This window comes from Arachis hypogaea, chromosome 3 (genome assembly GCF_003086295.3).
Source record: "Arachis hypogaea cultivar Tifrunner chromosome 3, arahy.Tifrunner.gnm2.J5K5, whole genome shotgun sequence".
Classification (NCBI taxonomy): Eukaryota; Viridiplantae; Streptophyta; class Magnoliopsida; order Fabales; family Fabaceae; genus Arachis; species Arachis hypogaea.
In genome coordinates this window covers 121,831,010-121,903,098 of record NC_092038.1, presented here as the reverse complement: position 1 = coordinate 121,903,098, position 72,089 = coordinate 121,831,010, and the positions used below count along the sequence as shown (strand labels likewise).

At 30.4% G+C, this 72,089-nt stretch overlaps 4 protein-coding genes and 1 pseudogene across 5 annotated transcripts; 2 read left to right on the top strand and 3 right to left on the bottom strand.

The window, feature by feature from the left end:
- Positions 1 to 17,628: 17,628 nt before the first annotated feature.
- On the bottom strand, positions 17,629 to 22,109 carry LOC112791184 (uncharacterized). Of its 2 annotated transcripts, none has more exons than XM_025833913.3 (9): positions 21,251 to 22,109; positions 20,237 to 20,510; positions 20,057 to 20,159; positions 19,853 to 19,960; positions 19,660 to 19,769; positions 19,447 to 19,554; positions 19,323 to 19,368; positions 18,946 to 19,077; positions 17,629 to 18,175 (listed from the first exon to the last, which is right to left on the bottom strand). In XM_025833913.3, the coding sequence occupies exons 2-9, from the start codon at positions 20,443 to 20,445 to the stop codon at positions 18,092 to 18,094; spliced, it is 900 nt and encodes a 299-aa protein (XP_025689698.1). In that variant the 5' UTR covers positions 20,446 to 20,510; positions 21,251 to 22,109; the 3' UTR covers positions 17,629 to 18,091. The 2 variants fall into 2 exon arrangements, with proteins under 2 accessions (XP_025689698.1, XP_025689697.1); XM_025833912.3 differs by having other exon boundaries at positions 20,237 to 20,520; positions 21,251 to 21,710.
- Positions 22,110 to 22,699: 590 nt separating this feature from the next.
- LOC140183569 (egg cell-secreted protein 1.3-like) lies at positions 22,700 to 23,068 on the top strand. Its single transcript, XM_072232023.1, has one exon. It carries the CDS (start codon positions 22,700 to 22,702, stop codon positions 23,066 to 23,068), a length of 369 nt encoding a protein of 122 aa, XP_072088124.1.
- A 57-nt stretch (positions 23,069 to 23,125) lies between these two features.
- Positions 23,126 to 24,122, bottom strand: LOC112791185 (citrate-binding protein). Its single transcript, XM_025833914.3, has 2 exons — positions 23,684 to 24,122; positions 23,126 to 23,616 (listed from the first exon to the last, which is right to left on the bottom strand). The coding sequence occupies exons 1-2, from the start codon at positions 23,939 to 23,941 to the stop codon at positions 23,233 to 23,235; spliced, it is 642 nt and encodes a 213-aa protein (XP_025689699.1). The 5' UTR covers positions 23,942 to 24,122; the 3' UTR covers positions 23,126 to 23,232.
- A 1,194-nt stretch (positions 24,123 to 25,316) lies between these two features.
- LOC112791183 (probable mannitol dehydrogenase 1) lies at positions 25,317 to 28,862 on the bottom strand. Its single transcript, XM_025833911.3, has 5 exons — positions 28,308 to 28,862; positions 28,110 to 28,223; positions 26,075 to 26,585; positions 25,849 to 26,002; positions 25,317 to 25,756 (listed from the first exon to the last, which is right to left on the bottom strand). Exons 1-5 carry the CDS (start codon positions 28,382 to 28,384, stop codon positions 25,548 to 25,550), a joined length of 1,065 nt encoding a protein of 354 aa, XP_025689696.1. The 5' UTR covers positions 28,385 to 28,862; the 3' UTR covers positions 25,317 to 25,547.
- Positions 28,863 to 47,373: 18,511 nt separating this feature from the next.
- Positions 47,374 to 70,075, top strand: LOC112780945 (uncharacterized; annotated as a pseudogene).
- The last annotated feature ends 2,014 nt before the right edge of the window (positions 70,076 to 72,089 follow it).

Genomic DNA, 72,089 nt, shown 5'->3' with positions numbered 1-72,089 from the left:
ACTGGAAACGATTGAGAAGGCTTATGCTTCTGAGCTTTCGAGTCGAGATACTTTAATTGAAGCCATCACTCAAGCCACCAATGCTCAGGAAGTAGCACAAAAATATTCAACTCTGGACTAACGTCAACGAGATCTGAAACTTATGTTAAGGAGCTTGCTTTAGTTGTCCTTACTTTGTTAAGTATTTTCGACTTTCTTTATTTTTGTTAACAATAATATTTGTTGATATACTCCTTTTTTATATGCGTGGTTTGAATGTTACTCATATTTTATTCATATGTATTACCATTGACGAAAACTCCTATTTCAAAACATCGAAAAACTTCTTCGACTTCACAGAAGTCTCAATTTTGCTCTTCTAACACGTATTACATTAATGTTTATTAACTCATGTGCTCCTCACATGCTAAAAATTTGAAAAATGGTTATAAGAAAAATGAAACAATTTGCACGTTTTTTGGCATGTTAACATTTCTAATGGGCTCTAATGAGATTTTCATTGATTTAAACTCCTTTTATAATCTTAAATCCTCATCATTACTCAATATTTTCATCAACACTTTCCAAAAATTCGTCTTTTTCAATACTCTTGCTTTCTTTGCAAACCCTTCACCTTATGAAAATCTCATTTCCATGACTACTCAATCCGATCTTCATTCCATTAGCACTCCAGCCATTATGGCTGCCTTATCTTCATCCATCACTATAGCTACAATCACTACCACTAATGTCTCTGTTACCACTTCCACTACAGAGACAACTATGACGTCTGCCTTTATTTCTATTATCGGAGCTGCTACTGCTGCTCCAGGTGGTGCCTCTACCACTCCTGCTTTTTTGTCCCAAGAAGATGATAAAGGCGTTCACGTCGTAGGTCCTCCACTTCTGGTGACCAACGTGTCACAATTTTATAACGATTATGGGTCTTTAAGAGCTCCCAACCTGATGTTAAAACTACTGCCTTATGGCGTAGCCAGGTACTACTTTTATTTCAAGTTTCCAATGTCACGTATTCATTTTTAGGTCCCATCTCTACCTTAAAACAAGTCCAGTCGATTTCTTCTTTCTTTCCATCTCCCCCCGAACACCTTCCTTTGATCTTTTGTAAGAATGTCAAAGCCACGTATTTTGCAAGTGGTTTAATTATTCTGTCGGTCCCTATAATTTCACCGAATTTTCAATTAGGTCCCTATATTATATTAGATTTTGTAAGTAAGTCCCTACTGTGACAAAAATGTTGAAATTAACAGAATATTCTGTTAAACTATATAGAATATTCAGTAAAGTGTTAGGCATATTCGGTTTGTTTAACAGAATATTCTATTAATTCTATCATTTTTGTCACAATAGAGACTTGATTTCAAAATCTGATATGGTATAGGGACTCAGTTGAAAAGAAAAAAAGTACATGAACCTAATTGAAAATTCAGTAAAACTATAGGGACCGACAGAGTAACTAAACCTTTGCAAGTCGAGTCTTTAGGACCGCACCCCCAAAAGAATCGAGTTCATCATTTTCGTCCTGAATGTCGATGCTTTCTCCCACTTATAAGTCCCTTTGTAAGTCTCTAGGTATAGTATCTGCTCTTCGACTATCCACCTACGACCTTTCCTATATTGCTCCTATGCTCGGTGCTAGTTTATACTTTTAATGTCCAGCCACGAATAATTTTCACTTTTTTATGGGATGATGGGTCCAACTCTACTCGAGATTATCATTTTGGCTGGTGTATCTCTTGCTGGAGAAGATGTCCGCTGGACACTCCATATCCCGAGGATGTTTTCGACATTAATTTTGACTCGACTTCTGTGTCAGATTTTATTCAGAACAACATGGGTTTTGAGGACGACCCTGTTATTGACAATGAACACATCACTTTTTTGCTCTTATGGCTTAATACATTTGTTTTTTTTTTGTCCAAAGTCAATCCAAATCCAAAAAAGCAACTATCTTCCACTATCCAAAAAAGCATATTAAAAGTTGCCTTAGTTGGTACCTGATGAATGGACTTTTGTGTGATATAGAATTTCACAAATAAAATCTCATTGCAAGTATAGTTTCTAAACCGACAATAATCCTTTCATACAAAAATTTGTTTATCACAAGTACAAACCCCTAATAATCCTAATAACCGAAGTATTCAAACCTCGGGTCATTCTCCCTAAGAATTGCAATAAAATGCTCTTGTTATTGGTTATGAAGTATGTTTGGGGTTTTTGAGATAATAGACAAGAATTATAAATGGCAAAGGAAATAGACTAACAACTAACAAAGCTCTTGGCAAGGTATGAGAACTAAAAGTTCCATCCTAGCTATCCTTATCAATTGTGATGAGAGTTGTTCATTGCTCCCACTTGGTTAACCTCTAACCATGGAGGAAAGTCAAGTGGATGAATTAACTTGATTCCACAAGTCCTAGCCAATTCCTAAGGAAAGACTAGCTTAGTGGCATTCAAGTCAATTAGCAATCTCTAATTATCAATCAAGAAGAGAGTTTGATAACTCAAGAATCACTAATTACTCAACCAAAGCCAAGAGGAACAAAATCTAACTTATAACTAAAAGAGGCATTTCAACAAAAAGGCAAAACAATTATGAAATAACAAAGAACTTACCAATTGCATTGAGAAGAAATGTAGATCTACAAGAGAATTCATAAACTACAATTAACAATACAAAGAAACTACAAGAGAAGTAGAATTCTATAACTACAAGAGAAGAATTAAAGTGGAAAAGGAAAATTGAAGCAAGAGAAGAGAGAGATCTAGATCCAAAACTAAGAACCCTAATTCTAGAGAGAAGAGAAATCTTCCCTCTCTAGAAACTAACTTTAAACTAAAACTAAACTAATTGGTAACTAACTTGTTCATTTTCCTTCAATCCTTGAGTTAAATAGCATCATAAATGAGTTGGATTGAGCCCAAAATGCTTCAGAAATCACTGGCCACGAGTTGCCTTTAAGTGAGTCACGTGCAGCATCAATGCATATGCGTACATCACGTGTACGCGTCTTTAAACGTTAGGAAAAAATGAAAAATTTTATATCATTTTGAAGCCCCGGATGTTAGCTTTCCAACGCAACTGGAATAGCCTCATTTGGACTTCTGTAGCTCAAGTTACAATCGATTAAGTACGAAGAGGTCAGGATTGACAGCTTTGCGATTCCTTCATTTCTTCATGAGTTCTCCATTTCTATATACTTTTTCTTCATTCCCTAAATTCTAATCTTTGCCTCCTAAACCTGAAATCACTTAACAAATATATCAAGGCATTTAATCGAATCAAGGTGAATTAAATTTAGCTATTTTAAGACCTAGAAAGCATGTTTTCACATTAAGCACAATTAAAAGAGAATCTACCAAACCATGTTATTTCCTTGGATAAATGTGGGAAAAGGTAATAAAACCCCCTAAAATCAATACAAGATAAACCCCAAAAATGGGGTTTATCAACCTCCCTATACTTAAATCTTAGCATGTCCTCATGCTAAACCAAGAATGAAATAAGGGGTATGACATTTATTCAATGCAATCTATCTATATGCATCCTATCTAAATGAATACAACTAAATGCAAAATGATCCTACCTACTTAGTTAAAAGTAAACCAATCTCCAAGACATATATGCACAAGTAGGGCCAAGATCATATAACGATTCATGAATCCTACCAATTCAAATATCAAAATGAAGTTCAAGTAGACTTGCAAGAAGAAAGCTCATGAAAGTCGGAAACAAGGAATTGAGAATCGAACCCTCACCGGAGGTATTTGCACTCTAGTCGCTCAAGTGTATAGGGTCGATTCTCTCAATTCTCCTCTAATCATGCTTTCCAAGATTTGTTTTTCATCTAACAATCAACAATTATTCAATGCATGCATACATTCATCATGAGGTCTTTTCATAGGTTGTAATGGGGTTAGGGTCAAGGTAGGATTGTATATGGTTAAGTGGACTGGAATTTGAATCTTTGGTCAACTTAGACTTTTCCACCTAACCTATATAACAACCTATACAAATTCAAAGCTAACCTAACTACCCATTCTTCACTTTTTCACATACTCATGCATTTTCTTTTCATTTCACCACACTTATGCATTGATTTTTATTGAACTTTACTTTGGGGCATTTTGTCCCCTTTTTATTGTTTTTCTTTCTTTTCTTTTTTTTCTATTTTTTTTCATAGCTATTTTTTTCTTTTATTTTTCTCATTTTATTTTTTTTCAAGCTATATACAAGAACATCGATGCATAAGATCTAATATTTGATTAATACATTAGTATGCACCCAATTCCCAAATATAGAAATATAAAACACCCTTTTATCCCAACCAATGTTCCCAAATATCCCCAAACTTGAATAATAAACACTCTCACTAGCCTAAACTAATCAAAGATCCAAACGAGGGACGTTTATTATTTTTTCGCTTTAGGCTTGTAATGTGCTAAAATAAAGAACAATTGGGTTAAACGTAGGCTCAAAATTGGCTAACAATAGAGAGTAAAAGGTAGGCTATTTGGATAGATGAGCTAATGAAATAATGGCCTCAATCATATAAATGCATGAATACAAGGAATAATGGACATATAGAATTAATCAAATCAAGGATCATACTCATAGAAAGAGAACAATGCACACAAGAAGGAAATAAAGTGGTTATAAGATGTAACCACGCAATTAGACTCAAAACTCACAAGCTTGTGTTCTTAGCTCAAAAACCATGTTCCAAAATAAATTATTTCAAGTAAGTTCAACAAAAATTTTCAAATTGATAGGGTGCCCTAAAACATTTTCTTGGAAAAGAAATCGTTACCCTAACCAAGTAGTCCTAATAAGAAAGAAGGGGTAAAAATATGTACAAATTCTAACTAACATGCAACCTATCATGCAATGCAACAACTAGCTAACAAGGAAAATCAAGAATTGGTGTTGAAAAAAAAAGAAATTGTTACCCATGGAGATCAGTCGGACGACCTCCCCACACTTGAAGATTGCACCGTCCTCGGTGCATGCAAAGGAGAGCAAGGTGGACGGGTGGCTACAATTGATGAGCTTTTTCAAAGGATTGTGCGGGTAGACTTGTTTGTCGCCCCATTTAGAAACTTTTCCCTTTTCCTTCTTGGTGGCCAACCTAAAAGGAGAGAGAAAGAAAGAAAATTAAGCCTATAACAAAGATATCAAAGCAAATAGAACATAGGCGGGGGCTAATGCCAAATAAAAGTAGGGTTTTCACTACATATTAGCTACGCATGTAAGTGAGAAAGTAATATAGGCAAAGGGCATATCAACTAATACTTGATGCAAGAGTAAAATCAAAGCATGAGGAGCATGTTGAGCATCAAGTTCAAATACGAAAAAAATAGATCATGAATAACAATATGAGGTCATATCAATGCACAAAGACACCAGAGTCATACAAGATTAAGCATTGATTTAAAAGTTTCATCACCCAACAATATCAAACAAGTCAAGAAGCACCAAAATAATGCAAGAAATTCTCAACAATTGAGTAGGAAGATTCAACACCATTATGAAAATAAGAAACTTAGAAAAGAAAATAAGAACAAGCTATAAAAACAATATTAAAATGCAATGAATAAAAGTATGCAAATGCAATAAACAAAGAAAATTTAAAATGAGAAAAAAAAACTCTTTTTTTTTGTTAGAAAGGTTAAAGACTAAAGTAAGAAATGGAGAGGAGAGAAGAAGAAAGGTAGAAAGAAAGAAGAAGGAAAGGAATGAAAAGAAAAGAGAAAAAGAAGTGTGATGAAGAGAGGCAATCCACGCGTACGCGTAGTGCACGCGTGCGCGCGGGTGGTGTCTGAGAGGGTCGACGCGTACGCGTCCTTCACACGTACGCGTGGGTTGACTTGTGCCTTAGGCACAACGTTCGCACAGTGTAGGCGCAACTCTCGGGTGGATGTATAGAGGGGTGAAACTTTTACATCCACGCGTATGCGTGGGTGACGCGTGCGCGTGGATTGGCCGGAAAGCTTAAAGCACGCGTATGCGCGGAGGTGCTCTGTTTTTTTTTTCAAAATTTTCTATGTTTTTGCACCAATCCAAGCATTCCAAACCTCCAAACAGCTACCAAAACACCATAAAACCTTATTTAACATCCTAGACTACCAATTAAACTCAACAAAGTAAACAAAACATGAAATTAAACTACTTTTACCTATATGTACAAAAGAGAAACATGGAAAGAATTTACCATGGTGGGGTGTCTCCTACCTATCACTTTTGTTTATTGTCCTTAAGTTAGACTTATGGGGAGCTCCTCATCAAGGTGGCTTGTGCTTAAATTCTTCTTGGAACTCCTACCAATGCTTGGTTCTCCATCGTGCCCCATCCTTAAAAAATAATTACTCCAAGCCTTGATTGAGTTCTGCACAAGTTAGGGGCTCCCAAATTGGATCCTTATCGCGTAATCCGGGGTCCCACACTTTATTTTCACACCCATTTTTAAGTTGGTCATCATTATTCCATCCGGGCGGTAAGCAAGAGGAATTCTCAAGGTAATACCAAACTCTCATTCTAGACCCATTCAATTGAGCACTAGCCCAACCCTTGCATCTAATCCTTGAAGTATCAACCAAAATGAGTCTTGATTTGCAACGCCAACCACTAAACATTCTTCTCTTACGCTTTATCTCGTAAAGCATCCTAAGTTGACCATCCGTTTCAAGCAAGCCATACTCAAGTGGGACAATAAAGCTAATAGAAATGAGTTTTACCCACTCAAGTGAAGGAATATATGACAACCTAGGTAAGAAGCTTCCAAGGATCTTGACAAAGCGTATTCAACTCCCGCCCTTCTTTTTCTAAGGACTTCCACCTCTTTACGAGATTCTTCAAATTCAATCCTTTGTTCATTAATGTCATCTAAATTTTCTCCATCACTCAAATTATAAATGGAAGGAAGAGAGAAATCTATCTCCACATCTCTTTCTATCTTGCCGGGAGAAGGTTCTTTACATCCATAGGATTCACCACTAAGAGGATTTGATGCTTGATCTTCCTCACCAAGGAAACTCAATTCTTGCTCCATTCCTTCCAACTCTTCATATGGGATATGCCTTGGAGGTTGTGCACATTCTTCCTTGACATCAAATTCAATCTTCTTGGAGGGGTTTTTTTCAACTCTAGGTTCCATAGAGGTTCCGCATCTCCTAAGTCTTCAACAACTTCTTCCTCTTCTTCAACAATCACAGCTTCCTCCAATTGTTCCAACACAAAGCAACATTCCTCATTTTCCACCGGAATTTCCAATCTATCCTTCATGCTATGCTCTTCCTTGGATTCTTCACATGTAGTCATGGGAGTTCCTTGAGTATTCAAGCATTGGGATGCTAACCGGTTTACCACCTCATCCAAGGTGGCCTCAAAGTTTTGTACATCACTTTTCATCTCCTCTTGGCCTTGAAGTAGCAAAGTGAGAGAATCATCATCCATTGGGGCTTGGGGGTAGATAGGAGGGTTCATTATTTTGGAGGAAGGGTTCATAATAGGAAGGTGGTTCTTCTTGGTAGGGGTGTGGTGGTTCAACACTCTCCATTTTTTCCATTTGTTGCACAACACACTCCATGGTTGCTTGAAATTGATCCAATGCTTCCTTGAGACGATCCCTTGACTCTTGTTTCGCTTGGATAACATGATTAGGATCATATGACCCTTGGATCGATGGACATGAATATTTCTCCATGGAAGGTTGTGGTGGAAGGTAGAATTCATCTTGTGGTTGAATATTTCCATACATTGGAGGTGGTTCATCTTGGTAATAGTATGGAGTGGTGGCTCTTGGAAGTGTTGATGTTGTGGTGGTTCCATATATGGTTCATATGGCTCAAAAGGTGGTTGGTGTGGTGGGTATGAATTGGGGTCATATGGAGGTGTTTGGCAAAATGAGGCTTGTAAGTATGGTTGAAGATTATGTTGAGGATAAGGCTCATAAGCATATGGTGGGGCTTGTTGGTAACCACAAGGGGGTCTATCATAGCTATTGGATTGATATGCATTAGGAGTGGAATCATACCTATAAGAAACCGGAGGAGGTTGTTGCCAAGAAGGTTGTCCATAAGCTTGAGGCTCCTCCCACCTTTGGTTGTTCCATCCTTGATGCATATCCTTATTGTAATCTCCACTTCCTACAACATAGTTGTAACCAAACTCATAGCCAAAAGGATGAGAGTTCATGATAGCAAAGACAAGAACAAATGCACAAAAACAAGGAGATAAAATCTAACTACCAACTCAAACAAGCAAATCAACAAATGAGCAAACTATTCACAATATTAACATATGTACAATAACCAATAACAAGCGCACATTTGTAATTTTCCAACAATGGCGCCATTTTGATGAATGGACTTTTGTGTGGTATAGAATTTCACAAATGAAATCTCGTTTCAAGTATAGTTTCTAAACCAACAATAATCCTTTCATACAAAAATTTATTTGTCATAAGTACAAACCCCTGATAATCCTAATAACCGAAGTATTCAAACCTCAGGTCGTTCAACCTAGGAATTGCAATAAAATATTCTTGTTATTGGTTATAAAGTATGTTTGGGGTTTTTGAGATAATAGACAAGAATTATAAATGGCAAAGGAAATAGACTAACAACTAACAAAGCTCTTGGCAAGGTATGAGAACTAAAAGTTTCATCCTAGCTATCCTTATCAATTGTGATGAGGGTTGTTCATTACTCCCACTTGGTTAACCTCTAACCATGGAGGAAAGTCAAGTGGATGAATTAACTTGATTCCACAAGTCCTAGCCAACTCCTAAGGAAAGACTAGCTTAGTGGTATTCAAGTCAATTAGCAATCTCTAATTATCAATCAACAAGAGAGTTTGATAACTCAAGAATCACTAATTACTCAACCAAAGCCAAGAGGAACAAAATCTAACTCACAACTAAAAGAGGCATTTCAACAAACACATAGAAGGCAATAAAGGCAACCATTATTAATTGCAAGAATTAGAGGAATCTACAACTACAAAAGTAAGAGATCAACATTAGAAAGGCAAAACAATTATAAAACAACAAAGAACTTACCAATTGCATTGAGAAGAAATATAGATCTACAAGAGCATTCATAAACTACAAGAGAAGTAGAATGCTATAACTACAAGAGAAAAATTAAAGAGGAAAAGGAAAATTGAAGCAATAGAAGAGAGAGATCTAGATCCAAAACTAAGAACCCTAATTCTAGAGAGAAGAGAGAGCTTCTCTCTCTAGAAACTAACTCTAAACTAAAACTAAACTAATTGGTAACTAAATTGTTCATTCCCCTTCAATCCTTGAGTTAAATAGCATCATAAATAATTTTGATTGGACCCAAAATGCTTCAGAAATCGCAGGCCACGAGTTGCCTTTAAGTGAGTCACGTACAGCATCGATGCATGCGCGTACATCACGCGTATGCATCTCTAAACGTCAAGAAAAAATGATAAATTTTATATCATTTTGAAGCCCCGGATGTTACCTTTCCAACGCAACTAAAACCGCCTCATTTGGACCTCTGTAACTTAAGTTATGATCGATTAAGTGCGAAGATGTCAGGATTGATAGCTTTGCGATTCCTTCATTTCTTCATTAGTTCTCCATTTCTATATGCTTTTTCTTCATTCCCTCAATTCCAATATTTGCCTCATAAACCTGAAATCACTTAACAAACATATCAAGGCATCTAATGAAATCAAGGTGAATTAAATTTAGCTATTTTAAGACCTAGAAAGCATATTTTCACATTAAGCACAATTAAAGGAGAATCTACCAAACCATGCTATTTCCTTGGATAAATGTGGGAAAAGGTAATAAAATCCCCTAAAATCAATACAAGATAAACCCTAAAAAGGGGGTTTATCAGTACCACTATAAATACTGTGGGTCATTCGACGCTTCCGACTTTAACCCTGAGTGGAATCATTTCCAGGATAGTTGTTGACTTACCATTGAATCCAATGATAGCCAGATTTGTTTTAATCAGATCTTCGACTATTTTCTGAAATAATGGAAGCATACTTTCAGGAAATAAATTAATTGCTGCTCTACCTTCAACAAAATGCGATTAATCACCAATCCTTCGGGTTTAGCCTTAATGTGCAATGGTCAAATATGACCTTTAGTGATCTCATCGTGTCTTTCAAATAATCCTTCCTTAATCATGCTATTTTTGACAAATCGACACTCATCTCCTAAAATTATATCATCGCAATCTCCTTTAAGACAGTTGCAGGGTCCCTCAAGATTACCCTAAAAATCGAAAGGAAGGACCGAGATTGTAGCAACATATCCAAAACTAATTTCTCTAAACATCACATCTAGATCATCCTCGAAACCAGAATAAAAGGTTTATCTGTCAACACCTCTTCCTCTTCTTTCCATTTGGGATCGACATGACAGACAATATCTCCTTCGATTCCTCAAACACCTTGTCTTTTTCATGTTCCTTCTTTTGAGGTGATTTACTTTTTTTTGGTCAACTCTGGATATGGCCCCTCTATATCGACATGTTTGTGTTCGGGTCACAGCCCTTGGAATGAAGGAAGCTCTTTCTGGTAAACTGCATTGATACCTGCCTTGACCATTACCCCTTCTACTTGCTCCTCGTCTAGAGCCTCTTCTTTTTTGGGCTCCAGCCCAATTTCCAAAAATCCCTTCTGAGAACGTTAAAATTGTAGTTCCTCGAGTAGTTTGGGGCATTGATCTGTAATCACTTGTTATTCAATATATTCGATGGAGGAACTCTAGTTTGACTTGACACCCCTTGGGATTTCTGGTCAACTGTTACCTCCGTGCGCATGTGTTGTTTGACCAGAGTAGCCACAACCTCTCAACCTTTAGTCCCTTGTTTCAGTCAAGCTTGTCTTAATTCTTCCTAATGGACATGTTCTCTTCTCTTTTTATACAAGTCGAAAGCTTTAGCAGCCGAAATGTCGAACAGGACACTATATCGTAGACATATAGCTACATTTTCTTCTTCCTTCATTTGTCTTAACAAAAAATCTAGTAGATCTTCTCCTGTCTTTGGATAAATAGACCTTTCCGGCTTCTAACATGCCTAGTTTGAACAATTCATCTTTCTTTATAGGTTTGACAAAATTCATGTTTACTGTGAATGCCACTTCTTCTGTTTCAGCAAAATTTGAAACAAACACAATTGTTAGTATAATGTCCAGAAACTTAATGAAATTTGCAAATTTTTTGGTTTCTCATTTCCAAAGCAGACGGCATTATTTTCCCTTCACGGAGTACAAATTGTTTATCTTTTAGCAACATGACGAAGATCTATTCAGCTTTTGTTAAATCAAAGGAATAATTCTTTTCACCTGACAAGGGAGTCTTATCCTTTAATTGTTGGATTAAGAGATCGACACACATAAAGAGGTCCATCTTTTAATTCTACAACAAAAGCAAATTCACTATTTGATTCTTCCTCGCACGTGCAGTCAATATAATTAACCTTTTTATTGAAAAATAGTTTTCTTTTATTCGACTCTTGTTCCTCTTTTTCTTTATTTAACTTTTCAATTTGCTGTGCTTTATCAACCAACTGGGCTAAGTCGAGAATTGTTGATTCACCAATTTCTTTCGAATGTTAAACCCAAGCCTATTGATAACCATCTTGACTATTTCAAGTTCAATAATAGGTGTAAAATATTTATTTCTCATATTTTTAAACCGGATGACATAGTCGTCGATTGACTCGGCTTTCTCTCTTTTCACCGTGAATAAATCTGACAATGTTACTTTCATTTTTTCTAAAGAACTGATTATAAAAACTTCTTTCTAGTTGAACCCAACTAAGGATCAAGTTTGGTTGCAAATTTGAAAACCAAGTAAAAATATTCTTTGTTAGTGAAGAGAGAAAATATCTCATTTTTAAATATTATTATTGGTCAACTCACCTATTTCGACCGAATAACGACCAATATGCTCTACAGTCGATTTTTCACTTTTCCTTGCAAATTTTGTGAGGGATTTAGGAGTTTTGACTCCGGAGTTTGGCTTACAAGACATAATCGAGAAAGAGAGATATAAAATAAGGTTGATTAATTACCCCAACATTCAATCCAGCTTTACTAGGGTGAACGCAGATCGGATCGGATCGGATTGGATCTAATATCTGTAGTTTTTAAACTTGGATCCGATCCGCACATTTGTGGATCGGATATCGGATATCAGATATATCTGTAAAACACAAAAATATTTTTAAAAGGTTATTTTTATTAAAAAAATATCAATAAAATTTATTTTTTCTATTCTTTTAAATATGTTTACTCTTAAAATAATATTAAACATACATTTCTTAAATAATAAATTAAAATAATACAACATATATGATAATTATTAGTTGAAATAAAACATAAAAGAATATTTACTTATTTATTTCTTTATTTTTATGGATACATGGATATACAGATACCTATACAAAATTTACAATCCGATCCTATTAGTGTGCGGATTGGATCGGATATGATCCGATAGCCTTGCGGATCGGATCCATATCAGCAATTTTTGGATCGAATTCGGATAAATACTGTGGATATGCGGATGGGATCCAATCCATGAACACCCCTATGAGCTTTTTTCAAGATTTACTCGACCGCTTAAGTTATATTTTGACCAAAGTTTGAGCAGCATTATTTGCTCTAGCTTCATTTAATACCTTATTTGGGTCATCTCCCCTATTCAAAATGACAAGAGGGTTATTAACGCGAACTTTCTAAAAAAATTGGGCTAGTGGTCAATTAATTGATCCCATAATATCGTCGATGCGTCGAGCAACTTGCTCTATTCGAGCATTATTATTTTCTAACATTGGATTTAATACTGTAGCCATCTGTTGTATCAGTATGTTCACTAAATCATGATGAATATCTTCGATTTGTTGTTTAAATACAGCCAAAGATTCAATTGTATTAGGCGAAGATGTCTCTACAGAAATTTTCCTCGACATTTCGGAAAATATTGAAGTACGGATTCCTCCTATTGACACTCTAGGGGCTCCTATATCCTATGCCGAAATGATATTCGACACTGTAGGATTTGATTGCCGCATGGATACAGACATAAACGGAAAGACCATAGACCGCAGAGGATTTTAAGTTACCTTATTCGATATTCGATGGAACCATACCATAGCGGGGAGCCTGTAGTACATTTATGGGATCATGACAAAGACCTCTCCCTGCCTCTCCCGGGATCAGAAAACTAGCAAGCGGATCAAGAGTTGATAGGCATTATAATTTGTCATGCAAGGGTAGTATAAATATATAATGATTGATTTAGTAGTTGATTTTAATATAAAAAAATCTATTTTATTAAATAAATAGATTGAACCAAAACATAATTTGATGTGACATTTTTCTATTTATTACATTGTTAGTATAAATTTTTATTAATATAATTTTTTTAATAAAATTCATTGTTAAATTTGATTTTATACATTGTTTTACATCTTTAAAATCTCTATTATTATGAAACGGGGTATAATTTTGACCACAAGTTGCTCTCAACGTCCCATCCTCACTTCTTTATTTGGCACAACCTGAAATTATAATCCTCACAAGCTGACCCAAATTCTTGGTTGATATGCGGCAATAACATAAAAAGTCATGAATCAATCGCAAAACCGTATGCATTGTCTGTGTTCTTCTTTCTTTTATATTGTTAGTGTTATACGATTGATACTTTCATCAATTAATTAATAAATGAGAAGCTTAATTGAAAGAATGGTTTTTGTCAAGTTTTATGCGTTACATCGCATAGACATTTCACGAGTTCATCTACTGCGCACTCAACAATTTTAATTAGGGCAATTTCGAAATATGGTCCATTTTTTGGCAACTCACTCAACCATTCTTATGAATTTATTGAATAATTAATTTAAAGTAACCTATATAGATACTCAGAATAAATTAAAATTTTGACCTGATTAACTTAATATAAATAAAAGAATAATATTACACATACAAATTTTTTTGTTAATTAAATCTAATTAAATTGATCTAACATAATAAAAATTAATTATGATTAATATTATTCTAAATTTTATTGTTTAACTTAATTGATAAAAAGATCTAGATATACAATATTATTCTAAATGAAATTAAGAGAAGCAATAATGCAAAGGCATATATATATTAAAATTAAAATGGGCTTGATTGGTACATTCGTCCCACCGCAAATAATTTGTTATTCCATCGTCAATATATTCCATTCCTTAGCGAAACGTTTCCTTTATCCTTTGTCTTTTGCAACGTGAATTCTAAACTTAAGCAATGGTCTTTGATGCAACTTAGTAGAAAAAATTTATTTTGATAAAGGAAACAGAAAAAGCTATTGCCCATACATATTGCAGTTCCCCCACCTTCTACTACAAGAATAAAATAAAATGGAAACGGAAGAGAGTTCAAAGATCAGTCACAAAATTAAATATTGAAAATTTTGTAAAATAAAGAAATAAGAGTTTAATTATTTTCAAAAGTGCTATGTAAAAAAATTAAAAATCAATAACTAAATCAGTCATTATGTATTTATTATAAATATATATAATTTATTTTTAATATGTATTTTATACTGATAATTATTTTTAATACCTGGTTTTAATATATATCTAATATGATTAGATTATTTTTGAATTAAAATAGTAACACTCATATATGATATAAATTATTTTTACTTTACAAAATTATTTTCCAAAGCGGAAGGTAAAGAAGAAAAATAAAGTATGTTAGTAAATTATTATATTTTGTTATTTTTTTAAATGACATGAAAAAGGAAAAAAAAATAGTCATGACATTATTTTGATAATAAACTGATAGTTTAACAAAGTCTCATCACCGTTCACCGGAGACAATCTCGTTTGAAATGTGATTAATAATTAAGTATAAAACGGTATCATTTAAAATTGTAGTTGATGATAAAAGGCTAACTAATCACTAGTAATTCTTTCTGCTAGAGACAATTATTATTGATAAATACATTGATCACTACTGCATAACTTAATGATGATATTAAATAATTAATCACTTTTTGACGATAAAGATAATAAAGCCAGAAATAGGTCGTTCTTTTTATATAGGAAAAGTAGTAAATCACAAATGTTTTAACAATAAGAAAAAGAAAACTCGTTACTAGTCTGTTATTGTTATAATCCCCACCTGAAAAATAAGGTGCATTTGTGATTGGTTAATATTAGAGGTACAAAGGTAGGAGAAGGGCAACTCACAATAATGGCCCATAAATTGGGTTAAACCAGAAGAGATACGAATGATGTTTGTATATTTTTTTTAAAAAATATATTATTTATAAGTTAAAACAATTATCATATATTTATATATAAATATATATAATTTAATTTATTTTTAATATATATTTTATATTTTAATATATATTTTATATCGATAATTAAAATATAATAATTTTTTATATATATTTAAAAGTATACCAAATGAATTTTTTATATTTACTAATTATTTTTAGAAAAAGTATAGAGAACTAATGTAATTGGTGTATAATGTGTATAATGATAATTAATACAAAAATAAATAGTATTTTTGAAATTAGAATAAACGTAAATAATTTTTATTTTTAACTTATATTTGACAAAATAAATAGTCCATTATACATATCGTACAGATATCACATTGGTTCTCTAACGAAATTTTTTTTAATGTTAAACGTAAAAAATAATATTATATGTGATTAGTTGTTAATTAGTCTAAGTAAAGTAGTAGTGGATGGTAGTGAGTGTGTTAAGAAGAACATGCCACGTTGAAATGCATGTGAGTGAGGGGTGGGGCCAAAGGACAACCTAGCAAGTTCCAAAACCATAATTTAGGGTGGGGTCCACAGGAGTAAACAGCTGGCGATGCGGTGAGAGAGAAGTGAGTAACTCAAGTCTCAACCATATGATATGCCATTTAACACAACACTTAACCACAACCAAAATCTCAAACACTTAACTTTCCAAATTGGGTCACCACCATTGTCGGAAGCCATAGATATTTGGACATGTTCGTATCAGTGGCTCCAGCCTAGCACTATAACACACCAGTATTTCAATTCGTGCGTTGCAAAATCTTGCAACCTTTGCTCTTTTTTTTTTTTTTTTTTTTTTTTTTTTGGGGTACGGATATTCGCATCAATTACATGGTTTGAATGCTTTCCTTTCTTTGTATCAACCACAAGTGTGGTAGCTACTTAATTTTTGTAAAGTGGATACATTACTACATGTAAGACTGGTCAATTCAGATATCTAGTTCGCTTCTTTGTTGCCTATCAAAACTGTCGGTGGCTCCCTTTTTTTGTTTTTATAAAATATATCTTTTTCTTTTGGATTTGCTTTAAATTAGTATACAAAGGTTATACACCGTAGCAAGTAAAGGGTATTGTGTTAATAAAATGGGACATCGCTAGATACAAGTCTTCCTTTCCCCCCTAGTTTATTAAAAAATGAAAATGAAATATATATATATATATATATATATATATATATATATATATATATATATATAATTTGACAGACCAACAACTCTATATGAATAGTAATACCTGATCAAAATCAATAATACAAGGGTAGATTGGTGTAACATATACATCAACAAATATTTTATCTATAATTCTTTATTGACTAGAGGAACATGACATGCATTGAAATCAAGATTCATTCTTTTTATGCATGTTCATACCTGTATTTAATAAAATGCATGTTTTATTCAATTTTCGTTAATAAAAAATAAGTATATACCTTACATTTGTAATTTTTGGTACTTAAATATCAATCCATCATCAAACATATTTTTGAGATACGCAAATTTTAAGCATCAAACATTTTGATACTACAATAATTCTACCGACAAATACCATGAAAAGGCATCAGAATATAAATAGCATAGTTAGGTACAATTGCCATCGCCGGATGGACAAATTGTGATTAAATACGGTTGTTAGCGAATTGAGTTTGGAGATAACTAAAGTTAACCAAATAAATTGATGCTTAAACCGCATTAATTTGGCATGTATAATAAAAAATATTTTAATGTTCAATACAAAAGTAGATTAAATATAGGTCCGAGAGATGCAATCATGACGATGATAATGACAATAACTACCGATATTATGATCATTGTTATAATTGTAGGCCACATGTATAAGAGACTCAATCTTGCAGCGAAACTGTGACAGCAAGACCCACACGTAATTGCTACTACAACAACAACAACAACTAAATCGAGTATTTTTTTTTTAAAAAAAGCACAAGGGGTTCGCTCAACGGCGACATGTATGCATATTCGTATATATTCTATTTGCCAAGATCAAAATCCTTGTGTTTTTTTGCACAACATTGTGATTACAAGTTTTAAATTCAGTTTGGTCTACTTGTTGAGTTCTCTGTCGTTAAATATGTTAATACTAGGGACAGAGATTTTCGATGCTCTAAAATGTGAAAATATAAAATATCAGCAGTTCTAATTCCTCACTTTCTCATGTTTCATCTTTAGTTTAGAGGACCACGTTACATGGAGGTAAAACTTAGAATTCATCCTTTTGCCATTTGAGTTGGAATTGAATAATGAGAAATCAATAATAAAGAACTGAAGACTGAAGAATCATATCACTAAAACAAAAGTATACATTCACTTATTCACCAACAACTTCACTAGCAAAAATCCAAGTACCACAATCCTTAATTAATGCTTGCCCAATGAAAAGGATAACAGAATAAACTTGACTGCATAATAATTGAATAGAAACACAACTCATTTTCTCTGCATGGCCACAAGTGGATTAACCCATACCCTGATACCCCTATTTCTTTTGGTGAAAAAACAAAAACTGTTTCTGACATTTGACAGGAGACCAGAGATTCAGCAGCTAAGACTCACACCTTGTATTAACTAGCTTCCAAATCAAATGCACATGCAGTTCTAGGAACATGCATATACTAATATAATATAGGCTGAAGTAACACGGTTTCTGTGGGCTTCATATGGTGTTGGACAAGTCATTATTGCTCTATTTGGGCATTGGTATGGGCCGAGTAGACACAAGAGAAGCTTCCTGCTTGCATTTTGTTCCTATGTCTTCCACACTCGAATGGTGCCATCCACAGAAGCAGTTACCATGCAATTCTCCTTTGGGTGATAACTTACGCTTGTTACCTGAGCAAGTAAGTTCACGTGACTTGAATCATTGTCGACTAGTCTTATCCTTCCATAAGAAGTAAATCCAAACAAAACTAAGCACAAATATTTACATCTCTAAGATTATAGTATCTATCACATTATATAACCCAAAATGGCATCAGTTATGGCAGAGCAATACCTAGACTCTTGTCACAACAAAAAAAAAGGAAGAGAGAATTGAAACTGACAATAATAAGATGCAGCATTAAGAGCTTTAATTAATTTGACAACAAAGTAACAACATATTTCAAGAAAATCAGCAGCAGATATTTTTTTGATAACTGTTCAAGATGTTGTGTACAGGTGACAAAAACTGTATCAAAACTGAATTGTCACATGAAATTATTGTTTGTTGGTGTAACAAATTTTCACATTGGTGGCCCCAACAACCCAACACAAAAGGATAGGACTTAGGAGAGTAGCCAGTAGGAAAGAGAAAGGGGGCTCAATTGAAAACATGATCCGCTTCCTGTGGAACCATATAATCTAAATGGACGAACAAGCATAAACTGAAACAGCATTTTGTAAAACGATATCAAGTTTGGGATTAAAACTTAAGAGGAATTCATTTTCTTTTGTCAAGCTTAAGCAGGAACTAAAAACTTGAGGAAATCACAATCATAGTTGCAAAAATATCATTAGCAAATGAAAGGTCTATAATGTCCTTTTGGACTTAGTAAATTAGTATCAACATAGTTTCTAACAGAACTTCCATGTAGAAAGGGTGCTGAAGTCAAAGAGTTTACCACTGAGTTATGAGCCCTGAATCTTGACACGACTGATGCATCTACAAGATCCCAAAAATAGATGTAGCCATCCTCAGAGCCAGCAGTTACATGAGCATCCGTATTGGTAAGGCAGCAATCCAATTTAAAAGACTGAGGATAACTAATTAGAAATTATTATTAAACCTGATAAGATGGACTAAGCCATAAAGCTTGCAAGGGCATGGTATAGTTGCTTAAAACACAAAAAAAAATGTGTTTTTAGAATGAACAAATGTCGGAATGGAAATGTGGTATGCCAGATATATAAATATACAAATGACGGTGAATCTTAACTTGTAGCTAAATTTGTAATAGAAGAAAGTAATAGAAACAGATTTTAACATCTCAGAACTAACCTTATTAGTGTGTCCTTTATATTCTTGCAATAACTCCCCTGTAGATCTGCCACAAGAAAGGATGAAAAAAACTTAGCAGGGAGTAAGATCCATGCTAAATTTCCTCTGAAAGTTATACACGTACCGGTCCAAAAGACGCAGAGTAGAGTCGAGACAACCAGCTAGAATGCAGTTACCATCATTGGACATGGATATGCAGTTAACAGGTTGCCCCAAGTTATCGGATGTTTCTCTGGTGTGTACAAAAGAAAAAATTAGTAGATTTCACGAAGCAGATGACAATACATGTGCGTATCGGGAGTGTTTCTCTTTCATTTTGAAATATGCTGCTACATGCCTGCCAATACGAATGTCAAAGGTTCGAACAGTTCCATCAACACTTCCTCCAATGATTTCAGTCTTTGTTAAGCAAACAGACATGACACTATCTGAGAATGTGTCAATAATCTGAACATCAATTGATAGGATAGACTTTATTAGTAATATTGGTGAGCGGGGAAAGGGAATGAGCATTATTAAAATGAATTCACCTGCATAGGCTCGGTGCTGTGGGATCTGCAGTCCCAAGCACGCAAGGATTGATCATAGCCAGCTGATACTACCACAGAGGAATACTCATTGAATTTCACAGCATTGACCTATGAAAGAAACTACATTACAAGAGTGATGTCTATAGCTATGAATTGAAGTGAAACAATAGAGGGGCAGGGAGCTAAATAGCGAATAGCAAATACCTCACCGTCATGACCACGGAACTTTCGAATTACACGGCCTGTAGCTACATCCCAATAAAAAATCTGGCGATCTCCACCACACGAACATAGCTTGGAGTTGTCCCTATATCAAATTATTAACATGCAATTGTGTTGATTACTAAGGAGAGAGAGAGAGAGAGAGAGAGAGAGAGAGAGTACGAAGTGACGTGGACATCGCGGACTTCGCGGCCGTGGGATTTGTAGGTCTTGATGTGGATGCCACGGTGGGGATTCCAGAGGCGTATGGTGCGGTCTTTGCCGCAGCTGAGGCAGTAGTTGCCGTCGGCGTTGAACCTCGCGGCAAGTACGGCGCCCTCGTGCCCCTTCAGCACATTCACCTCCTTCCGAGGAAGATCTTCCACGCTCATTCTTTCCAAAACCCTATCACGACCTTGCCTTCGGTTCAGTTCAATCTCCTTCACCAATCACAATCCTGACTCCCCCTAGCCATAGTAGCATAGTTATCAGAACAAATTGGTAATTGACCCGGTGGTCACTGGGTCACTAGTTCAACCGATTCATCTCGTTGATCGGGTCATAATTAAATAAAAATATAAAATTGCAAAAATGAAATTAAAACAAAAAATAAAAATGCATATGCTCACAAACATATTAAGACATAACTAATAAATTAGTCACTAGTACAATTTCAACTCGTTGATAATTTTCAACAAAAAATTCATTTATATAACTTTCAGCAACAAAAATTTTAGCTCCAAATTCGATTTACAGCAACAAAAAATTTAGCTAAGTGATTATTTAAGCAAGACGGCCATAAATTTAAGGTTCAGTGATCATAATCAGCAAAAAATTCAACTCTGATGTTTTCCAGCAACAAAAAAATTAGCTCAGTGATATGTTCATTATGTTCAGCAACAAATTCAACTTACAGCAACAAATTCGGCTCATTGATAATTTCCAACTACAAATTCAACTATGATAATTTTCAGCAACAAAAACTTTAGCTCCAAATATGATTTACAGCAAGAAAAAATTTGGCTAAGTCATTATTTCAGCAACACAGCAACAAATTCAACCACCAGTGATGATTTTCAGCAAAAAAGAAACTTAGCTCAGTGATATTTTCAGCAACAGATTCAACTTTCAGCACTAAAGCAAGGTGTAGCGATGATTTACAACAACGAAAAACAGGGCAATTTGTTGGAAACTCACCTGCCCAGAGACCAACTGACGGTAAAGGAAGCTGACCAAGCGAGCCGAAGCAAGAAGACGAGAACGACCACCAGCCGAGCGACCAGATGCTGGTTCCGTCTGCTTCTGCCGCCGGCGACTGACGACACAGAGCGCGACGACGAGCTTGAGTGGGAGACGACGACCAGATAAGGAATGGTCACTGAAGAACTCGCCAACCAGCCGACGACAAGAAAAGGATCGCAACGGGAAACGAAGAGCGCCGGCAAAAAGACGAACGTGCCCGTGGGTTCTGTGCACGTGAGTGACGCCGATGGGAGAAGTGGGAGGCTCGGTTGAGGTTAGTCCGGCGGCGACGGCAGCCTCTGGCTGATGGAGAGTAGCTCGGCGATGAAGAAGGGGATGTTGCTCTGCTCTGATAGGGTTTTAGGGTTGGGTTTGTGAGAGAGAAGGGGGAAGGGGGCTGGTTTTAAACGACGCCGTTTTCTTAATGTGAATAGCGAACCAGACTTAAAAATCCGGCCAGTTCGTCCGGTTTACCGTTTAATCGCCAATTCGACCGATTTTTTAACTAATTTTTTGCATAACAATTCTAAAGATAAACCGAATCGATTAAATTATCAATTTTCGATTAATCTAATCGAATCAGCTTATTCGGTCCGGTTTTAGAACAATGCTTTAGACAGTTAAGTTCTGTCCAAACAAGAAAAAAAGACCGTTTAAAGAATGGCTCACTCCGGCCAAATGATCGAGTGACTGGATTTCCAGCCGATTCATCTGAGTCGATTCGAGTTTGATAACACTGGCGACCGGGAGGCACTCGCCACTAGCCAGCCACCCATTCCCCGCCTTAGCAGCACTCCATTTAAGATTTGGGCTACAGCCCATTTCTCCATTACACATTTCCAATATCCGTTCATCTTATAAACAAATGGCCTAAGCAAGTCGGCCTTAAATCCTTAATACCTTTGTTTTTGGTACTTAAATCCTTAATACCTTTAATAAAGCAAAATGAAAAAATGGTCTGGTTACTCTTTTTTTTTTCACTTTTACAAGTCTAATAAAAGAAAAGAGCAACACCTAAAACACCAAAAACCCAGTGAAAAAAAAATCTTTTTGGGGGAATGGTATCATCAATATTTATGGACATGATGAAACTGAATTTGTCTTGACCGAAACCTGGCCTTAGATATTGGCTGATTTTATTTTTAATATCTTTATTTGATTCTAAATTGGATGGAAGATTGAAAGGTGGCATAGTGGCATATTAGTGGAAAATTAAAGGCAATTGATTATGTATTTATGTAATGTGCATAGTGGATCTTTTCTGTATTCCCCTGAAGCCTGAAAGTTGGGAGTTACAATCCATACGAAGGGTTGACTATAGTTATATAAGTAGATGCTGAGAGAAGCCATCTTGCATGTGCACTCAAGAAAGGAAAAAACGTGAATCCGAATTTTGCAGCATATATGGGTCTGAAAGAGGGAATTTTGTTGATGGTATTGAGTCTTGTCGTGTACGGAACGGCATCAAAGGACGGAGGAGGAGTGGAGCAGGCGGATTGCTTGAGGTCGTTGGTGGAGCTGAGATCTTGTTCGAATGAAATCCTCCTTTACTTCAGCAATGGCGGCGTCACTCATATTAGCTACAAATGTTGCTCTGCAATCACCCTCATCACGCATAATTGCTGGCCTGCGTTGCTCACTTCCTTGGGCATCACTCTTCAGGAAGCCCATTATTTACGTGGCTACTGTGATGCTTCTGCTTCTTCTCCTGCCTTCGCCCCTTCCCCTTCCCCTTCCCCTTCCCCTGATGTTCAAATTTCACTTAGGACTTAGCTACCAACAATGCTCAATCATCAATCATCGTGTTTCTATGTATAAGAGCAATGGAACTTACATAATATAATATATTATTTATTAGTCAAAGCGGGTAACATATATATAACAAGTAGTTCTTGTTTCTTATTCAATGTATACACCAAATTAAAATGCAAGTACTATTACTGCTTTCTAAAGAGTTTAATATCCCTCCAACGAGATTCCATATAGTTGGAAGGATCATTCTGAGTATAAACCCCAAACTTGAAGTAGAAAGTACCGGGTCCACGACCATCACCATCAAAATTGAGATTCCCATCAATGTAAACCTTGACGTTGTTGGCACCAACATCATGAATCACATTCAGCCTGAACCATCTATCATAGATGTTGTTCTGCACAACAGGATCCCTATAAGCCTTAAGAGAACCATCATACACCCTAAGCTGCAACGTTGTGGCAGAGGAGCTTCCACCGAACACTTGCATGATGCTCACACCGCTTGTTCCACTCGGCACGTAAAAGTCCCCTTCAAATTGCCACACACCGGATGTATAATCATATCCCTGAAAATTAATTAATTAACTTAATTAGCCTGCTTATTATAATGTTAATGACTTCATGTTAACTCACCGTAATGCGAATCTCGGTTCGTGGCAGGGTGGTGCTGGATGGTTCGAAAGGCTTGTCGGTGGAGTACACCCAGAATTTATGAACCCCATCTATGAAGGTGTAACGCTGGTTTTGTGGAACATCGTAAGGCTTTTGGACCTGGAAATTTGAGTTGCTTATTGGGAGTTGGGTGAACCCTTGTGTTGGATCAATGGCTGCTGAAAATGAGGCCAGTGTTAATTGCAAGAGGGTTACATGCAAGATGGGTAGCAGCACCATTGTTGCAGGTTGGAGGTTGTATTTCCAAAATGTTTATTGCAAGGTTTGGAATTCAATGGTTGATGCCTCAGGCTATATATATATATATATAATGTATGCAGATGAAGGGCAAAATACTCGAACGTGCTGCGGCTAATGATGATTTCTTCTTTGACATTCTTACTCCATTCTTCGTTGAAAAGTATTGGCAACTCTAAAATAGGTATATGTATGCGGTGTATTAGAATGAAAACAATAGTTAATAAATCAAACAAGCTTTTTTTATTTTTTTATTTATAATTTTGTATTTAGGGTGTGCAATTATTGTTATTTTTTTAGCAAAGTCCATCTTGTAAGATAACATAAAGGAAAAGTATAGGGTACCAACATATTATCCGCCAATTTCTGTCAATTCTTATTTATATTTGTGTTTCATGGAAGTGTGTTCGTAGATGTGTCTAATAATTAATATATTTTAAATACATATATAAAGAGACACATCCAAAAAATATATCTATAAAGACACTTCTATTAAACACAGTTATAAAAAAGACATTTTTGTTAGACACATCCACAAACACACTTCCATGAAACACAATTATAAATAAGAGTTGGCAGAAGTTGGCAGATATGCTGTTGGTAACGTAGCAGAACCGTAACATAAAATATTTATTGCCGGTGTTTTATTTTTTTTTCATTTTTTGGAGTGATTTTAGGGACTTAAATACTTGATTTTGATGCATTAAACTAAATTAAAAACCGATTGAAAATGTGAACAGCTATGATTCCAATTATGTGACTATTTGTGTAGATATAGTGGATGGTTCATTGACCATGACTACCACGATCAGCCGCCGTGCCCAAAAAAAAAAAAGGCATAAATTACAGGCTTGTGGACTTTCTTTTTCTTCTCCCCTACGCCCCTACCCAAAAGAATATAGCACAACTCTTTTTTATTACATTGTCTTATTGGTAAGGGTATAGTACACTTTAATTCCATATATTTCTTTTTCCTCTTTTGGTATTCAACTAATCAACTTCTCCCCATTGTTTCATTCAAATAGGAGAACGTTTCCTCGTATGCAGATAACTCATAACAAACAAAGATAAATAGGAAATTCAAAGCTGCATTAATAAGAGTTTTTTCACAAATTGGAAATGAACTAAATAGTTAAATGAAAAAGTCTCAACCAGAATAGAACTCACTTAAATCAATTTGGATTAGTTCGATGGTTCGATTCCGCGTTGTGTATGTAGCAATTTATTATCCAACGGCTGACTCTTAAATAGAGATAAAATTCGTGACTGTCGTTAACCTGCTGGGTTAGAGGATATATAGTGGAAAACAAAAAGAAAAGAATAGAACTCAATTAATACTTGTGGAATGCTTCGAGGATAACTCAACAATGGCATTGTATATACTTTTCATGAAGCTAGTCGGGTTCCGGTGGTCAACAAAAGTAGATTGTGGTTTATTTTTCCATAGTCCAAACAACTAAAGAAACAATAGCATGATACAACTAAATAAGAAACAGTCAACAAAACAGCACACTTAAGGTTTATTCTATGACCACAAAATACTGAGACGCTTAAAGTTGAGACATGAAAGAGTTGAAAGAAGGTTGTTCTACATGTTACTGGAAGAGAAGGAGTTTGCAACATCAATAACAAAGCGATATTTAACATCGGATTTGCTGAGCCTTTCGATAGCAGTGTTGATCTCATCCATCTTAATCAGCTCAATATTTGCAGTTATGTTATGCTTTGCACAGAAATCAAGCATCTCCTGAGTCTCCTTCAGCCCTCCAAAGTTGCTTCCCCCTATAAGCTTCCTTCCTGCACATGACTTACACTTTTCATTCCAATGACTAAATCCATACAGGTTTATAGTACTAGAAATGTGAATTCTTGGTTTCCTGATTACTTACCTCCAACCAAGGGGAAGATAGGCAGCTGAAGAGGCTTGCTAGGCAGCCCTACATTGACCAGCTTTTCGTTCAGCTTCAGCAGACCAAGCAGGGGAGCCAGCGGATGGACGGCCGAAATCGTGCTGATGATATAATCCATTGTTCCCATGGCAGCCTGCATGAATCATGTGCAAAAATAAACACAACAACATGGTTGGCTAATTCCTTGTGATACACGCTATCTCACCTTCATTTTTTCAGGATCAGAGGAAAGAAGGAAAGAATCAGCCCCTAGAGTGTGAATGGCCTCAGCTTCCTTGTTGGGAGAGCCACTAATGACAGTAACTTTGAGACCAAATGCTTTGCCAAATTTGATGGCAACGTGGCCTAAGCCGCCGAGGCCGGCCACTCCCAAATGCTTGCCGGGCTCTGTCATCCCATAATACTTCATGGGGCTATACACAGTAATCCCAGCACACAGAAGAGGGGCACCGGCATCAAGGGGTAAGTTGTCGGGAAATCGAAGCACAAAGCGCTGGTGAACAACCACGAAATCGGAGTAGCCACCCTGCGTTCGTGTCCCTTTATAAGGAGAGTTATAGGTATACACAGTTCTAGGACAGTAATTCTCCAGATCCTGCTGGCAACACTCACATTCCTTACATGAGTCCACTATTACACCAACTCCAACTCTATCCCCCTCCTTAAATTTTGTCACATTACTTCCAACTTTTGTCACAATACCAACAATTTCATGCCTGCAAAACACAATGCAACTTAAACTCACATCCTGAAATCATATTGCGTCCTTCACAAATAGAAATGTTTGCCTCCGACTATTATTATTCGTTATTCAAGTTTACTACTATTTCATATAAAGAAATTGTTTGCACTAATCACATACCTAAAATAAATAAACAAACCAATTTACTTTTAGTTTTGCTTGGCTTGTAGTCTTATTTATTTGTCTGTACCCTGAGGAGTTAGATTCTATTGTTTTATTTAGTTAGGTTCCTGTTTACTGAAAGGATTTCTGCCGCTTAAATAGGTTTGTGTTAATGCTATTATTTTAGCCCTGTACAGTTACGATAAAGACACATCTAAAAAATCTTATTCTTACTATATAAATCCATTGTGAATCATACTAATTACATTGCACAAAATCAACTCATATTCTATTATCTATAATAATAATTGTTTATCATCACTATCAGTGCAATGTGGATAGAGTGGTCCCCTTGATGGGAGCAAAAACAGGATTTATGACAACGGTATCAAGCTTATGACATCAAAATTTCATATTTAAAAATAACAATAATTAAAAGGAAATTTTCTTATAATCCAAAATTAAAGGGGTACGACACACTTATTTTCACTAAAATGCTTTAATAAGGAGAAATTTTGGGGTCAATTCACATATTTAATAAAATCCAAGGTTAGAATACCAAAAAAAGAAAAAAGAAGAGATTATTTGCAGTTAACCCTAAATAATAAATAATAAATACTATGGCAATTTATGTGGATGAAGAAATGAATCCAAAAAAGAACCGACTGAGGGAGTCCCTGGCTGAGGCCCGAGGGTGACCAAAGAGGAGACAGGAGAGTGAGATTGTTAATGATGGCAACGACTCAACGGTTATGTGTGTCCCACTCTCTCTCTCTCTCTCTCCAACAACACTAATAAAGTTGCTGTCCTAAACCAACAAAAAAATCACCTTCAAATTATTCAAAAGTACTTTTAAATTATTAAAATAAAAACATTTCAAACTACAATAATAATAATAAGCATAATCGATTTTGATCCGATACTTTACAAATCGGATTAAAAAGGTAAGACATTTTATCTTTAAAATATGATAATTAAAAAAAAAGTAATTTTTCATATAATTTTTAAATAATTATCTAAATATTCTTATAAAATTACAAATCAAATGCATACATACTTTGTAAGATACAAAAATTAGTTATCATTTATAAAAGATAATTTTTTTTATTTTTGTTGAATTTTAGTTGACAAATAGAGAGGATCTTTTTGGGGGCAGCATTCGTAAGCATTTTTTTACTCTTATTTATATCTATATAATTTATATAATATTGATAATCTGCATTCTTTAAAAAAGATTGAAGCCAGGAAAGAAAAGAACGGTTGGTGATTGGTGGAATTAAGCATGAAAAAATTAAAGAGAGAGAAAGAGTGGAGGAGTAAGATAGGTAGAGAAAGAGTTGGAAGTTTGAGAGTATATATATATTGGAAAATGAAAAAGAGGAAGAAAAGAACGAACCCAGGGACAACGGGGTAAGTAGTGAAACCCCAGTCATTCTTGATTGTGTGCAGATCGGAATGGCAAACCCCGCAGAAGAGGATTTTGAGAGTGACGTCATCAGCTTCGTTTTCCCTGCAAACATAATAGTAGTAATAATTAAGTAGTGAGACATATACAAGAAGAAGAAGAAGAAGAAGAAGAAGAAGAAGAAAATACCTTCTTGAGAAATGGAAGGGAGAGAGATGACCAGAGGTATCTGTTGCAGCCCAGCCAAAGGCATTTGATGAGCCCATCTTTCATTCGATTCTGATGCGAAGCTTCCAATGGCCGCCCACTATTTATAATCCATATTCATCCTATCTCACATGCTACATGCTACTCCATTTTTTTTTAAGTTTTTTCACAATTACAATTCTTACATCATTATTTAACATATCTATATCAAATATTCGAATATAAAAGTTTGTATTACAATTAAATCCTATTACGCGTATATAAAAATTTAATAGTTAAAATTAAAATATAAAATATATATTAAAAATAAATTTAACAACACATATCTTTATAAATAAATATATAATTAATTTAATAATTATTTTTTTATGTAAATATATATATTTTTTTTACCATTGATTATGATTCGTTTTCTAATAAAAAAAAATGCACATATATATAACACTACTAACTTTTTACGTGATCTGTGCGAACGAATCCATGTAAGACTTTCTCAAAAGTAATAGGTAAATATTGAAATAGAAAAGGTAGAATATCAAAGTGAAGGAGCAGTCAACTACAGCAATAAATATCACTACCGGTGCCGATCTCTCTTTTATTTATCCTCACCCGTCGAATTAAATGAATTCTTCTTTTTTGTTTACATTTAATTAAATGAATTCTTCAATAATGTTAAATGACACTATTAATGATTTTTTTTAAAATAATATATGAGGTTCCATAATTCTTTTTCTTTTTGGTCAGAAATTCAACATACCGACGTACAGAAATTAATTTAAAAATAATAAAACAAACTAAAAAATCATCAAAATTTATTATTTTTTGTTATTATTTTTTATCATCAATTCAATTTTTTTAATTTAGTAATCTAACCAGAGCTTTTGCCCATAATAAATAATTACGGGAATATAAATCTTTTGAAATCATATTAGCTTTATCTATCGTAGATTATGACAGAAAAAATTCATAGAATCAAACTATTTTTATAAAAAAATCATAGAAGACAAAAGTTCATGTTAGTTAAGAAGATCAGGGTCTCTAAAATCAAATAATAAGTATTTTAATTATTATTTTCATATGAAAGAGTTTAATTGTTTATTAAAATTAATTTTAACATTCATTATCTAAAACTTAAAAGAATTTAATAGTTATACTTTTATATTTAATTAGGTGTTAATTCTGTTGCACAATAAAAATTAATTTATTTTCATTCTTATTATTTAAAAAAAATATTTTCTCTCTCTATATATAAAAATATAATTAGATATTAGTCTAAAAAAGTTTATATTGATAGTTATGAAATTATTTCAAAATATTTTTTTGAAATTTTGATTCTAATTATTAATCACAACATATATTATTATTCTCTTCAAATTATATGTAATAAATATTTGAAAAAAGAAAACTAAAAATATAAATTAAAAAAAGTAATAAAAATTTAAAACTAAATAAAGAATTAAAAAATTGTGTATATAATAATAATATATTTTTTATGTGAATAATATTATAGAATAATTTTTAATTATATTTAATTATAAATTTAATGTATTTTTTATAATTTTATAAATTTATCTGAATTATATTATTTTATTAATTTTATTTTGGTAGAACAAAAATGTAGAGAGAGATAGAGAATAAGAAACAAAAGGAGAGAGAAAGATAAAGAATAATAAGGAGAAAGAGAGATAGAGAGTTGTTATTTTTAGGGAGAAAGATTTTATTTTTATTGTAACAAAAGAATAAAAGAATATCGGTAACATATATTGATTCGTCAAATCTACTTAATATACTAAAACTGGGTTTTTTCCCAATTATTAAAGGTGACGTGTTGATTTCTCATGCCTCCGTTTTCCCTCCAAAATGAATAATTTTTTTTCTATTCTAAATAATTTTATTGTAATTATATTATAATTAATACTAAATGAATAATATATAATTATACTAATTTAGCAACATATCTTCATTATAATTATATCAAATTAATATTTAATGCACTATTAAATTACTTATCAATTATCAATTAAAAATACTTTTAATAATTTAATGATAATAATAATATCAATAATAGTAATAATAATAATAAAAAATCTTTGTTACCCCATTCACGTATATCAAATAATTTTTTTAAATTATTTTATAAAAAATATCTTTAATATAATTATATTGTAATTAATATTTAATAAATAATATATAATTATACTAATTTAGAAACATATCTTCATTATAATTGTATCAAATCAAAATTTAATACATTATTAAAAAATTACCTTAATAATAGGTAATTTACATATTTATTTTTGTTTTACTAAAGTCTATATATAGTGTTTTCCTGTGGTACATGAATCTAAATTTGAGAGTCAATTCATAATTTTATATTTAGTGTTTTTTTTACTACTTCATAGAATAAGAATGTATTCTTCGTTTTTTATTGAAGTTGATCCTTTTAAGGTACAATTTATAATTTTTATAATATTTTTTATATACTCATTCTATTATATTATTCTTTTGATAATTTTTTATTTGTTGTTACTCTAAGTTATTCTTATCGTCTAATGTTCCAGTTCGATTGTCTTTTGCCACAATCATTTACAATGCATCACATCCATGAAATACCTCATCGAGTTGTCTTCACTGATTCGGGTTCTAATTATATGGATGTAAGCGTTCAAAGAAGAGGCAATAGTCTCTACTTTATCGAAGGATGGTTGGATCTACTTACCTATTATGACCAACCCAATAGAATGTGGTTAAAGTTAGATTTCTTAGGAGAAGCTCGATTTTTGATTGAGGAATTACATCCACAGAACTTTATAGGGCAAGTTTAAGTTTCATCCCCTTCATGCTTTTTACGTCTGCCCAAAAATCTTTGAAGTGAAACACATAATGATATTGAATTCCCTCAGTTTCAGTTCAATTTTGCTAAATTCGTGATAAATTCAAATATGCAATTTCAACGATTGGTAATATATTTAAATTTTCTTAGTTTAAGCTGTTCATTATTAGAATAATTTTTTAATATATTTTGATTTTTTTCAGAAATTACCAGTTTTCTTTTGCATGCATGCAATGCCATTGAGGGGAATAAGAGTTAGTTTGGTTTCTCGGTGTGACAATTCTATATCTTGCCGCATTGTATGGATAGCGGATAATGAAGCTTATCTAACAAGTGGATGGTTTGATTTTCTACGAATTCTAAATATTGAAACTTACGATGTTATTTTAGTTGGTTGTCGTTACAAGAATGATTCTATATTATACGTGACTAAGGACTAGAATAAGTTCAATATTTTTTAGGTAATTTGGTTTTACTATTGGTATTTGATTAAATTATAATTATAGAATTTTAAATTATTGCCGCAATTTATATATTACGATTATTTTTTGTGGATTTGCTATTTTTAAATAATTTAATAAAATAAAGTAGTATCAGATATTATTAAGTTTATTTTTATCTTTTATTTTTTTATTTGTATTTTCATTATATTTGACAAAAAATGAACCTACACATATATTAAATCGTTGACCTAAAGAAAATTTATTTGACAATAAAAAAAATTTTATTTATAATTGGAATAAAATTTATTTGCCAATAATCGGTGGATAAAATTAAAATTACACCCGTGTCATATAATTATAATTGATTAATTGGTATAAAATGAAATTATATCCGTGTCATGAGTAATAATCTAAATAATTATATCTTAACAAAATATAATTTGAAATAATTTATAAATAATTATCTTAACAAAAATAATTATTTAATAATTAATTTAAAAATCAATGCAAAAAATAATTATTAATAATAGTATTATTAACTGGGTAAATAATATAATTTTAAATTATTACTTGAAATATAAATAATATATGAAAATCTATTGAGTAAATCAATGATTTTGCACCTTTGACAATTATTACTCAATTAACCAATTAATTGAATTAGTAATAACAATTTCTAATTTCAAATTTTGTATATTAAGTTGTTATTAAAAATTGGGTAATAACGATTTACACAAAAATCATTGATAAATTCAATTAACCATATAGAAGATAATATGTATACTAACAGTTATAGCATATTATTTATGACAAGCGAAATTATTTTCTTAAATTTTTTATTAAAATTGAAATTAGTAATAGTTTAAAAAAAGGTTTATTAATAAAAGAGTAAAGTATTGTTTTTGTCCCTAACATTTGGGGTAAGTTCTATTTATATCCTTAACGTTTAAATCGTCCTATTTGTATCCCTAACGTTTATAAAAGTGATTTAACATTATCCTGCCGTTAATTACACATCATGGGCTTTAGTTGGAATTTTAAAAATCTTTTTTTAAAGTTAGAATACAAATATCTGGGTCAGAGCCGATTGATCCACTCCAGATAACAACTCATTAAAAGTTGAAACTATTCCCTGCAACATTTACATAATTCACTTTTTTAGGGATATAATTGAACTTGAACACAAATTTTGGGTACAATATTAAAATTGAACACATCCAAGTGAGACCTAATTAAAAATAAATACATCCAAATGTGAATAATTAAAAAATGTAATCCTATTTATTAGTATAATTAATGGTAGGATAACATTGAATCACTTTTATAAACGTTAGGGAGACAAATAGGACGATTTAAACGTTAGGGATACAAATAGGATTTACTCCAAATGTTGGAAACAAAAACGATACTTTACTCTTAATAAAATTACTAATAGTCACATTTTTATATACAGGATATATATTTTCTATATATTATTTAAAAAATATAATGAAACATGAATAATGAATGAGTATGTTATTTCTTCGACTAGTTAATTAATGCAAAATCGAGTACCCTTTTTTATTCGATTGAGGTCATCTTCTGTTTGGTGAAAGTTTCAATCACCTTAATAAAATTCTGTATTTGTGCCTTAACTTATACAGGTAGTAATATGTTACATATTATTTGGTATATCTAAATAGTTATTTTTCATAACGGAGATGTAAAAAATCATATTAAGGTTTATTGTCAAATAATTAGTGGATGAATAATAGTAGATTATATTATTTTGGGAAAGTATTTTCATTATAATTATATCAAATCAATATTTAATTATGATAAAATATGTTAATTATAATTATATCATAGAATTATAATAATTACAATATTTATGTTATATATTTTAATCATTTATATATGTAAATAATTAGAAATCAAAATATAACTTATAATTACCCGTGCCATGCAAGATTAAATAAGATATATAATAACATAGATGATTTGTTACTTATACTGATTAAATATAATAAATACATATTAATTTAGTTAAAAAAATTATTGTCTCCTATGTTTTTCTATTTATTTTTTTTAATTCATTAAATCTAATCAATTATAATAAATTAATTATATCAACTAATTAATTCAATCAATTATTTTCTAATTTATTTTTTGAATTCAATAAATCAAATAAAATTAATTATACTAATTATTTGTATTGACTAATTGATTTAATTAATTCTTAAAAATATTTTTATTTAATTTATTTTATTTATTTAAATATAACTAATTAATTATTTAATTTTATTAGGATAAATATCAAATTCTATTTCTAATATAAAAATATAAAATTTTATTCATTCCATTTTTATTTTACCACTATAAAAGACCATATATGCTAGAAGAAAATATCATTCATTTATCAATTACTCTTTCATTGGGTAGCTTTTACAACAATTATTTTTCTTCCTATGAGGCGCCGTCACAAGAAGGCAACTATCATGAACACAAATCAGCACACACTCTTCAACTCCCGTGTTCATCATTTAGAACAATATATGATATGTTATCCATTAAGCATTTATAGACCATGGTGTTATCATGTTTGCATAAATAAATAAAAAGTTCATAATTAAACTTAAGTCATTTATCTATTTGTGTGGTATATTGTAGTGTGAAATTACTTTTAATTTGTGTTGTACAATGATATTATGGTTTAATTTAAGCTTTTATTTTAGAATTGTGTTATGATTTTATCTCATCTTTTTTTCTTAGATATTAAGTTGATGTATTTTTATTTATTATTATTGAAGCAGATGTGATATAAAATTTATAAAAAGAAAAAAAACTTACATTCAATTTATTTTATTGTAGTCTTCTATTCTTCTATTTTTTTATTCTTTTATTCATTTTATTTTCTTTTTAAATATCATATAATTTATTATAATTTATACCAATTAATTAATTATAATTCATTATATTAGTTAGTTTAATTCATTAATTTATAATATACATGATAAAATAGATCATTTGTTACTTATACGTTTATTTTTCTAAAATCTAAATCTGAATAATTATATTTTTAGTTTTTTTATGAACAAAATATTATTAATAATGAATAATAATTAACCATTCATACTTTTAATTAAAGTGTTTGGATGATTTTTATATTTATTAATATTAATTATTAATTTTTTCACAAATAAATTATATTATAATTTTATGTTAGTTCATAATTGATTAATGATTAATGTTTATAAATCTATGTTACTCTAAATTTTATATTTTATAAGTATTTTATTTAAATATAATTTTTTAACATAAAAATGTATTATTTTTAATAATATCATAATTTTATATTTTTTAATTATTCTAAATGAATATTTTATCAAATACTAATTAAAGCTATTTTTTCATTTGCTTTTACTAATATATTTTTTAACTATTATATAAAATTAAAATCGTATTAGTGAATTTAATATTAAAGTTAATTTGGTTTTTTATTATTTAGAGTATTTTTCAATCAATAATTTTATACTCTTTACTTTTTTAGTTTCATTTTGAATTTTAATTTAGTACTCAAATGTAGTAAAATTCTATTGATATTGAAATAAAGTTACAAAAGGGTCCATAGGGTAGAATAAGTAAAATAATGTGATACCCACATTGCAACATTCAAATGAAACAACTTATGATCTAAAATGTTTATCTTTCTCTTTCTCACCGTCTATTATATATATTATCTATCCTATCATATAAAAATCGAATTTTTACCTTTAATGATAGAATCAACGTAGCATGCTTCTGTATTATTTTGTTTAACTCATTAAAGTCAATTCATTATGATAAATTAATTATATCAACTAATTGATTTGAATAGATATTTAAGTATCACATAATTTAAAATTATGTATATTAATTATTTGATTTAATTTTTATGATATATAAATTTAAGAAATAAATTAAAATAAGATAATTGATTGCTTATTTAAATTGAATACAACAAATACAACAAATATAAATTAATTTAGTTAAAAATTTACTATTTTCTAATATTCTATACATAAAAATGACAAAACAAAATTATAAAAATAATCTTTTTATCACTTTTGCTATTTTAATTTTATTTTCTTTGTTTTTTTATGTATAATTTTATTTTATATTAACTTTGTTTATTTAATAATAAAATATACTCATATTAATTCTATCATATAATAATATATTTTTCTCCTATATTAATCAAAGAATTTCAATAGTTATCAACTACATCTAATAGAATGACTGAGAAGTGAGAACTACGAGAAATTAAACCCAAGTTCAAAATGCTGAAACAAAGAAAAGAAAATAGTGGATATATGATTAGAGAAAAATGTATAATAATGACAATATATTAAAATTGAATTTTTTTTCGACTAATAAAAGTGAGGTGTTAATTCCTTATGAATTTATTTTTTCTCTAAAATAAAATCACTATTTTTTTCTAAATTTATTTTAAAAAATATATTTATTATAATTATATTACGATTTACATTTAACGAATAATGCATGATTATACTAATTTAGAGAAATATTTTTATTATAATTATATAAAATCATTATTTAATACATTATCAACTAATAAAATTGAGGTGTCAATTCCTCATGAATTCATTTTCCCTCCGAAATGAAAGTACTATTCTCTCTTCTAAATTTATTTTAGAAAAACATCTTTATTATAATTATATTACAATATTACAATTAGTATTTAATGAATAATGCATAATTATAATAATTTATAAAAATAAAATAAAGTCCAGTAATTTATCTTCCGACTGCACATGTGTATATAATAACTTTTAAGAAGGAGTCATGTATAGTAAATATGGTCGATGATTGTAAAACTGTATACTAACATTGATATAATATTATTTTAGGTATATGTTTTGCAAGTATCAAAGAAAAGTGTTGAGTTATTTTTTAGTAGATTTAAATTATTCATTGTTTATTAGAGAATTTTGTGCATTAGAATTCTCTAATAATTTATTATTTATTTTGAACTAATTTTGATATGTTCTTATTTGACAGTAAAACAACATATAAAAATTTGTTGGTGGGTTTAAGTATTATTAAGTTATTTATGGTCACATTGAGTATATATGGTTGATTTATTGAAGAAAGTAGATTACTAAAACCAATTAATAACTATTTAGAGTTAATATATTTAACACTAGCTTAAAAAAAAACAAATAATACATAACATGTTATATTTTTATTAATCAAATTATTATAATTTAAATTAATCTTAATAAAATAATTTAAAATTATAATTTTAATTTTATCACGTGCATGGCACGGGTTAATACACTTGGAAATTACTGCACGATAAATGTGGTATATAGAGAAGTTTTTGAGAGCTTATAATAAAAAGGTAATAACAAAATGTCTTACTAAATCTATTTATTTATTAAAATTTATTACTATCACTTACAAAATTTAGAAATTATAGGAACTAATAGATGAATTCTTATTGTACATTAATAGTTTGAGAATATTAAAATTATCATAAAAATTCGTATAATTTTATTCTCTTGACAAACAATTTTATAATTACGTTAATCATATAATTTTATATACAAACATTGATACAGTGTTGTTTCATGTATATATTTTGCAGGTATCAAAGGATAGCATTGAATTGTTATTCAGTAGGTTTAAATTATTTATTGTTTATTACAAAATTTTTTGCATTAGGATTCTCTATTAATTTATTCTTCATTTTGAGTTGATTTTGATATTTTCTTACTTCACAGTATACCAACATATAAAACTTTGTTGGTAGATTTAAGTATTACTAGATTATTTATGGTCATATTGAGTATATATGCCTGATTTGTTGAAAAAAGTAGATTAAATAACTATTTTATAGTTAATACAATTAACACTATATTAAGAAAAGAAAAACAACGCATACAAATTATTTTTTATTAATTAAATTATTATAATTAAAATGAAATTTAACATAACAATTTAAAATCATAATTTCAATCTTATCACGTGCATAGCACGGGTGATTAAACTTGTTAATAATATAAAATATAAAGTATAAGTTATATATAGAGTGAGAATGGTAAAGAGAAATAGAGAAGTGGAATTAAGTAGGTAAAAGAATGGAGAAAAAAAGTATTAGTTTTGAAAATAAATATTTCATCTCAATTTTAACGAGAGCGTCATATGACATATTTTAGTTGTTAAATTAGTAAAATAATATAATTGTATTCCAATTTTATTTTCAATATCCTGATTTTAATTTTAATTATAATTAGATAATGTTATATTTCGTAATTTAATTATTAAATTTATAATTTGTAAATAATTAGTTGTTGATAATGATATATAAGAAATTTAAAATGGGTGAAGTAAGAAATGATATATATATAGAGAGAGAAAGGGGCGGAAAGAACTCATTAATTTTAGAGAGAAAGATTGAATTTTAATTGTAATGAGAAAGTAATATGTGGTATATATATTTTGATTGTAATTTTAATAATATACTAGTATTTTTATCCGTAACAATATTATGGGAATATAATTTTTTTGAAATTACGTCGGTTTTGTCTTGACATTATAGATTATGACAAAAAATTAAAGATTATAATATCAAACTACTTTTATAAAAATATCATATGGGAAAAAGTTGTTATCAGCTAAGAAGATCCTATCTCTATAGACAAAAAGAAAAATCAAATAATAAACTTTTTAGTTACTATATTTTCATGTGAAAAAAATTATTTTTTTACTAATAATTAATTTTAATATTTATTATCTAAAATTTGAAAGAATTTAATGTGTATACTTTTACATATGATTAAGTATTATATTTGTTGTACAAATAAAAATAATTAAATTTTATACTTATTATTTAAAAATAATATATTTTCTCTCTATATATATAAAAATATAATTAGATATTAGTATAAAAAATTATATTGATAGTTATAAAATTAACTTAAAATTTTTTTTGAAACAATTGAATATTGATTCTAATCATTAATTGCATCATTAGTATTTTTTTAAATTCTATGTAATAAATATTTAAAGGAAGAGAATTGAAAATATAGATTAAAAAGATAAGTGATAAAAATTTGAAATTAAATAAAAAAAATTTAAAAAGTATACATATTATAATAATATATTTTTATGTGAATAACATTATTAGATTATTTTTTAATTATATTTAATTATAAATTTAATATATTTTTTATAGTATTATGAATTTATTTAAATTATATTATATTATATTTTTTTGTAAAACGAAAAAGTAGAGAGATATAGAGAATGAAAGAGAAAAAAAAGAAAAAGAGAAAGAGAAAGGAGAGAGGGAGTTTGTTAATTTTGGAGAAAAAATTTTATTTTAATTGTAATGAAATAATACTTCGTGACACATTTTAATTTATCAAATTAGTAATATAAAATATAAACTATAAGTTATAGATAGAGTAGAAAGGGTAGAGAAAAATAGAGAAGGGTAGATAAGAGGATGGAAGAAGAGAGTTTATTAACTTTTGAGAAAAATATTTTATCTTACTCTTAATGAGAGAATGTCATGTGACATATTTTAGTTATTAAATTAATAATATAATATAACTATATTTTAATATTTTAATTTTAATTTCAATTTTGATTGTAATTAGACATATTTTGATTGTTAAATTTGTAATTAATCATTGATAATGATATATAAAAAATATAGAATAAGTGCAGGAGAGAGAGATGGGAAAAAACAATTAATTCTTATGACCCTCTAACTGCTTAATATACTAAAATTGAATTTTTTTTCCTAACTAATGAAGGTGAAGTGTCATCTCTTCGTGAGTTTTTTTTCTCTAAAATGAATGCACTATTTTCTCTTCTAAATTTATTTTATAAAAATATCTTTATTATAATTATATTACAATTAGCACTTAATAAATAATGCATAATTATACTAATTTATAAAATAATTTTATTATAATTATAAAATAAATATTTAATATATTATTAAATTAATTATCAATCAAATTTTTTTAATTATATTAATTTTAATTATATTGATACAATTTTAATTCTTATTCATTATACAATAATTTTATTAGTGGCAAGTTACAGTGACCCATTTATATTACAAATATATAATATGATATCATATGATAATAATATGCTAATGGTACGGATTAATTATTCTAATCATGATAAAATTCTTTTCAATACACAAGTTTTTTTTTATGACTTAATATCCGGAATATTCTGTACTTATAAATCTCTTTAATGATATAATAATAATAATAATGTTGAGTTAAGAAATTAACTAAAATAATTAGTGATGACAAACATTATTTTTGGCAAAATAAATAATTAGAGTTGTTAAATTAATAAGTACACATTGCTAATTATTTATGCTATGTTGCAGGTCACACTTCATTTTTGGCAGCCCAAGTTGAATGAATAACAAAACAAAACTAATGGGCTGAATGGAAAGTGTGAATAAAGACAAGCCCAAGTCATTCATATCAAACAAAGAAGCATAGCAAGACACCGGGCCAAAAAAGAGAAGAACCCGATCCAAGCTTGAAATTGTTTTCAATTTCCCACCATCTTACTCCAACCAAGGCAACGTTCCTCTCCTCTCAAATCAGGTCATATCAAGACTTCAGAAAAGAAAGAAAGAGAAAGAGCTTCTTCCATAAGCCTTTAACCAAAGAAGCAAGAGAGAGAGAATTGAAGCTTGAAGCACAGAAGCTAAAACTGAAATCCCAAGCTAAATCAAGCTTAAGAAAGGTAAATCATATCATCTTGCATGCATCAGATCTTCACCCTTTCTCCCCTACTCTCTGCTCTATCCGAAAATGGCTTTGAAGGGAAAGTTGCTCTCTGCCCTATTCTGCTGTGTATCTACGGTCTTAATCAAGACTTGGGGACCAAGTTGGTATTCAAGGGTTCAGATCTGGTTGACCATTGGAAAACAAGTTCGGTTACTTCTTCATGGCTTTCGGTCAAGTTGGAAAAGTCAGAAGCAAAGGTTACTCTTTGATGCTAAAAATGAAAAAATGAATCTGTGAGTTGGTGAAGCTCAAGGCTCAAGGTGTTGACCTTGGATGAAGAACCAAGGAACGTGCATGAAGATAAAAAAGGAGCTTGCTGTTCATTCAAGGTAAGGAGAGAAAACCAGTGAACCTGAAGTGTTTGTTCTGAGAGAGCTCTTTGAAGAAGTTCAACTAACTGGACAGTGTAACAAAATCAAAGGGGCATTCTGCCAGTATGAAGAACTGAATCAGAGGCTTGCTAATCTGGTTTTTTCGCATAGCACAGAGGCTGTTGGTGAAGTCAATCTCCTTCATGTTTTTCTGATTGTAATGTACTTTTCTAAGCTTATCTTTCTGTAATTTCTTGAGAGAAAAGGCAAAGTGAGAAAGCTTAAGAAAAAGCCATGAGTGAAAAGGCTGAGAGATACACTTGAGAGAAAAGCCTAGAGTTATTTTCAGATTTCTTTAGGTTGGTCAAGTGTCTTGTATCTTATTCCTATTTGGTATCCCTTTCTTAGTTGGGTTAGCACTAAGAGAAATAGTTAGGTGTTAGCATAACCAATGTCAAGTTAGGTTAGAACTTGAATGTGAAATTGGTGTATGTAATACTGTTAACTATAGTGAAATTCTTCCATATTTGTGGAGGAGACTGGATGTAGGTTGCATAGCACAAAGCAACCGAACCAGGATATATGCTGGTGTAAGCTTTTTCTTCTCTGTCATGTTCTGTTTTCTGTTTTTCATGAGACAAAAATAAATTGTCTCATAAATTTCCGCTGCTGAGTTCAAACAGAATCAGATTTGTAACTTCTACTAACAGGGTCAAAACAGCAACTTAAAAAGAAGGCATAGATTCAACCCCCCTTCTCTAAGCCTACTACAACCTTCAATTGGTATCAGGAGCAAAGGTCTCAAGAATCAAGCTTAACCGCTTGGAGCAAAGATCCAATGGCGAACAACTTGGGCACAACCACAGTTGCCTACACCCTCACTGAAGGTCAGTCAAACAACCGACCACCTTTCTTCAACGGGAAGAACTACTCCTACTGGAAAGAAAGGATAAGGATCTTCATCCAATCCATTGACTACAACCTATGGAAGATCGTTGTGAGCGGTCCAAAGATCCCAACAAAAATAAGTGCTGATGGAGTGGTGACTCCAAAAGAAGAAGCTGAATGGAATGAAGATGATAAGAAGAAGATAGAGCTGAACGTGAAAGCAATCAACCTTCTTCACTGTGCTATCAGCTTTGAAGAGTACCGGAAGGTGTCTAGATGCAAGACAGCCAAAGAAATCTGGGAAAAACTCCAGGTTACACATGAAGGCACCAAACAAGTCAAAGAAACGAGGATTGATATGCTGCGAAAAGAGTACGAGATGTTTAGCATGAAGGATGGAGAAAGTATTGATGAAGCATTTGAGAGATTCTCAATCATAATCAACAACCTTGATGCTATGGGTACAAACTATGCAGAACAAACCTTGGTGAGAAAACTCCTTAGAAGCCTCACAAAAGAGTGGGAAAACACTGCCACTGTCCTAACCGAAAGCAACAACATAAGTCCAATAACCTATGATGAGCTGAGAGGAAAACTCCTTGCCTATGAAGCCACACACACAAACACAGACTCAAAGAAAAAGGGAATAGCCCTTAAGTCACAAATAGAACCGAAAGAGAGTGAGTTAAGTGATGGTATTTCAGATGACGAGCTTTTGTTTTTTGCTAGGAGATTTAGAAGGATGTTGAAGAGCAAAGGCAAATACAAGGGCTCAAGCTCAAAGGAGCACAAGATAGACTTGAGCAAGGTGACATGTCATCATTGCAAGGAGGCTGGACATTTCAAGTCAAACTGTCCAAAGCTCAAAAAGGAGGACAAAGGAAAGAAGGAAAGGAAGAGAGTACTCATGGCAGCTTGGGAGGATCTTGAGAATGACTCAAATGAAGAAGAAGAATCTGAAGGAGATGACAAGGACTGTTTCATGGCTGGAAACAACAATCTCGATGAGGTAAACTATTATGATTTGACCATTGAGGACTTGCATGCTATTATTGATGATCTTACATCAAACACCTCAAAACTGCTTGATAAATACAATGAATGCAGATCTGAAAGAGATGTGTTAAGAGCTGAAAATGAGTTTTTAAAAGAAAAAGTGAAGGAAACTGAATGTACTTTAGACATCATTGAAGAAAACAGATTTCTAAAATCTGAACTTGAAAAATTAAAAGGAAAGCACATTGTGGATCCCTCACATGAGTTAATTGCTGAAAATGAAAGATTAAATGACAAAATTAAAAGGCTGAATGGTGACTTGGCAAAATTTGCACAAGGTTCTAGTAATAACTTGGACAAATTACTTGCAAGTCAAAGACCATTGTTTGAAAAATCTGGTTTAGGCTACATAGCCAAGGAAGATGCTGTTTCCAACACTTCCTCTATAAAATTTGTGGCCTCTTCATCAAATACTAAATCCATACCAAATAAATCAGGTATCGGATATGTTTCCACTTGTGAAGAAAAATCTGATGAAGAATACACAAATAAAACTGAAATTTCACCAAGAACTGGTCCGAGTTCAAACCGACCAGGTTTGGGCTATGTTTCGAAAAATGAGGTTGTTTTCAAGAAACCACCATTTTACAACAAAACCTCATATTCGAAAGGCAATAATGTTCAAAAAAATTCTGGTGAAAATACTTTTGCAAAGAGGAATAACTTTAATAAAAATCAGTTTGTTAAAAGAAATGCATCTCCTCCAAAAATCAGAAAATTTCAAAGCTTTAATCATTTCAAGCAATATAACTCACATCAGTTTCAGCAACGCACACAAGAAAACCATTGTGTTAATTGCAAGAAATTTGGTCACTCATATGTACAATGCTTCATTGAGAAGAGAGTTGTAGGAAACAAAGTCTACAATGTTGTTTGTGATTTCAATGCACTTGGGCAACCAAGATGGATTAACTTCAAAGGATCCAAATTAATTTGGATACCTAAGGCTACTTGAAACTCATCATGCAGATTTGCCTAGCATCCAAGAACAAAAAGGACATGTGGTACATGGATAGTGGATGTTCAAGGCACATGACTGGAAGGTCAACCTACTTCATCAAACTGAATAAGTATGATGGAGGTTTTGTGACCTTTGGAGATGATGGTAAAGGAAAAATTATTGCTGTTGGAAAAGTAGGTAATGAGCAATCTACTTTCATTGATGATGTGCTTCTAGTTTGTGGTTTAAAGCACAATCTTTTGAGTATTAGTCAACTGTGTGATTTAGGATATCTAGTTATTTTCAAAAGACTTGAATGCTGTGTTGTTAATGAAAAAACAAATGAAGTCATGTTTGTTGCCAAGCGTTTCAATAATATGTATGGACTTACTCTTGATGAACTAAAGGATCAAAATGTAGCTTGTCTTCACTCTAAAGAATCTGAAAAGTGGTTGTGGCACAAGAGATTGGGCCATGCAAGTATGTTTCAAATAAACAAACTTGTAAAGAAAGAGTTAGTAAGAGGTCTTCCTTTAATTAAGTTTGATAAAGACATCACTTGTGATGCTTGCCAAATGGGAAAACAAACAAAAAGTTCTTTTAAACCTAAGGAAGACATCTCTACTAAAAGACCACTTGAGTTGCTACACATTGATTTATTTGGTCCAACAAGAACTCAAAGCCTAGGTGGTAAACATTATGGTTTAGTAATTGTGGATGACTATACTAGGTTTGGTTGGGTTTTATTTCTTGCACACAAAAATGAAGCCTTTTCGGCCTTTGAACCTTTTTGCAAGAAAATTCAAAATGAAAAGGATTTGAAAATCTCTTCTATAAGAAGCGATCATGGAACTGAATTTGAAAACAATTTGTTTGAATCCTTTTGTGAGGAATTTGGAATATCTCACAACTTCTCCTGTCCAAGAACACCACAACAAAATGGTGTTGTGAAAAGAAGAAATAGAAGCATACAAGAGATGACAAGAGCCATGCTTTGTGAGAGTAATGTTCCAAAATTCCTTTGGGCTGAAGCGGTTAACACAGCTTGCCACATTTTGAATAGAACAATCATAAGAAAATTTTTGAAGAAAACCCCTTATGAACTTTGGAAAGGCTACCCACCAAACTTAGATTACTTGCACATTTTTGGATGCAAATGTTTTGTTTTAAATAACAAAGAAAATTTGGGAAAATTTGATCCAAAGGCTTATGAGTGCTTGTTTGTAGGATATTCCACAACTAGTAAAGCATATAGGGTTTATCATCAAGATGCTAGAATTATTGAAGAGTCCATACATGTTACATTCTGTGATACTAACTTGGTGAAAAGCATTTTGGAAGATGGTGATGTAGGAAATCAGGCTCAAATGGAAGATGAAACTGCTCAGAATCATGAAAAAGAAAATTCTGGACAAGCTGAACTAGAAACTGCAAATGCTGAAAAATCAAGAGACAATTCCATTCTGTCTCATGAATTTGAAGGAAACTCTGCAGACAGCAGCTCACAGAATCCCTTGGTGACTGAATCCGCATCCAAGTCCACCAAACCTCGTGAATGGAGATTTTTAAAGAATTATCCTGAGGAATTTGTTATTGGGGACGTCTCTCATGGAGTGCAAACTAGGTCTTCCACTAGAAAGGCAAATGAAGGTTCAAACATTGCCCTTCTATCACAAATGGAGCCTCAAAACGTCAAGGAAGCCCTTAGTGACCCATCTTGGATTAAGGCTATGGAGGATGAGCTTCTTGAGTTTGAAAAGAACCAAGTATGGACGTTGGTTCCAAGGCCAAGTGGAAAGAAAGTGACCGGCACCAAGTGGATATTCCGGAACAAGTTGGGAGAATATGGTAGCATTGCTAGGAACAAAGCAAGGCTAGTGGCACAAGGATATGACCAAGAAGAAGGAATCGACTTTGATGAATCCTTCGCCCCTGTTACCCGAATGGAAGCCATTAGACTTCTCCTAGCCTATGCTGCATTTTGTGGTTTTAAATTATACCAAATGGATGTGAAATGTGCATTTTTAAATGGTGTGATAGATAGAGAGGTATATGTGGAGCAGCCTCCTGGTTTTGAAAATAAAGAGCATTCTGATCATGTTTTTAAATTGTCTAAAGCTCTCTATGGTTTAAGACAAGCTCCTAGAGCTTGGTATGAGAGACTTAGCTCTTTTCTTTTGAAAAATGATTTTCAACGAGGCACCACTGATACAACTCTATTTATCAAGAATTCTAATGATTCTTTTATTTTAGTCCAAATATATGTTGATGACATTATTTTTGGATCAGCAAATGAATCCCTTTGTGCTGAATTTGGAAAGCTCATGACGAGTGAATTTGACATGAGTATGATGGGTGAACTTAATTTTTTCCTTGGGCTACAGATTAAACAAACTGAAAATGGTATTTTCATTCATCAAGAAAAGTATGCCAAGGAATTAGTTAAGAAATTTGGTCTTGAAAATGCCAAAACCATGGGAACTCCCATGCACCCGAATTCTAAATTGGATAAGGGAGAAAATGAGAAAGATGTTGATGAGACTAGGTATAGAGGGATGATTGGTTCTCTTATGTACTTAACATCCTCTAGACCCGATATTGTGCAAAGTGTTGGATTGTGTTCTAGGTTCCAATCCAAACCTAAGGAGTCACATCTTTCTGCGGTTAAAAGGATCATTAGATATGTTCATGGCACATCCAACTTTGGTCTTTGGTATCCTAAGACTGATGATTTTTCTGCAGTTGGTTATTGTGATGCAGACTTTGCTGGTGACAGAGTTGATAGAAGGAGCACTTCTGGTTTATGTTGCTTCCTTGGAAAGTCCTTAAATGTTTGGTCAAGTAAGAAGCAACCAACAGTGGCCTTGTCCACTGCAGAGGCTGAGTATATAGCTGCTTCTTCTTGCTGTTCTCAGCTTTTATGGTTAAAAACTCAGCTTGCTGATTACAAATTAAATGCTAAAAATATTCCTTTAATGTGTGATAATATGAGTGCCATCAATATTTCTAAAAATCCAGTTTTGCACTCTAGGACTAAGCATATTGAAGTGAAATTTCACTCAATAAGAGAACATGTCCAAAAGGGGGATATTTGCATTCAATTTGTTAAATCAGAAGAGCAATTAGCAGATATTTTTACTAAACCATTAGCTGAAGATAGATTCTGCATGCTTAGGACTTGTCTAGGAATTTTGAGTTATAATTCTTTATTTGAAAAGTGCTGATGTGTTTGCTGGAGAATTTTGTCTCATAAACAGGTATGAGACAATTCTGGGCAGATGATGAATGTTTCCTTCAAAACTGCGTGTTCTGGGCTTATTGCAAGTGAAAAATCAATCTGGGCCAACATCAATTCAGATCTGGGTAGTCCTATATGCTTCATTAATTTAAACCACATCTGGGCCCAATGTGAATGTTACACTCTTACTTGTGTGTTAAAAGTTTGTTTGTGGCCCGAACAAAGTTTTTGTTTTAATTTTTTTTGTCCAAAATGAATTTCAATTTAATTCTGATTGCCATTCAAAATTTAAAATTAATTTCCTGTTTTAATTTAAAAAAAAAATCAAATAAAATCTTCTCTTTTATGAGGTCATGTCTTGTCAAGTCTTTTCAAATGATGATGCAGTTGCATGGTTTTGGAAAATTGCTTTTGGGTACGGTTACCAACACTCCCTCTCTTCCCTCCATAACTTCTCCTCAACCCTTCGGTTTCTTCCTTCTCACACCACTATCTCCCTTTCATCAAAAGCATCATTTTAACCAAAATGAGGAAGAAAGTCATTGCAAAAAGGGCTCATCGTGAGAAGATTTACAAACTACCCACAAAGCCTTCCACTCGCTCTCAAGACCGAACCTTTACCCCCTCTCCTTCTCCTCCTACCTCTCCTCCTCGCTGTGACCCCATGGCTCGAACCAAAAATACTCCAAGGTTCCCTGCTTCTGCCAAGCCAACGCCACCACCGAAAGTCACTCCATCCAAGCCAGGTTCATCGAAACCGAGTTCATCCAAAGGAAAGCGGCCTGCAGCACCAGAACCTCCACCTGAGTCCACACAACCAAAATCTAGGTCTGTTCCATCACGTTCTCAAAGAGGTAAAACTCGAGTTCCTCTCTCATCTGTTAGAGAACCAGAAGTTGATCCTTTTGCTCACAAATCACACTATATGACATCTCACTCTGACTTTAACCCCCATCGTTTCAAATCTGCCATGAACCACGATTTCTATGAGGGAGTTATTAAGTATCGTACTCTATGTCCATCTTTTCTGGCTGACTTACCTGATTTGAAAAAGAAAGGTTTTCCTTTTGTTGCAAACTTGGAATTTTTAGACTGGAATCACCTTTTTGACATCAAAAAACCTGTATATCCTCAGTTGGTCAAAGAATTTTATGCGAACATGACTTATCATGAAGGAAGTGTGCATTCTTATGTTAAGGGCAGAGACATCTTTTTAAATAATGAAACTGTCAGTGATGCATTGAAGTATACTGATGTTGGGCCTTGTGCTTACACTTCGGTTAAGTGGGATGAAGGTGTTGGAATTTCTTATCTTGATGCATTGGCTCACATTTGTGAACATGTTTCTTTAATTGATGGCATCACACCCACTCACAAAGCCCTAGGATATGAACGTGCTCAATTACACCGCATTGTCAACCACATTTTGATTCCTCAAAGTGGTTCATATCAAAGGGTTTCTTACACTGACACACTTGTTTTATATGCCCTTATTACAAAAACAGAAATCTCTTTTGCATACTTGATGGCTAGATACATGTTTGATTCTGTTCGAAGTACAAAAGATAAAGCACTTCCTTATGGCATGTTTCTAACTTGCATATTTGAGCATTTTGGTGTTGACTTGACCAATGAGAAATATGAAAATAGACATTCATACCTAAAGGGGGGTGGTTCAGTGAAACAGAACAAAGGACCCACTAGATCTGAAAGAGTCGTCCTAGATGATGAAGATGAGGACTGTGTCCCTGAGGATTCTCCTGCTCCTTCCACCGAGGGTACTTCCATTTCCACTGGGAAGAAATCCACTCTGCTGAATGTGGTCAAGGATGTAGCTCAAGAGTTTGTATCTCAATCAAATCACATGATTGCCATGAGCAATGAACAAAGGAAGTTAGCTAGCAAGCATGAGAACTTTCTGAAGAAATCAAGGGATAGGGTGGCTGTGCTCATGACCTTCATTGATAACCTTAACAATGATGAAGACATTGCCACTGATGTTGAAGAGAATGATGCCTCGGAAGGAGATGGTTCTGATGCCTGAGATTTGTCTCATGAAGACTGCTGCTGTTGCTCTCTTTTTGTCTCATGAATTTTATTTATTCTGCATCTGTTGAACTTTTTGGATGACTGTAATAACTCTAAATACTGTTGTACTTTTGTTGGTTTAGTTAGAACTTTTGAACTACTATCTAACCTTTCCTTGCAGGATTTGAATTGATGTTTTTGTTGATCCTTTGAGTTGTCCACCCTTGATGACAAAAGGGGGAGTAAGGATGGGTATTTTTTGATGTTGATGCAGCTACTAGTAGTTCATTCGAATTTCTGTCTAAATTGCTGCACTAAAATTTGATCTCACATGATGAATCCTTTTGCTGCTAACATATAATTAATGTTGGGCTGATTATGTGATGTTGCTCATTTGATATCTCTTAGACAAAATAAATGTGTATAGCTCTTTATTGTGCTTTCTTTAAGTACAATGCATAAACAGGAACAAAGAGGAAAGCATAAATCCAGGGGGAGCTAATCTTGAAAAAGAAAGGGGGAGCAACATAAAATCAAAGGGAGTTTTCTAAACCTAACTCAAACTTATTTCCTTTTGATTATTGCTTAAATCATGTTTGTCATCAAGGGGGAGATTGTTGAGTTAAGAAATTAACTAAAATAATTAGTGATGACAAACATTATTTTTGGCAAAATAAATAATTAGAGTTGTTAAATTAATAAGTACACATTGCTAATTATTTATGCTATGTTGCAGGTCACACTTCATTTTTGGCAGCCCAAGTTGAATGAATAACAAAACAAAGCTAATGGGCTGAATGGAAAGTGTGAATAAAGACAAGCCCAAGTCATTCATATCAAACAAAGAAGCATAGCAAGACACCGTGCCAAAAAAGAGAAGAACCCGATCCAAGCTTGAAATTGTTTTCAATTTCCCACCATCTTTCTCCAACCAAGGCAACGTTCCTCTCCTCTCAAATCAGGTCATATCAAGACTTCAGAAAAGTAAGAAAGAGAAAGAGCTTCTTCCATAAGCCTTTAACCAAAGAAGCAAGAGAGAGAGAATTGAAGCTTGAAGCACAGAAGCTAAAACTGAAATCCCAAGCTAAATCAAGCTTAAGAAAGGTAAATCATATCATCTTGCATGCATCAGATCTTCACCCTTTCTCCCCTACTCTCTGCTCTATCCGAAAATGGCTTTGAAGGGAAAGTTGCTCTCTGCCCTATTCTGCTGTGTATCTACGGTCTTAATCAAGACTTGGGGACCAAGTTGGTATTCAAGGGTTCAGATCTGGTTGACCATTGGAAAACAAGTTCGGTTACTTCTTCATGGCTTTCGGTCAAGTTGGAAAAGTCAGAAGCAAAGGTTACTCTTTGATGCTAAAAATGAAAAAGTGAATCTGTGAGTTGGTGAAGCTCAAGGCTCAAGGTGTTGACCTTGGATGAAGAACCAAGGAACGTGCATGAAGATAAAAAAGGAGCTTGCTGTTCATTCAAGGTAAGGAGAGAAAACCAGTGAACCTGAAGTGTTTGTTCTGAGAGAGCTCTTTGAAGAAGTTCAACTAACTGGACAGTGTAACAAAATCAAAGGGGCATTCCGCCAGTATGAAGAACTGAATCAGAGGCTTGCTAATCTGGTTTTTTCGCATAGCACAGAGGCTGTTAGTGAAGTCAATCTCCTTCATGTTTTTCTGATTGTAATGTACTTTTCTAAACTTATCTTTCTGTAATTTCTTGAGAGAAAAGGCAAAGTGAGAAAGCTTAAGAAAAAGCCATGAGTGAAAAGGCTGAGAGATACACTTGAGAGAAAAGCCTAGAGTTATTTTCAGATTTCTTTAGGTTGGTCAAGTGTCTTGTATCTTATTCCTGTTTGGTATCCCTTTTTTAGTTGGGTTAGCACTAAGAGAAATAGTTAGGTGTTAGCATAACCAATGTCAAGTTAGGTTAAAACTTGAATGTGAAATTGGTGTATGTAATACTGTTAACTATAGTGAAATTCTTCCATATTTGTGGAGGAGACTGGATGTAGGTTGCATAGCACAAAGCAACCGAACCAGGATATATGCTGGTGTAAGCTTTTTCTTCTCTGTCATGTTCTGTTTTCTGTTTTTCATGAGACAAAAATAAATTGTCTCATAAATTTCCGCTGCTGAGTTCAAACAGAATCAGATTTGTAACTTCTACTAACAGGGTCAAAACAGCAACTTAAAAAGAAGGCATAGATTCGACCCCCTACTCTAAGCCTACTACAACCTTCAAATAATAATAATAATAATAATAATAATAATAATAATAATAATAATAATAGTCTATTTAATTTACTAAAATTAAGTTTTTTTTAACTAATAAATATGAAGTGTCATCTCTTTATAAATGTTTTCTCTCCCTAAAATAAAAATATTATTCTTTAATATATTTATATTTATTATTTATCAATATCTTTTATTTTTATTTCTCACGTTTATTAAAGATTCCTTTCTAATTATTGTTAGTTAATTTACTTATTTTAGGTATTAATTATTAATAAGTCTCCACAATTATTTTTTAACTATTAATATTATTGGTATATTAATATATTTTTAGAAATATTAGAGGTAAGATGTTAATTTCTCATAATTTTTTTTCTTCAAAATGAAAACTCAATATATTTTATATTTACTCTCTTCTCAATCTATTTTAAGAAAATATCTTTTTTATAATTATATAAAAATTAATATTTAATACATTATTATACTAATTGTCAATCATTAAATATTTTAAATCATTCTAATTATTATATTAATTTATATAATTTTAATTCTTAATCATTATGCAAATTGATATACACATTGACACAAGTTGATATTAATTATTGGATTTAAATCTTCTAAATTTTTAATTTCATTTTAGAATGTAAAGTGTGATCTTTCACCATTTATTTTATAAGTGGAACTAAGAAAAAACACGAGAGAGAAATTATTCAAGAATGAGAGATCATACTTTATTTTCTAAAGTAAAAATTTAAAATTTAGAAAATCCAAATTTCTAATTATTATATTAATTGTATAATATTAATTGTCAATCATTAATATTTTTTAATTATTATTTTAAATCAAGCATAATTAGTAACAAATTGAAAAGGTCTAAACAACACACACGTTGTTATAATAATAATAATAAGAGCAATGCTAGGGGGCCAGCAATTTTTGTGATTGTTAGCCATCAACTAGCCATCAATGATGATTTGATGGTGTGAGATTGGTGTGAGATTTCATCCAATGGTTCACCTTTCTCTGCTGGTTACATGCTGGCCAAAATTCAACAAAACTGCTGGTCCCCTAGACTTTTCCTAATAATAATAATAGAAAAGGTCTAAACAACATACACGTTATATTTTAAAAAGGTAAAATATATTTTTAAAAGAATTAAGATATCAATAATTAAAAATAAAAAATAAACATAATTCTCTAATTTAATTGCCATAAATATGATACTAACATTGATAGTGGTAAATTGATATTGATATCAATAATTAATTTCTATAATTATTTTTATACTACTAAAGGTTATATATAATGTTTCTTTTACGATTCGTGAGTCTAAATCTAAGAGGCAAAGAAATTTTTTTTAATTTGTTATTCTTCTTTGATTGAACAATTGTTTTCAAGGAGCTTTGTAGATCAAGTTTAAGTTACATTCCCTCTACGCTTTCTATGTTTGCCCGAAAATGTTCGAAGTGGAGCATAATTATATAATGAGATTGAATTTTCTTAATTTAGGTTTAGTTTTAGAAAATTCATGTCGAATTTAAAGATGCAATTTCAAAAATTGGTACTATATTTAAATTTTCTTCTCTTAAGTTTTTTGTATTAAAAAATAATTTTATAACATATTGTGATTTTTTTCATAAACTATCTACCAACCTTCTGGTGCATTAATGCAATACCATTGAGAAAAATAAAGGTTAATTTAGTTTGACAATTTTAACAAGAAGATTGTCTGAATTTATACGGATTCTAAATATTCGATCTTATGATGTTATTTACTTATTTCGGTTGGTTGTTACTATAATGACTTTAATCTATACGTATCTAAGGACTAGAATAGATTAAATATTATTTAAATAATTTAATTCTATTAGTATTTGATTAAATTAGTTTTAAAAAAATTTAAATTGTTGCCTCAATTTATATATTATGACTATTCTTTTTAGATAGGTTATTTTTAAATTTTTTTAATAAAAAATTTCTTTCTTTTTTTCGATTTTTAAGTTTACTTTTTTTCTTGGATATATGTATCACCTTTTTTTCTTTTTATTGATAGGATATATTTATTTATTTTATTTAAATATTATTAGAATTTTATTTAAACAAAATAAATAAATATATCCTACCAATAAAAAAAACCATTGACTAAACGATCAATATATACTAGTAGCATAAATAAGAAAATCCTTAAATAAAAAAGAAATAGTACTTTTTTATTTTGGCAATAAAATGTAAATAATTATAATATAATGATTTGTTTAATTATTAATATTTATAATTGTTATTTTAATCATAAATTTAGAAAAAAGTAGATTAACAAAAATGATTAATAACTATACTAGAGTTGATATACTTAATATTAGATTAAGACAAAACAAATACATAATATGTTACTTTTTTATTAATCAAATTATTACAATTCAAATTAATTTTAATAAAATAATTTAAAATTATAATTTCAACCTTCTCACGTGCATGGTACAAGTTATTGAATAATTGATTATCACGTGCATAGTACGAGTTATTAAATAATTTCTCATATATTTTTTTCTCCAAAATAAAAATACTATTTTTATCTATAATTATTATTTTTTATCAATTATTTTATTTAAACACTATTATTATTTATTAATTATTTTTATTTTTATTTTTATTTCTCACATTTATTAAAAATTTCTTTTCAATATTTTAGGTATTAATTATTGTTATTTAATTAACTTATTTTAGGTATTTAATTATTAAAATTTTAGGTATTAATTATACTCTAATTACAATATTAAGACTTTGAACATGATGTCAATTTAATTTTGGACAATATCAAAAAAAAAAATATATATATATATATATGATATTTTAAGTATTAATTATTATTATTTATTAACTTATTTTAGATATTTAATTATTAAAATATTATATATTAATTATACTCCGTTTACAGTGTTAAGACTTTAGACATAATCCTAATTTAATTTTGGACAATATTGAGAGCAAATATATATGTATATGTAAGTTAGGAGAGTAGATTTTAATTTTAAATAAAATAATATAATATAGTGTATAAATAAATTTACTTGACAAATATAATTATTTACAATGTAATATTTTACTACGATAACATATCTTTTTGTATTTGCTCCCTATATAACAATAATATATATATATATATATATATATATATATATATATATATATATATATTCTCTTTTAACTCATTATTTTTTTCTCACGTGACATATTCATTATTATATTTTAAATTTAGAATTTTCTTGATCTAATATTGCGGTGATAAAAAAAATATGGGAACATTTTAAACATAATTACCGCTAATCCTTTTTTCTTTAGTTTTTAAATATATTATTTATTTATTTTATTTAGAGTAATAACTAAATCTATTATAACTATAATACAATTATCTTTAAATTATTAGTATTATTGGTATATTTTTTAAAATATTGACATATTATTAATATATATAATAAGTAATAGTAAATTTTTTCTCATATTTATCATTTAAAAAATTTATAATTTTCAAATAGTCTTTATTCTATTTTTTTTCCTTTTCATACTTAATGACTACTGTCTACGATCCTATCAATAGTATCACCTATAATAGATTATACGACAAAAAAGTATGTAAAATAAAGACTAGAATTATAAGGCTATAAAAAGTCTCATCCAAGTTTGACAAGAATAAGACGGCTTACACATAAATAGTTCTAATAAATGATAGTTGATTCTTTTACTAAATTTCTTCCGGTAATGCTAAGTTCGGTTTATAAATAGAGTTTAATTTTGATACACTGACAAGTAAAATATTTTTATAGTCGTGCAATCACATCTGTTCTTTTAGATAACCATTCACGCGGTCAATGTGAAAGCTAATTATTTTTACTGATGTGTCATTATGTAATTAGATGCACGTGTAAAACTGCTTTACACTGTTAGTGTATCAAAATTAAATTCTTAAAAATATTTGTAGTTCGTATTTTAAGTTAATTTTATAAGTACATCATTCCACAAGTCAAAGACAACTCTTTTTAATAGCTTTGTAGATGTTAATCGCTTTTATATTTAATTTGTTTTGTAGTACGATAAAATTCATTGTTCAATCAAGAATTATTTGACAAAAATATTTGAGAATGAATTGGTAAAAAGAAAGGTCTATGTCTTCTCAAAATTTGAGATTGAGAAATCAAGCGGAATATATCTTTCGACTGTACATACGTGCAAAATATCTTTAATTTTAAAAAGGAGTCATGTATAGTACATATGATCGATGATCGTAAAATTCTGGATAATAATTTTAATTTGTTTGCCCGTGCTGATATATTGAAACAAAAAAATGAACGATTCTAATTATTTGGTACGTAGTTAATTTATATTAACCCACATAAAACTGTTTTCCTTTTAATTTTAAGTTTTGCTAAGAAATTATATAATAGCATTATTTTATCGATAACAAAAATTTTAACAGTTTATTTATGAAAATATTTGAAAGTGCATTGTAATTTTTTTTAAAGGTATATCCTTTTATTAATATACTACTATTAGTTTTATCGTTTAACATAAAATAAATCAATAAATTATCTTTATTTTATACAAAGTTATAATTTCTTATATTAATCATTCATTTGTTCTTAATTTGGTACTTTTAATTTAATTTTTTTGTTCAATTAGACGTTATTGGACTCTTGACTGAAAAAAAAAAACTTATATCATGGTCAAAAATAAGTTGTGACCAGTACATTGTGATTGATCTTCATGATTTGCAGTATGTAAAATTTTTATATTTTAATGCGAATATTTCTTTTGGCAATAATTATGTATTGTAGTGCAAATTTTTTTTCCTTTATATATTACTACTTATTTCTCTTAATTCTCGCTTTCATTTAGAAATGAGAAAAAATAAGATGCACTGTGATATCAATTTACAATTTAATTACTTGATCATCTATATGATCACCAAATAACCGAATACATAAAAAAATATTATATATTATTTATAATATATAATTTTTGTAAACAAATTGGTTTAGCATTTATTTATATATTTTATTTATTTATATTATATTTGTAATAATATTATATCTATTTTTATCAAAATATTTTTAAAAAAATATCGTTAGTGTTAGCACATAGTGTATTAAATAAATTAAATGATAAAAATACGTAACTTTTTTTTTTAGCCAAAATTCAATAAAATACTGTAATTTAGACTTGCAATATCAGTATATTAATAGTAAAATGGAAAAAATGTAATATCATATCAATTTTTTTAAAAATTATAATTATAATTTATGATTGAAATCATAATTTAAATATTTTTAATGAGATAATTTCATTTAGAGAATTAATAATTCAAACATAATTTTTATATATTTAATAGTTACATTCGAATTAATACACTTAATATCATATTTAAAAAAAATAAATAATACACATTATATTACTTATTTATTAATTAAATTATTATAATTTAAATTAATTTTAATAGAATAATTTAAAATTATAATTTAAAATGATAATTTCAATCTTATCACAATACGAATTATTACACTTATTCCTCATAAAAAATGGTATAATCCACGTTCATTGTATCATATTATATTATATAAAACTGATCCCTCACATACTTGCAAAATGCAAATTACGATTAGTAGATAGAAGAAAACAAAAAATGACATACAAAACGTAAATTGTATTTTGTAACAATAGATTCAATACAGATTTAACTTTTTTTTTTATTTTAAAGTGAATATTTTTATGATGACATCTTTACATTAAAATAATATTATAGATTATTAAATAAGTTGATATATTTAACTAAATATATTTAATTAATTATCTAAAAATTCATAATATTATTTTTATATAAAAATATTATTACGTGAGTATTCTCTGTTTTAAAGCCATCGAAATACAGCTTGTGTTTTGTAGTGACTAGAAAGAAAAAAAAATCTACATTTTACAGGTGTGTAGAAACGTACATGTTTGACACGTATGAATGAGGAGAACAAATTTATCCTTTATATAATTTATTCTGTCTATATTTTGTGCCAGAAAAAGAGATAAAGAGGAGAAGCACAAAATTTATTAAAATAGAGAGGAGAGTAAAGATATCTGTAGTAAGAGAAGGTGTAAAATTTGTTTGGATGTAAATTTAACTTTATTAAAATAATTTGTGATTTTACATCGGTTAACGAGCATATTATTAAAGATATGCATAATTCTCAATATATAAGTATTTGCTATTTTATTCATAAATAATTTTATTTAATTTGTTTATGGTTGTTATTATACTGTTATTATTATTGTTTTTGTTATTATTATTATTAATTATATTGTTGTCATTATTATAATATTATTATTATTATTATACTTTTATCATCATCATCATCATCAGTAATAGTATATTACTATTAGTCTTGTTATTATTAATATTAGTGTTTAATTTTAATGTACTAATAATGAAATATTTTATATTATTTATTTTTTTAAATGATTATTTATACAATTAATATAAAAAAAAGTTATTTTTATTAATAGTATATTATGTAATTAAATATACGTATAAAATTATTAGTATATCAAAATTATATTCTTATTATTAGTAGTAGAAGTATTATATTATTAGTGTTATTACATTGTTAATATATTATTATTATATTATTATGAGTGAACCGTTATTATTACGGGGCCTACTACACATACAAGCAAAAAGGCCCTACAAGTTTTACAAGTTCCCAGTCCACATTTCATTCACACGTGCACTCACTCACTTTGAATGGAGCGTAAATTACACGCGCCCCACTTAACGGTTGCTCTCCGCGAATAGCGCATTCTTCCACTTCTCCAAGCCCTTCCAAGAAAACACAAACCGTCCATTTTTGAGCAACATTTTAAACTGCAGAGATAGGACTCGTCGCGAAGATTAGAACTCTCCATCAACAATCTCCACAAAAAACGAAGTTATAATACTCAAGGTACGTTACGTTACTATTTTACTCATCTTGTATATTTTCGACATTTCGAAATCGAAGAACTAGGTTTTACTGTTCTTCTACGTTCTTCTAGGTTTTACTATTCTTCTTGTTCTAGGTCTCATTTTACAGTTTTTAATGTTCTACTTATTCTAGGTTTTACTGTTATTCTTGGTTCTAGGTTATACTGTTCTTCTTAGTTGTTCTAGGTGTTACTGTTGTTGTTGTTCTAGTTCTTCTGGTAACTGATTTTTGAGAGTATATTGCATAATTTGGTGGGTGTATATGGAGTAATTTGTTGGGTGTATATTTCTGAACTGATATACTGTAATATAGTCAACAGTTGTAACTGTTCTAATATTTGCTTGTCAATGGGTGTATATTGCTTGACTTTGTAATGTTGCTTGACCTTGCATATTAATGCATGTTTGAGTGATATCCGACTGATATATATGGGTGTATCTGACTCATATCTATGGGTGTATCTGACTCATATCTATGGGTGTATCTTACTGATATCTATGGGTGTATTTTTCATTTAAGAAAAAATGGCAGGCAGAAACCAAGCTGCAAAAAATGTAAGAACAAAAATATGTCTTAGATGAAATCAGTTTTATATAATAGAAATATATCTGACTATAATTTTGTTTTGTTTACAGCAAACCAAAGACCTTAAGTGCGCAATACATTTGTTAAGTGAGAAATTCAGAAACATGAGCGAGGGGAAGAAAATAATTGTTAGGAATTTGGGATTTGGTGGCCTGATGCACATCCCACCGCTAAGGGTGCATCACCAAATATTAAGGGAGTTGGCTAACTCCTTCAAATTAGGGAAAAACAGACTGGAAACCGGCTACGGTTCTTTTAAAGTAAGACAAAAAACAATAGGGGCTGCGCTTGGCATCAACGCGTCAGGTAACTTGCTAAAAATTATAGGTGTATATGAGCCATATTCAGTTGTATTTCAATTGATGCTTGGGTGTATTTGAACTGATTTTCATACTATGTTGTTTTCCTTTTTGTAGGAGTTCCAAACAACTTGGCTCATTTCTTGTTCAATTTCTGCATGTTCCTTGTACCTGTTTAATTTGTTTGGAATCTTCTTCATAATGTGCCAAATACACCAATGATGAATTGTTGTTGGCATACAGGCCTCTAAAGCCTTTTTCATTGATGCACATTGATCGGTGAGAAACCCTTTCGGAGCATTTTCTCCCATGCAACGAAGACAACATTGAAATAATCATTTGAATGATTCAATTTCTTCGTTTTTCATCAAAGAGCATCCAAGAAGTGTCGACTAACTGTGGTGATTCACCCCAACAAAAGAACCACAAACCAAATTATACCTGAAACAAATTACCATAGTGCAGAATGGAAAATCATTAGGTACACCTAGCAAATGCTTTGTATACACCCCAAAAACACCCAATATACACCTCTGCCGCGGATTCATAAAATTACATTAATTTAGCATCATAAATAGGGACAGTTTGTTACCTGTTTGTATTGTAGGTGGTGTCAAATGAAATAACATCTCCGAAATACTCAAAGGTAGCTCTACTTCTTGCATCGGCCCAAAAAGCCAGCTTAATCGATTGATACTCCTTGAGTTCAAGCTCAAAAAAGAAATTATGATTCTTCTCTTTCATTCTTAACAAATATTTTCCAAATTCCTTTGCATCTTCTTGTTCAGAAACATTATGCACTTCTCTCGTAATGTAATTTCTCACATCATTTTCAATAAAATTTAACTCGCGGTGACCCTCGGCAGCCGCAACAAATGATTGGTAAGTTTTTCTTGGTCTAATACCAGCCTCCACATTATTCTCTATTGTACGACGAATGGACATGCTTTGTTCCCTGTGCTGTTTGAGCATCTCTGCTTTACTTGGACAGCATGGGTGTGAATGATCCAGCACAACCTTTGAAATGATCCAAGCACCAACATCCTTCAATGAGTGTATATAAATTCTTGTAGGACAGTTTAAACCGTCTGTCGGATTCGTCTTCTCGGTCGGAGATATTTTAGATTTCCATTTTTCCTCTCTACTACATGTAATCAATTGATTCTTAATCTCGTTTCCCTTCCTATTTTTGCTCCGAACTCTTGTAGAAAATCCAGCAGCCTTGGCGTAGTTCATGTAAAATTTTTCAGCATCTTCAAGGGTGGTAAAGGTCATTCCAACCTTGGGAACAAACTGGTCATCAACAACAGAGAGAGGCTGCAGAATACACCATGTCAGAAACAAAAAATACACCCAATCATGTCTGATCTAATACACCCGAATGACAATAACTCAACTAAAATAAGAAGAAACTGGTCATCAAGAATAGAGAGAGGCTGTAGAATACACAAAGTCAAAAACAAAAAATACACCCAATCATGTTTGATATAATACACCCGAATGACAACAACTCAACTAAAATAACAAAAAAAGCCATAAACTGTAAATACACCCACACTTCCCCAAAAAATACACCCAAAAAATTTTGATCTACACCCGAGTGTCTGCTATAAATTACAGATAATTAATCAAAACTAATACATTACATTCAATCCACAGATTTATATTCATGCGTTAGTTTCACAGTCAATGTTCACAAATTATTCAGCAACACAATGCTATACAAATAACTGCAATAAAATTCAGAGTAATCGTATGTAAATCAAACCTCAGGAACTTCGTTAGATTCAAATTCATAATCCACTTCGCCCTGATTCAGCTGACAATCTGAAGTTGAATCATCCATTATCTTCAAAACGAGTTCAAACTTTGATTTCAGAAAATAAAAAATCGAATAGAAAACGAAGCTAGAGTTATAGAGAGAGGAACTAACGTCAATGATGAAGAACAAACCAGTGAGAAAGGAGGGGAAAAGAACGATCGAAAAACCAGGGAAAGATGCGCGAGAAGAAAAACGAACAAATTTGGAAAGAAGGAGAACAAAGAAGGAAACAAATCTTTTAAATTTGGTAGTTATATATACACGGGATCTTTATATAGCGCGTGTAAGGGACGTAGCAGTTGCAGCACGTTTTGGGAGGGTTAGGGATTAATTGACTTGTAATACTTACAAGCCCTAATCGCTTGTATACAGAGCTTTTTTGTTATTATTATATACGGGTATTATTATATTATTATTATAATTACTATTGTTATTATACTATTATTATTGTTGTAGGTATCTGTGCAATGTATGAAAATATTTATTTTTTATTTATATCTAAATTATTTTTTTAAAAAATATTTTTTAATATATTTAATTTTAAATTAATAAATTTATTATTTTTATTAGTGCAAATACTAAGTAAAAGTACATCATACAAAAATTTACAAAATAATTAGATTAATTAAAGAAAAGCACATAGTATACAATAAATCGACGTCTTAATTTCTATAAAAAAATGTATGTACATATTTTTTTTTTATAAACAACTAAAATTTTAGTCTATGTCTTTAATATTAATCATTTTACATCCATTGATTGTATCTTTATTCCTATATTAAAGTATCATAACTTTAAGTTTTCAAAATTTATGTTTAGATGTTGTCTTGAGATTTTTATTAAAATCATACTTGCAAAGAAATTAAGATAAAATAAAAGACAAAAGAATATAATTAAAAATTTAGAAAAAAATATATTTTACAATATATTAAACTCAATATTAGAATATAATCTAGTAGCCATAACAATTATTAAAAAAATATAAGCCTCAAATATAAAAGTTTATAATCACATAATACACCAAAGGACATATATATAGTGTAGGATTGATCTACCTTAAATTAGGAATAGAAATATTCAATTAATGATAAATTAATTTGATTATTTATTTGGATTTACTGTCGGAAAATAGAAAAAAATCCGATGGTAATTATTGTCGAAAACAATCAAATGGTATAAATTTCGCCGATAAATATTTACGTCGGATTTTTTTCGTTTGATGGTAATTACTATCGAAAATTTCTGACGATAACATTGACGCCACATGGTTCATTTTTCTGCTATACTACCAACGGATTTATCCAATGGTAATGCGAACGGAAATGTTTTTATTTTTTTTAAAAGTAGTATTACCGTCGGAATATTCTGACGATAATTTCGTCGATAGTTTTTTCAATTTTTTTTAAATTATCTTTTTCCGTCCATCTCTAGTGTACTCTGATAATTAACAATTGAAATAGTGCTTCAAACTTAATGTGATGTACAAAAAATATAAATTACAAATACCGAATGATGGTAATTGAAATATCTGAAGAGAAGTGCTAGGGGGCAGCAAGTTTTGTGATTTATAGCCATCAATTAGCCATCATTAGTATTTTTAATGGTGTAAAATTACATCTAATGGTGTAGAATTATTCACTTTTTTTTTGTTTATTAAATGCTAGCCCTCTAGAGTTTCTCATATCTAAAACAATGCTAACTATTTTACAATCACATAACTATGTTTACAGTCATTGGAATATATATTACAAATACAATTAGCTAGGTTTTTAAAGAAATACATATTACAGAACTATGTTTATCAAATTCATCATCTTCTTCTTCTAGTTCACCATCCTCCTCTTTTGATGTAGTTTCTTGATTATCATCGAACTCGTCTTTCTCTTCTTTGTTGCCATCGACCCCGTCTTTTTCTTGAAGATCATCGTCCTATGGTGGAAGTGCGTCGGCATCTACTCCAAGGTCAATGATGTCATCATCTATAACAACAGACCTAAGGAAGATTGGCTTACTGCTATCAATCATTATTTTCGAAAGAGTTGGGTCGTCAATCTGGTAGGGTTCCTAACCCTCTATCGTATCATCAGACTCGATGCGGCCTCTTGCTTTAGTCCTAACCACAACCACCCAACTAGAGTTACATGAATCCGGATAAGACAAATAGTATAATTGTCCTGCATTTTGAGGTAGTATAAAATGATCGTAGTGCCTATATTTCCTGGTTACATTAACTTCATTGATATCGTAGTCCTTATGCTTTTGTATTTCTTGTCGCGAACTTGGATCATACCATTCACATTTAAACGCACACAGCTTGTACGTAGAGTGACAGAAATACTATAATTCAATTATGTTGTATAACACGCCAAACCAATCAGAATGGACCCCGCCTGAATTCCCACGAACCCGAACTTCGGTGTTATCTGTTTTCTTTTCAATCGACCATTGTAAGGTATGGAACTGATATTCGTTAACATGGTAAATCGGGTAGCTAGTGGTGTTATTCATTGGACCCTAACTAAGTGAAACTAGTTCCGAATCTGTTGTGTTAGTTAACTGCACGCTGACGTATTCTCATAACCAATGTGAAAAATTTTTTAATGAGGTCTCCGAATTTGCCTTTCGAAATAACCTATATGATAGAATAGGATAATGAAATTTTAATTAGATTAAGAAGCTAGTATGTTACTAATTGCAATATTTACGAAGACTTAAAAAACTCACACGAGGTAGGGTAAAATTCGGTCACAGTTAAGCAACACATGCAGATGTGCAGCGTCAATCTCCTTCTGCTTTAACCAGTAGACACTGCCCGCACCCATCACATTTCCTTCCGACAAAAAGATTGGGTATGTAGTTCCACTTGACGAGGATTCTCCATTCTCATCGTTCCTTGCAACCCTTGTTTCTCCATTTTGCACTGCTGAATTGTCTGTCTCGTCTCCATCATCATATGATTTTCATCATCGACTTTGTAGTTGGCTTCAAATTTCTCTTCACTGTCATTGTTATTTTCTTCCCAAATTTTGTCATTGATTTCATCCATATTTGACTCATGGTCAATCGCACACAGACACATATGTTGTTCAAACTCAACGTAAAAATTTATCATTAGCAAGTGAAATCGAGTCTATTGATAAATATAAAACATCTGCTGCATATATGCGTTGTCAGTGATGGAAATTATTTGAAACTTTATTAGTCTACCATATATGACAATAGAATTCTTATATAAAATGTTGCTCACTCTCTTTTAAAATGTGACTTTTATAGCATCACATAGGCTATTTTTTAACTTCGCAAAACTCATGATACATAGAATAACAAAAAAAAAAACGGAAATTTACACATAAAAATCACTCTCTCGGTGTGTGAAATATAATATTACTATTATAATACACTTATAAATTTGTAGTATTTTTCATAGCCTCAACTTCATTCTTCTAATTTTTTTATACTACTAATTTTTATAAAAAATTCACAAGCATAAAAAAATAAATGTCAACGTTATTTATAAGCAAAATTCTTGGATTAAAATATTTAAATTATCAAAGCGCAACTTATATTTTTAAAAACAAAACCTACATTTTAAATTTTATTTAAAAAAATATAAAAGTAACCTACGGCAGGTGCATTAAAATAATTAAAAAAAGGGCAAATTATAACCTGCGTTTTGCAGGGAAGGAAAATAGTAGGTTTTTGTCAAGGTATGGGCCGGACAAGCTGACTCAGGCCCAAAGCTACCAGCTACAAACTTACAATGAAATAACTCCTGACGAAAAAGAAAACAGCAGAAGAAATTGTCTGACCTGAAAAATAGAACACAACAAATTTAAATCACTAATCTGTTCTTAACACTTTATCATCTAAAGTAGAGCTAGTAAGTAGTAAGTAGTGGGTAATGAATGAAACAAGTAGTTGGAATTCATGACCAAAAACAAAAAGTAGTTGGAATTACAAATGACGTGGGAATGGTATGGTCTGCTTCTTTGTGAAAGGCCGAATCACAGTTCTTCACATTAGCTTCTCAAGTATCCAAAACCCACACCAAAAAGGAGCGGGACAAATATGCTAATTAGGCTCACTTTACCCCATTTATTTCCATTCTGTGGGTTTATTTTGGGAACACACATTGGTGTGGATATTTTCGTTTAGATAATTTATATGAATTTACCATATATTAGATAGGTATTAGAAAAGTGAAAATTTGAAATTTTAATAATAAAAATATATATAAATTCACTTTTTTCTATAATATATATTATTTTGAATTCTTAAACCCTATATGATATAGGTTGTCTCTTGACCAAGACGTGTATGTAGGGACTAGGGTGTTAAGGTTGTCTTCGTATTTTAAAGTGGCTGTTTAAATTTTTCGTTTTTGGGAAATGCTAGTTGTACTAATCAGTCTTTAATCAACTTTTAATCAGATTTAAATAATATTTAATTATTTTTTTAGTGTAACATGTTCTTATTTTATAGATACATATCTATAATTAGATTTTAATTTAAATTTAAATTTTAAAACCCACCAACTTCATTGGTGGTTAGATGACTTTGCTTTACTTTTGTAACTTCACTTAACGGATACAATTTTTTAAATTTCTTATTCTACGGGACATTCACACGCATTAGTGAATCCCAAATCAAAAAGGACGCTGCCAGCTGAATTCTCCATCTCGTCCTCATTGGTGAAGACCATCATCACCTTTCAGGTGAAGTACTCTCTCATTTTGCATTGGTAAAATGTATCATTATTTTCAACACATGCGTTTATATAATTTGTTAAGAAATATCATGTTTAACATTTTTAATTATATTTTAATTTAAACATAGATCATCACCACCTTCCAGCTGAAGCACTCTCTCATTTTGTATTGGTGAAATGTATCATTATTTTCCACACATGTGTTTATATAATTTGTTAAGAAATATCATGTTTAACATTTTTAGTTATATTTTAATTTAAACATAAAAACATTCTGCTGATTTAATTGGAACAAGGTTGATTTTATTTAATTTTATTAATAAAGTTGTTGCAAATAAAGTACTTTCTATGTAAGTAGAGTTTAAGAGAGAAGATGTAGTTGATATGGCCATAAAAATTCTGTTGTTATTTATCAATTATAACATATGATATGATATTTTATTCAAAATATTTTTAAAACACATCTAAAATTAGGCTAACTTTAAATATTTAAATTTAAACGTTAATAATACAATTAATCTTTTGATTTTTTATTCGATCAGATGAATATAATATTTATTATTTAAATTATCAGTTAAATTTTTTTCGATACTTATTAGTTTTCAAAATTATTATAATCAACAATTAATTTAAAATTGTGTTGTTATTTTTCGATTATAACACATCTGATAGTATGATATTTTATACAAAATATTTTTAAAACACATCTAAAATCAGTCAACTTTAATAATACAATATAAATGTTAATAATATAATTATGAATGGTCGAATATAATTATATAGATAAACTAAAATATTTTCAATTGTAGTTTCTTTTTCAATTGTAACACATCTAAAATATTAAGTTATACAAAAAATTTTTTAAAACACATCCAAAATCATAAATCTAAAATTTAAATTTAAACATTAAAAAACAATTGTAACACATCTAAAATTATGAAGTTATATAGAAAATATAAAATCATAAATCTAAAATCTAAATTTAAACATTAAAAAATAATTGTAACACATCTAAAATTATGAAGTTATACAGAAAATATTTTTGAAATACATCCAAAATCATAAATCTAAAATCTAAATTTAAACATTAAAAAATAATTGTAACACATCTAAAATTATGAAGTTATACAGAAAATATTTTTAAAACACATCCAAAATCATAAATCTAAAATTTAAATTTAAACATTAAAAAGACAGCGTTGTAAATGAGCGCCAGTAGAAAGGCAGAGTTGAGGATGAGCGCGGAAGAGGAAGGTGGCACGGATGAACGACAGCGGATGATGCCTTCTCGATGTGCACCTCTGAGTTTTTCATGTGCGCCTCTGGATTAACGTGACTTCTCTACTTCTTTGAGTGTTTTGTACGAGTTTAATTAATAATTTGATAGTTTAAAGTTTATTTTATAATTTTAAAATCAAAATTTTGAATTTTGAATAATTTGATTTTTAGACATGTATTTAAATTATAATATATTAATAATTAAATATATTAAATCTGAAACAGAAATCTAAAATTTAAATTTTAAATTTCTGTTTTTTAGATTGTATTTTGAATGTGTATTTAATTTTAAAAAGATAGTAAATCTATTCATAATTTTTAGTTGTGTTTGTTTTAATTTTTTTAATTATTGTAATAAAAGGCTGAATGTTGTACTATTTTTAAAGAATACCTAGTTGAACCGTTTTTAAAAGTATACACATATTAAATAACCGTTCAAGACCAGGGAAAAAAATTTTTAAAGAATGTTTTTTATTCTAACTCTCTATCTGTACTATATAGTTTGTAACAAATAAGTCCATTTCAATTCAATATTTTGCAAATTTTTTTAATCAAATTCATATATATATATATATATATATATATATATATATATATTTAAAAAAATTAAATTCAAAATTCAAATTAATTCCTTTATTTTTGAAAAATAATGTTAAATCCAAACTTGATCTAAAATATGAATTGTTATGGTTTATATGGGTTGGATTAACAATTTTTATCAAACAATTAATTTTAAATAATCAATAATAATATGACAAATTTTAATAATATTTTAAAAAATCATTAATAACATAACAATAAAAATAAAATTATAAATTAATTAAAATAAATAAATAAATTTTATTTTGAACATAAAATATTTACTAAACAATAATAATACATAATTAATATAAAAATATAAGACAAATTGAATATATTATAAATAAAATTATAAATATGAGAATAAAATAATAATATTTCATACATTCTATTATTTATATTTAGTAAATATTTTATGTTCAAAATTTATTTATTTATTTATTTTAATTAATTTATAATTTTATTTTTATTGTTATGTTATTATTGATTTTTTAAAATATTATTAAAATTTGTCATGTTATTATTGATTATTTAAAATTAATATTAAGATGTGTTATGTATATTTATTTTTTAATTTATAAAATCACAAATCTAATTCAATCCAAATCGTTTGAAATTAAATCAGATTGGATCGAATTCTCTAAAAAAATAATTAAATCCAAACCAAACCGCAAATAAAATTTGATATTGTTGACTTTAGTGCCTTTGTGAAAAGTATTATCCAATCTGCATGCATATACGCCACAATGGATCAGAACAATACAACACAATCTCTTGTTATACTTTTCATTCTATGTGTCTTCTCCAATGGCGGATCCAAAAAATTTATAAGAGGGAGTTAAATTAAATACAAAATAAATTAAAATATAACATAACAAAAAGTCAATAAAATATCATTTATAGTATATAAGTCAAAATTAATAATTATATTATATAACAATTAATATTCAACTACATACTTTAAGATTTTGGTATTTTTAAATTTGTTCTGTGATATTTCATATAACTAAAATAATTAATTTACCATCTGAAATAAATTTTGAACTGTTCTCTTTTTTAACATATACAATCATATAATCTACTAAAAGTTGGTTTTTCATCTTGTTTAAAGTATTATTTCAATAATTTTTATTGTTTAAAAAATTTATTCAATTATTTCTGTTGTCATAAAAAGAGTCAAAACAAGAATTTTTTTATAATTATTACTTTTTACATTAATTCAAACCTATACTTTTCAAAAAATTTCAATTATTTATATATTTATACGCTTTTATTATTTTTTAAACCTATTTATTAATTGCTACTAATATATTATGATACACATTATAATTTATACATATTAAATTACTAACATGTAAATTTTTTTAGTGTGTAATATACAAAAATATATTTAATCTATAATATATATATATATATAATAATAATAAAAAACTAATAGTACTATTTTTTTTTTAAATTGGAGGGAGTCATGGCCATCTTAGAGTAAATTTTCATAATAGTCCCTGAGATTCGCATGATTACTTAATGTAGTCCTTAAGATTTCAATTTTCTCATTATAGTCCTCTAGATAGAGCACCGAATACTCATAGTGGTCTCTGGGCATATTTCTGGTGATGAGTCATCACCGGAGCACTTATGTAGCGTCGTTTTGCTACGCTGAACTAGCTCATTTTCCACTATACCCACATTGGTCCCTAGCAGTTGGTATTATTGTACAAAGCCTCACTCGTGCACGCTTTGCTCTCCCTCTTTCTCGCGTTCTTCATCGCATTCTTCAGGCTCCTAATTCTCTTCCTCTACGCTCTCCAAACCTACATCCACCCTGATGCCCAACCCTCTACCTCCAATGGCCTTCGTGCTACCGTTCGCCACCCTAGCACCCCCGAAGGTCCTGTTCCCGACCTCAGAAAGCGCCCTAAGAATAAGAACAACCTCAATTTCGACGAGAAGAATGCCCAGATCTTCAGGTTCTGGCTCGACCATGCGGCATTTTGGGTTTGGATCACACCTCTTTGTTGCTTTAAGACCTCCATTTTGCTAGTCTTGATGGGTTCTGGAAGGTTCTCCTTGCTTTATTTATGAAATTTCTTTCATTGGTGTTGTTCATTTCTGCTGCTAGAATTGCACGTTCCTTTTGGCTTGGAACTGATCAGATTTGTTGCAATTTGTCCATGATCACTTGTGGATGATTTGGTCACACAATCCTTTATGCAAATTAACTGTTTGTTATATTTACTGTTTTGATTTGGATTAAACCTTAGCTGAGATTTTCGTGAACAACTCAAACTTAAACAATAACAATAGTAAGGGTGGTAGTGAAATCGGCAATGCAGAAAAATTGTTGAGAAACATGGGATTTTCACCTTTTGATAGGATTTAGGTGGTGGTGCTTGTTTGGATCTAATTTGTTTCAGATTGTAGCATTAAGACCAAGCCTTCATATGTATTCGAATGAAGATCTTTTATCTTGGTACCGAAGACTTCATGTTAACAAAGTTCCTGACTTAGATTATAGCAGGGAAAGATGTTTTGCATAATTATTATTTGTGCCTTGTAGTTTTGCAGTTCCTTAACCCATCTGTGCTAGTACTTCTCTTTCTTGGGTTATCTCAGATTGATATTCTTTCTATTACAAATCTTTTATTATTGAGTGTTGAATTTATTCAGCGGAGTGTTAAATTTATAGGTGAAGTTTTGTAGCTTAGTTAATGGATTATGATTGATTTTTTAGGTAACTGTAGAATTTCAAATATAACTGAGTTGTTTGTAGCTGTTTATCAAAATTTGGGAATTTAGGGTTAAATATAGTGGAAAGGACCAATATGGGTATAAATTAGAAATGAACCAGCTCAGCTAGCTGTTGGAGCCATCCAGCGTGGCAAAATGACACCACGTAAGTGCTCCGGTAATGACTCATTACTAGAAATATGTCCAGGGACCATTATGAATACTCGGAGCTCTATCTGGAGGACTACAATGAAAAAATCGAGATCTTGAAGACTACATTAAGTAATCACGCGAATCTCGGGAACTACTATAGGGATTTACTCGGCCATCTTAGGCCCCCTTAAATTCGCCACTGTAACATTAGCCACATCCCAAACAATTTTTTTAATTAAATCAAAGATAACAAAATTATAAATATATTTTAAATCATATTTAAAATAAATAGATTAGTAAATTTTTTTTATTAGCAACAGATTAATAGAGAATATACTATGAAATATGAAATTTTGGACTCAAATAAAATTTTTAAAAATCTAATAATTAAAAGAATTAAATAAAATTTGATATTGTTGCTTTAGTGATTATCCAATCTGCATGTATATACGCCACAATCCATCAGAACAACACAATACATCTTTTGTTATTCTTTCCATTTTATTTGTAGTCTCTAGCAACATCCCACACAATTTTTTTAAATAAATCAAAGATAACAAAATTATAAAATATGTTTTAAATTACATTTTAAAAAAATAGATTAATAAACTTTTTCTATCAGCAATAAATTAATAAAGACTATACTATTAAATATAAAATTTTAGACTCAAATAAAACTTTTAAAAATCTAATAATTAAACTTGTAAGTCGGAATTAAATAAAATTTGATATTGTTGGCTTGAGTGTCTTTGTAAAAAGCATTATCTAATATGCATGTATATACGCGAACAACACAACACATCTTTGTTCTTCCCATTCTATGTGTGTTAACACAATACATCTCTCGTTATTCTTCCCATTTTGTGTGTACTCTCTAGCCCGATCTCAGACAATTTTTTTCAATTAAATCAAAGATAACAAAGTTATAAAATAAATTTTAAATTATACTTAAAAGAAATAGATTAGTAAATCTTTTTTATCAGCAATAGATTAGTAAAGACTATACTATTAAATATGAAATTTCAGACTCAAATAAAATTTTAAAAATCTAATAATTAAATCTAATAAAATTTGATATTATTGGCTTTTAGTGCTTTTATGAAAATCGTTATCCAATCTGCATGTATATACGGCACAATGAATCAAAGCAACACAATGCATCTTGTTATTCTTCTCATTCTATGTGTGTCAGAACTAAATAAAATTTGATATTATTGACTTTAGTGCCTTTGTAAAAAGTATTATCCAATCTGCATGTATATACGCCCTAATGGATGAACAACACAACACATTTTTGTTGTTCTTCCCATTCTATGTGTGTCAACACAATAAATCTTTTGTTATTCTTTCTCTTCGATGTGTACTCTTTAGCCACATTCCAGCCAATTTTTTTAATTAAATCAAAGATAATAAAATTATAAAATATATTTTAAATCATATTTAAAAAAATAGATTAGTAAATTTTTTTTATCAATAATAGATTAATAAAGACTATACTATCAAATATGAAATTTTAGACTCAAATAAAATTTTAAAAATCTAATAATTAAACGTATAAGTCAGAATTAGATAAAATTTGATATTGTTGGCTTTTAATATTTTTATGAAAATTATTATCCAATCTGCATGTATATACGTCACAATGGATCAGAACAACACAACACATCTCTATTATTCTTCCCATTCTATGTGTGTCAGAATTAAATAAAATTTGATATTGTTGCCTTTAGTGCTTTTGTGAAAAGCATTATCCAATCTGCAAGTATATGCTCCCTGAACAACACAACACATCTCTCATTATTCTTCCTATTTTATGTGTACTCTCCAGCCATAT

What these genes read in the sequence shown, in the direction of transcription:
- LOC112791184 (XM_025833913.3), bottom strand. Translation starts at nt 20,445, where the DNA reads ATGAGCGTGGAAGATCTTCCTCGGAAGGAGGTGAATGTGCTGAAGGGG. An exon ending in ACAGCACCGAGCCTATGCAG is followed by an intron (nt 19,770 to 19,852) that starts GTGAATTCATTT and finishes ATTGATGTTCAG; the next exon opens with ATTATTGACACATTCTCAGA. An exon ending in TTTGACATTCGTATTGGCAG is followed by an intron (nt 19,555 to 19,659) that starts GCATGTAGCAGC and finishes TGTACACACCAG; the next exon opens with AGAAACATCCGATAACTTGG.
- LOC140183569 (XM_072232023.1), top strand. Translation starts at nt 22,700, where the DNA reads ATGGGTCTGAAAGAGGGAATTTTGTTGATGGTATTGAGTCTTGTCGTG.
- LOC112791185 (XM_025833914.3), bottom strand. Translation starts at nt 23,941, where the DNA reads ATGGTGCTGCTACCCATCTTGCATGTAACCCTCTTGCAATTAACACTG. An exon ending in GAACCGAGATTCGCATTACG is followed by an intron (nt 23,617 to 23,683) that starts GTGAGTTAACAT and finishes ATTAATTTTCAG; the next exon opens with GGATATGATTATACATCCGG.
- LOC112791183 (XM_025833911.3), bottom strand. Translation starts at nt 28,384, where the DNA reads ATGGGCTCATCAAATGCCTTTGGCTGGGCTGCAACAGATACCTCTGGT. An exon ending in CTGATCCTGAAAAAATGAAG is followed by an intron (nt 26,003 to 26,074) that starts GTGAGATAGCGT and finishes TGATTCATGCAG; the next exon opens with GCTGCCATGGGAACAATGGA. An exon ending in TATCTTCCCCTTGGTTGGAG is followed by an intron (nt 25,757 to 25,848) that starts GTAAGTAATCAG and finishes AGTCATGTGCAG; the next exon opens with GAAGGAAGCTTATAGGGGGA.